This window comes from Scyliorhinus canicula, chromosome 8 (assembly GCF_902713615.1).
Source record: "Scyliorhinus canicula chromosome 8, sScyCan1.1, whole genome shotgun sequence".
Lineage (NCBI taxonomy): Eukaryota > Metazoa > Chordata > Chondrichthyes > Carcharhiniformes > Scyliorhinidae > Scyliorhinus > Scyliorhinus canicula.
In genome coordinates this window covers 176,030,382-176,091,329 of record NC_052153.1, presented here as the reverse complement: position 1 = coordinate 176,091,329, position 60,948 = coordinate 176,030,382, and the positions used below count along the sequence as shown (strand labels likewise).

At 46.8% G+C, this 60,948-nt stretch overlaps 1 protein-coding gene across 1 annotated transcript; it reads right to left on the bottom strand.

Annotated features, from left to right (window-relative positions):
- Positions 1 to 2,202: 2,202 nt before the first annotated feature.
- aga (aspartylglucosaminidase) lies at positions 2,203 to 43,948 on the bottom strand. Its single transcript, XM_038803977.1, has 9 exons — positions 43,720 to 43,948; positions 40,451 to 40,604; positions 36,825 to 36,937; positions 24,145 to 24,257; positions 23,890 to 24,007; positions 23,683 to 23,758; positions 22,064 to 22,171; positions 14,961 to 15,094; positions 2,203 to 2,709 (listed from the first exon to the last, which is right to left on the bottom strand). The coding sequence occupies exons 1-9, from the start codon at positions 43,859 to 43,861 to the stop codon at positions 2,615 to 2,617; spliced, it is 1,053 nt and encodes a 350-aa protein (XP_038659905.1). The 5' UTR covers positions 43,862 to 43,948; the 3' UTR covers positions 2,203 to 2,614.
- Positions 43,949 to 60,948: the final 17,000 nt, after the last annotated feature.

Here is a 60,948-nt window from a genome sequence, read left to right as displayed (position 1 = left end):
CTCCAGTAATCTAAGGCTATCCTCACTATTTACCACCCCAACTTGCTGATCAATCCTCCGACATTCAATTATAAATTATTCACATAAACCACAATCAGCAAGGGCCCCAACACTGATGCCTACGGGACCCCACTGGACACAGGCTTCCAGTCAGAAAAACACCCCTCGACCATCCCCCTTTACTTCCTGCCACTCAGCCAATTCTAGATCCAATTTGCCAAATTCCCTTGGAGTCTATGGGCTCTGACCTTCACTATCGGTCTCATGTGGGACCTTCTCATAAGCCTTGCTGCAATCCATGTAGACTGTGTCAAATGCATTTACCTTCTCTAAATACCTCGTCACTTCTTTGAAAATCAAAGTCAAGTTGGTCAGAGATGATCTCCCTTTAACAATATAATATAACTTATTGAATGTTTGAGTTCATAGAATCCCTACAGGGGGTTTTTCAGCAACATCTCTATTTGCATGACCATCTCAGTGCTTGCTTTCGAAATAAAACTTGTGACAACAAAGCTTAGCGAGGGTGTTATACTGTAACTAATCATCTCTAATGTATATATTTGTAAATTGCAACATGCAGATGCAGTCACACTTCAAGATCAGTCTCATTAAGTTCTATTCCCCGATTTGTTTATATACCCAAACCATTGCTCATCAGGTAGCTGATCTTTGTTAGTGAGTGTCTTTTTTTAAAAGTTAAACTTCAGTCAACTAACAGGCATTTGTGAAATGCAGCTGAGGTGATCCTAAGCCCAGTACCGCTCAAAATAGTGTGGGATTTTTGACAGGTTGGCCTTGCATCTCCTGGTTAAAGCACTCTGGGACCAGCAGGCTGACTTGATACTTCAACGGTTTTGTTGATGAAACTGGCTTTTCCATTGTTGGGTTTAAATTACATTTTATATTCATAACATCCCCATAAGGCCGTGGCTGTTGTATCCATTCAAATGTAATACCTGAAATCAACAAAATGTTATTAGGTAGGGGATTCTAGGGATATGGCTCTAAGACGGATAAATGGAATTGAGGTACAATCAACCATTATTTACCTGAGTGGTACCACAGGCTCAAAGCTCTGAAAGGCCCCCTCCTATTTCTGTAAATCTCGTGTATTTGCAAAAATTAGGGATGAATAACTGCTAGTGGTACAATTTTTATACGTTCCTAATTGATGAACCCTAATTTGGAGTAGGCTGTTTGGCCCCTCCAGCCTGCTCCGCCAGTCAATAAAATTGAAAAGGGAGGTCAATCTAACTGAGCCTTAACATATTCAATGACCCTGCCTCCTCCACAGTCTGTCGAAGACAATTCCACAGACTCTCAGTAAATAGTTGAGATCCCAGCACTGATCCCTACGGCACTCTACTTGTTACACGTAGCAAGACGGAAAATGGCACTTTTGTGACTGCGTTGTTTCCGGTTAGCTAACATATCCTTGATTCATATTAATATATTAGCCCTTTTACCATTTGCTCTTATTTTGTGTAATAACCTTTGATGTGGCACCTTATCAAATGCTTTTAGGAAATCTTAAGTATACCATGTCCACAGGTTCCCCTTTATCCACGTTATTTCCTCAAAGAACTCCCATAAATTAGTCCTTTCTCAAAACCAGGTTGATTGTGCCTGATTGCATTGAGAGGTTCTAAATTTCTTGCTGATTTAGGATAAATTTCAAAATATCTTACAACAGGTGGGTAATTTAATTGAATTGCAGAGTAAGTGGGGTTACTGGGTTGGGATAGGATGGAGGTGTGGGCTTAGGTGGGTTGGTCTTTCTGGTGTGGGCTCTATGGGCCAAATGGCCTCTTTCTGCACTGTAAATTCTATGTCTATGTCTAACCTGGAAATGCTGGAAGTGGAAACGAGGCAATTTAGAAGAGGCAGCTAATCATGAGGCCATCTCCAGGAATCCTGCCCAATTAAGGATGGAAAGGTGAGCTTTGCATCTCATCACTGCTCCAACTGGATGTATCCAAGGCTCTGGTGTCAACAGGAGAGGTGGGGGCTTCCCGTGTAGATGGAAGAATGAGAGGCTCAAAATGTTATATTTAAGAAAAAAATGGGGCCACAGCTGCCAATCCAGCACTGGTGGAGGGGGGCACTCCACAAAATGGCCTAAGCTGTGACCCTTCAGTAATTCCAGCTTTGGGGAGGGGAGGGGAGGGGAGGGGGGGGGGGGGGGGGGGGGGTGGAAATTAAGTGAAACATCACAGCCCTCCATCCATCTAATGGCTTTTGGCCTCAGCCAAGGGGCCCATATGCTTATGGAAGCTCTGAATAGGCATTTCAATTACTTTAATTGACCACCCATGTAGAGACATGCCACTAAATGAACACACCGGCCAGTGCAAAATCTCCTACCAACCCATCTCTGAATCAACAGACCTTGCAGAATAAATCTAGCCTAAATGTTTACAGTACACCTGTGACATTTTAGAAACTTAAATCTTCATGAAATTAATTTCTATAGTCTATCAATTACATCATTTTGTACCAAATTTAGCAAATTGCAGCTGAATTTTAGCACTGTCTTTCAGATTTACAATTAATTGCAAACTGTTGGTTTTAAGCCCTTCAAGGGCTCTCAAAACGATGCATCTCAGAGGCTTTAAATGCAGTTCACAACCTGTTCCAAGGTTGTCAATGGATTGTAAACCATAAAATGAAACTGGTCAAGTCCTGGAGATTTACTGCATGCAGCACCTAAAAGAAAAAGGACAAGTTCAGGAAAACTCAGTTACGGTTAATGTAACTCATTAGAAATGTCAGCCTGTTATCATGAGCTACGTGGTACTTATTTCTAATAATGTTAAGTGGCAAACATTTTAAAATAAATTTGTGAATGTATTTCAGCTTTGTCACAGGAAAAAAGAGTAATTTTTTTGAAAAGAGTAAAAGTAAATTTCCAAGTGATTGTACGAGACAATGTACCAGCTGAAGAGCTTTTCTCTCCCCCCCCCCCCCCCCCCCCCCCCCCCCCCCCCCCCACATTTGAACCATTTTCCAGAGTTCCACAGCTCCCATTTGAACTCATTCAAAACCATTCCCTTACACTGAGTTAAAAATCAGGCCCATTACGTCTTCCCATATAGAGGCTGGTTTAGCTCAATCGGCTAAATCGCCGGCTTTTAAAGCAGGCCAGCAGCACGGTTCGATTCCCGTACCAGCCTCCCCGGACAGGCGCCGGAATGTGGCGACTAGGGGCTTTTCACAGTAACTTCATGGAAGCCTACTCGTGACAATAAGCGATTTTCATTTTCATTTCATTTTCATATTGATTCAAAAGGAGAAGTGTGTATAACTCAACAACATTCCTTATTAATAACGTTAAACGAGGATTCAAATTAAATGCTGAACTGTTCAAAACTAGCTTCACCGAAGACTCGGTTGGCATTGCTAATGTTTGAGAAAGATTTATTTCATTTTGGAGTGTTCTATTAGCAATCCAGCTAATAAAAATAAAAATCGGAAAGATGGTCCAGTAAAATCATTTAATGTATGTCGATCAAAATTTATTTTACATCCAGAATATTACGCTGCCAAAAATAACTCTGGCAACACCTTTAATAACCTGACTCCAGCATAGATGTTTGATAAACTTACTTCATACATCTTTCTCAGGGTGATACTTTTTTGTATCCAAATATTTGATTTTCAGACTATGAAATACTCTATCCTCAGCAGAGTGAATAGCACGAGAGCAGACTAATCAAGCCAGTTGATTACAAATTCAAATAGGTCCATTTCCAGGTTTTCTTACCAGGCATTTCTCTCCAGTGTTTAAATCTTATATCATGGAAGCATGATGCAGAAAAACTACAAATAGTTTCCCGTTCTTGATTGAAAACAAAATTGCACCTGCACATTCTTTTATACAGGGAGTTACACGTGCTGAATTATGCATATTGCCTCACAGATCAAAATCTCATTTCAGGTAACCAGAGGGATTATCCACAGTACTGTGTTTCTGTTTACTTTACTGGAGTGCAACTACAGTATATAGTTCCAGCGAAAGTGATTTCCAGCTTGGGGAAATGGCTATATTCCCAAGTAGCCCAAACAAACAATCATAAATAGACATCTTGATAGAATTCTTCCATTATATAAAGTTGAACTTCCTGAACTAAAATAGGTTTTCAAATTTCAGTACAATTTATTTGGCTTTTATTTGCCAAAATTGTAGCAATCAGTTGGTCTGTAAATGCAATGCCGTACTTGCTGACCATAGCTTGGCTCAGTTGTAGCACTCACCCTCAAAATCACAAGATCACGGTCTTCAAGGCTGACATTCCTCCACCATTTTGAGTGGCTAACGGAAATGCAGATGGTGGCTGCCGGGGTGACCAGGATCGGGGACATGATGAGTGCCGGAGGAGTGGGCTGGATGACACCCTGCGATTTGGCACGTCATGCGGCGATGGATGTCCAGCTCGTGGCCAATTCATTCCACGACCTCAAAACGATTGTGCTCGGATCTGACGGCAGTGGTGATCCCGAGGATCGCAAGTGTGCGGTGGACTCCTGTCTGACCCGAATCTCCTCACGGAAATGCCCTTTCGCACTGCGAGGAGGGGTTTTATATGTAGCCTGCTGCTGCACACTCTTCACATCCTTTCCCACGCCTTGGTGAGCTTAATTGCCATTCAGCAGCGGAGGTCCCTTTACGGTGTCCCTTGATCTTGGGGCCTGGGGTGGAGAATGTTGCACGCAGCAGTCCCATGCAACCATTGATTGCACCGGTTCACGGACTCCCAAAATGCCTTTTTGTTTTTTTGCGGCCTTGTGGAGTCCACAAGCCATGGCTATGTTACACGTTTTAGGCTGCACCCCTTTTTAAAAAAAGTTTTTGACAAACCTTTTATTACAATTTTGATTGAACTTCAGCCCAATGCTCATAATGATCTATAGTCACCCAATGCGGAGGGGGGCGGGGACCGCCTCGTGAACCTGTACCTGGCAAAATTCACTATTAATAGGTCCAGGCAGCCGGCGACCGAAGGGGTCATCCAGCCTGACGGTCTGCCCCTCTTCCGCAGCTTCATTCGCAGCCGGGTGTCCCTGGAGGTGTAGGATGCGGTGTCCACTGGGCAGCAGGCCTTCAGTTGACTTTGGATTTGATGTTTTAAGTTTCATGTGTTCTTTGATTTTGTTAAGGCAGTGCCCCTTTAGGGAGAGCCCCTTTTTAATTTGCCCCTCAGTTTGTTTGTTTTAGTTTAATTGGTTGAACTTTAAATAGTTCAAAATTGACATATCAGTGTAATACTATCAGGAGTGCTGTTTCAGATGAAACCTGGGCCCCAACTGCCTCCCCAGGTGAATGTGCAAGTTCCCAAGGCACTATACAAAAAACAAGAACTTTTCTTGGTACCCTGGTTAATATTTATTCCTCGGACAGCACGGTGGCGCAGTGGTTAGCACTGCAGCTTCATGGCACCGAGGTCCCAGGTTCAACCCTGGCTCTGGGTCACTCTCCGTGTGGAGTTTGCACATTCTCCCAGTGTTTCACCACCACAACCCAAAAATGTGCAAGCTAGGTGGATTGCCCCTCATTTGGAAAAAATGAATTGGGTACTCTAAATTTAAAAAATATATATTTATTCCTCAACAAAAATGACCAAAAGATCCAAGAAAGCAAACACATTTATGTAGTCCCTTTCATAATGCCATAAAACTCTTCACCGCCTAGTGCAGTCATTGCTTTTGTACTGGAGAGAATTTGGTTACCGCACAACGTACATACATATATTAAAAATACTTAATTGGCAATATTTGTATTGCAGGAGTTCTTCAGATTGGTTTCTGATGTGTTGGCTAAGCTGGGTCTGAGAGGACTGTGTTTACTGCAGCAGTGAGAGAGACAGGCTTCCAACACTTGAAGAAATGCAACTCTATTTTATTGAACTCTTAACTATTAAACATACTTTAACTGCGGATTGACACTATGCTGAGTTAACTGGAGACCTGAGGCTAACCTGACCAGACTATCTTACTGCCGCATGGTGTTTGTTCTAGTTGTTGCTCACGAGCTCTGACTGTCTCAGAGGCTGGATCCCAAGAGAGCGGGAAAACTAGTGCCCTCTGGCTTTATAGTGTTTGTGTCCTGTCTGGTGATTGGCTGCTCTATTCTGTGTATTCATTGGTCATCCTGTGTGTCAATCAATGCCTGTCTGTGCACCATCATTTACTTATGTGTATATTATGACAGTTTCCTCAGCATGCGCATCTTAAGAAACATCAATTAGAAGTAAGGATTTTAGCTGGTGATTGCACAATGTTCAGTACTATTTGCAATTCCTCAGACACTCATGCAGTCTGGGCCTCCATGCAACAAGACCTCGACAATATTCAGGCCTGAGCGAACTTGCAGGTAATGACCATCTCCAACAAGAGACAATTTAAATATTTCCCCTTAATATTGAAAAGCATTACCATTGCTCAATCCGTCAGCATCAATATCCAGGGGGCTGCCGGTGACCAAGACTTAATTTAACCAGCCAGCCGTATAAATACAAAGGCTACCAAAGTAAGTAAGAGGCTGGGAAATCTGTGGTGAGTAACTCACCAAAGCCGGACTACCATCTACAAGGCACAAGTTGGGAGTGTGATGCAATACTCACCACTTACCTGGAAGAGTTTAGTTCCATCAGCAGTCAACAAGCTTTACACCATCCAGATCAAAATCAGTCTTCCTGATCAACCCTTTATCCATCACTCCCTATACTGCCAGATTATGGGGGAGGGATTAAATACCATCACCATCTTTAGAGAAGTGGTATTAGACAAACTAATGGGGCTTAAGGTTCCCTGTCCCTATACTGCCAGCACAATGTAGCAGAAGTACGTACCATCTACAAGATGCATTGCAGCAAGTTGCCAAGCTGCTTTGGCAGAACATTCCAAACCAGCTAGATGGACAAGGCCAGCAGGTGAATGGGAACACCGCCACTTGCAAGTTCCCCTCCTAAGTCACTCACCACCCTGACTTGGAAATATATCCATGTTCCTTCAATGTCGCTGGGTCAAAACCCTCCTCAACATTGGTGTCATTACACCACAAGGATTACCACCATCTCAACAGCAATTAAGAATGGTCAACAAATGCTGGTCTTGACAGTGATGTCACATTCCATGAAAGTCTAAATAACTCAAATTGCAAGTTGTTTCACTAATGATCATCAGTGCAATTTAATGGGATCGAAGATGGACAAATCTCCAGTGTCTGATAATCTTCATCCCAGAGTACTTAAGGAAGTGGCCCCAGTGGATCCAATGGTGGTCGTTTTCCAAAATTCTTTCGACTATGGAATTGTTCCTGCAGTTTGGAGGGTAGCAAATGTTATAATAATAATAATAAATCGCTTATTGTCACAAGTAGGCTTCAATGAAGTTACTATGAAAATCCCCTAGTTGCCACATTCCGGCACCTGTTTGGGGAGGCCAGTATGGGAATTGAACCCACTCTGCTGGTCTTGTTCTGCATTACAAGCCAGCTGTTTAGCCCACTGTGCTAAACCAGCCCCATCTATTCCCGCTATTCAACCCCATTATTCAAAATGGGAGGTAGAGAGAAAACTGGGAACTACAGACCAGTGAGCCTAACGTCAATAGAAGGAAAATTGCTGGAGTCCATTCTCAAGGATTTCACAGCACGACATTTGGAAAGCAGTGGTGTAATCAGACAAAATCAGCACGGATTTACAAAAGGAAAATCATGCTTGACAAATCTACTAGAATTCTTTGAAGATGTAACTAGTGGAGTTGACCAGTGAGAACCGATGGATGTGGTTTGTTTAGATTTTTAGAAGGCTTTCAACAAGGTCTCACATAGCAGATTAATATGGAAAGTTAAAGCGGATGGGATTACAGGTAGTGTCTTGAGATGGATAAAAAGCTGATCAGCAAAGAGGAAGCAAAAGTTGGAATAAATGGGTCTTTTTCTGATCAGCTGGCAATAACTAGTGGAGTACCACAGGGATCTGTGCTAGGACCCCAACTGTTCACATCATACATTAATGATTTGGATGAGGGAACTAAATGTATGATCTCCAAATTTGCAGATGATACAAAGTTGGGTGGAAGCGTGGACTGTGAGGAGGATGCAGAGATGCTTCAGCGGGATTCGGACAGAGTGAGTGAGTGGGCACATGCATGGCAGATGCAGTATAATGTGGATAAATGTGTGGCTGTCCGCTTTGGTTGAAGAAGTAGGAAAGCAGATTATTATTTGAATGGGTGTAAATTGAGAGAGGTGGATACTCAGCGAGACCATGGTGACCTCGTGCATTAGTCACTGAAAGTAAGCGTGAAGGTACAGCAGTCAGTAAAGAAGGCAACTGGTATGTTGGCCTTCATAGCTAGAGGGTTTGAGTATCGCAATAGAGATGTTTTACTGCAATTGTTTAGGACATTGGTTAATCCACACCTGGAGTAGTGTGTGCAGTTTTGGTGTCCTTACCTGAGGAAGGATGTTCTTGCTCTGGAGGGAGTGCAGCGAAGGTTTACCAGGCTGATTCCTGGGATGGCGGGACTGTCATATGAGGAGAGACTAAATTGGTTAGGATTATATTCATTGGAGATTGGAAGAGTGAGAAGGGATTTCTCAGAAACGTACAGGTGTCAATAGGTTAGATTCAGAAAGAAAGAATGTTTCCGATGGTGGGGGAGTCTGGAACTAGCGATCATGGTTTGAGGGTCATAGTATTCTTTGGACTGAGGTGAGGAGAAATTTCTTCACCCAGCGGGGTGTGAATCTGTGGAATTTGCTACGACAGAAAGCAGTTGAGGCCAAAACATTGTGTAATTTCAAGAAGGAATTAGATATAGCTCATGGGGATAAATGGATCAAGGAATATGAGGGGGGAAGGCGGGATCAGGGTATTGAACTTGATGATCAGCCATGAACATGATGAATGGCAGAACAGGCTCGAAGGGCTGATTGGCCTCCTCATGTTTCTAATTTCTATGTAAAGCTTCTGTAGAGCTCGCCAGTTTTGTAAATCTCATCTATCAGTAGCACCTCCCACATAAATGATACCATAGATCAGCAGTACAGCCGAATAAAAGTAGTTTTAGATAGCAGTGGGTCAAAGCTCAACTTACAAATTGCTTCAAAGTTCAGTTTTATTAATCTAGCTCCCCAATGTTGCATAGTCTTGAAATTCAGAAATTTAGGAAATGTCTCACTGGACCTAGTCATCAATGTTTAAGATAATTTAAATCTTGCAACAATTGTTCTCAAACTGTCTGAATTCAATCCCTTTTTTAGATTTACCATTTGGATTCATTCAAAATGCCCATTGTCTAACTCTCAGTTAGTGCCACGTTATCAACATAATAAACAAATAGTTCATCTGAATGTACCTTCGCCGTCTGTAACACCAGTCTTTCCGTCTTCTCACCCGAGCAACATTTCTGTTTCTTATGAGCCAGTACCCTGGCTGTAGTTAGATCTTCTAATGAGCTCAGTACATCTTCAATGTGACTTCTGGGATCGGAACTCAACAATTTGGCATTACATTCCAGGGTTCTGTCCATTGAGTTTTCAAGCTTCACAATGTTTCGATATGGTGAACACGCAAAAGTCCAATAGTATCATTAGGTGTCTCATTGTACTTTTTGGTATAAATAGAATCATAGAATTTACAGGGCAGAAGGAGACCATTCGGCCCATCAAGTCTGCACCAGCTCGTGGAAAGAGCCCACAGCTCCACTCCATCCCCGTAATCCCACTTAATCTTTTTGGACACTAAGGGCAATTTATCATTGCCAATCCACCTAACCTGCACGTCTTTGGACTGTGGGAGGAAACCAGAGCACCCGGAGGAAACCCACGCAGACACTGGGAGAATGTGTAGACACAGACAGTGGCCCAAGACGGGAATCGAACCTGGGACCCTGGTGCTACGAAGCAACTGTGCTAACCACTGTGCTATCGTCCTGCCTTTTCTACTTCCAATATCCAATAGATCCTTTTCTACTTCCGATATCCACTGCCGTGGATTGTCCATTGGTCACAGTTCAATCCGATGGAGCCTTCTTTTAAAAGGTCCTGACTGATTTTTCCAAGTCCATCCCAGACCCATAGATATCCACTTAACACCCCTTTCATATTTCAACCTAAATCCTCTTACAATTACCCTCCTTTACCTTTCTACGTAGCCTACCCTTCACACTAACTAATCTTACTTTAGGAAAAACGCATATGGGTGGGATTTTCCGCACATCCCCGCCGAGGCAGCTCCCAAATGGCCAGTGGCCATTGTCAGCAGGGTTTCCCCGTTGAATGCACCCCTCACTATCAAGAAACCAATGGTAAGGGTGCGCCGTCAGCAGGACCAGAAGATCCCGCCAGTGCAAATCGCCAGAAGATTCTGGCTGTTGTCTCTCACAGGATTTCATCAAATGCCTTTTGAGTGTCTGTAAGACCAAAGGAAATAGCAACAGAAGTAGGCCATTCGGCCCCTCGAGCCTGCTTCATCACTCCATAGGATCATGGCTGATCCGATAATCCTCACGTCCACTTTCCCCATAACCCTTAACTCCCTTACTGATCAAGAATCGATCTATCTCAAATATACACAAGGACTCTGCCCACACAGCTCTCTCTGGCAAGAAGTTCTGAAGACTCACAACACTCAGAAGAGTTCCCTACTCGTATACTCCAACCCCCCCTTGAAATAAAGGCCAACATTCCTTTAGGCTTCCTGATCACTTGCTGCACCAGTGCACTAGCTTTCTGTGTTTCACGCACAAGTATCCCCAAATCTCTTTGTGTTGCAGCTTTCTGCAGTTTTTCTTCACTTAAGTAAAACTCTCATTTCCAAAATGATCAACTTCATATTTCCCCACAGTATACTTTTTGCCCACTTACTTAACCTATCAGTATCTTTTTGTAAACTGTCTGTATTCTTCTCACAACTTGCTTTCCACCTATTTTTGTGCTGTCGGCAGATTTGGCTACAGTACATTCACTTCCTTCTTCCAAGTCATTAATATATATTGTAAATAGTTGTAGTTATAGCACCGATCCCTCTGGAACCCGGCTGGTTACTGATCGCCAACCTGAAAAAGAACCCCTTATCCACCCTTGTTGTTTCCTTCGCATTAGCCAATTCCCTATCCATGCAATACACTCCCTCCAATACCATGGGCTCTGAACTTATGACTTAACCTTTTGTGAGGTACCTTGTCGAACGTCTTCTGGAGGTCAAAATACAGCACACCTACTGGTTAATTCTATCTACTCTGGTTGAGATTTCCTCAAAGAAACTCTAATAAATCAGGCACAATTTCCCTTTCATGAAGCCATGCCTACTCTGCTTAATTAGATTATGATTTTCCAAATGTGCTGCTATTACTTACTTAATAGTTCATTGCGGTGCCGGTTTAGCTCAGTGAGCTAGACAGCTGGTTTATGATGCAGAACGAGGCCAGCAGCGCGAATTCAATTCCAGTACCAGCTGTGGTTATCCATGAAGGTTACCATCTCAACCTTGACCCTCGACTGATGTGTGGTGATCCTCTGGTTAAGCCACCACCAGTCAGCTCTCCCCCTCAAAAGGGGAAAGCAGCCTATGCTCATCTGGGACTATGGCGACTTTACCTTTTACCTCGTTGATTCCAATATTATTCCAACAATAGATGTTATGCCAATCAGCCTATAGTTACCTGCTTTTTGTATAGATGTGTCACATTGGCAGGTTACCAATCCTCCAGTACTGCTCCAGAATCCAAGGATTTTTGGAAAATTGGAACCAATGCATCCACTATCTCTGTAGCTACTTCTTTTAGGATCCTAGGATGCAAGCCATCCGGGCCAGGGAACCTTAAGCCCCATTAGTTTGTCTAATACCACTTCTCTAAAGATGGTGATGGTATTTAATTCCTCCCCCATATTCTTTAGTATTAATGGGAGTGTGAAGTAAGTTCCACCATAAAGACTGATAGAAAATATTTGTTGAACTCCTTTCTCTCCCCAGATTCACTTTCTAATGGGCCTAGGACACTTTGACCTCTCTTTTACTTTTTATATATTTAAAGAAGCCCTTGTCAGTTTTTATATTCCTCCCTAGTTTATTTTCTCTCTTTTTAAGTCCTCCTTTGCTGGATTCTGATTTATCACAAACTTCATGGGTCATAGAACATAGAACAGTACAGCACAGAACAGGCCCTTCGGCCCTCGATGTTGTGCCGAGCAATGATCACCCTACTTAAACCCACGTAACCCTATACCCGTAACCCAACAATCCCCCCTATTAACCTTACACTACGGGCAATTTTAGCATGGCCAATCCACCTAACCCGCACATCTTTGGACTGTGGGAGGAAACCGGAGCACCCGGAGGAAACCCACGCACACACAGGGAGGACGTGCAGACTCCACACAGACAGTGACCCAGCCGGGAATCGAACCTGGGACCCTGGAGCTGTGAAGCATTGATGCTAACCACCATGCTACCGTGAGGCCCCCATTCAGCGGGGGTCCCGCTGAATTTTGCCTTATATATGCTTTTCCTTAACCTGCTTGGTCAGCCATGGTTGGTTTATCCCTCTCAGATTCTTTCCTCCTTACTGGGATATATTTTTCCCCAGGGTAGAGGGGTCAATTACTAGGGGGCATAGGTTTAAGGTGCGAGGGCAAGGTTTAGAGGAGATGTACAAGGCAAGTTTTTCTTACACAGAGGGTAGTGGGTGCCTGGAACTCGCTGCCGGAGGAGGTGGTGGAAGCAGGGACGATAGTGACATTGAAGGGACATCTTGACAAATACATGAATAGGAGGGGAGTAGAAGGATACGGATCCAAGAAGTGCAGAAGATTGTAGTTTAGTCGGGCAGCATGGTCGGCAGGGGCTTGGAGGGTCGAAGGGCCTGTTCCTGTGCTGTACTTTTCTTTGTTCTTTGTGAGTCATTAAGTGCCTTCTGAAATGTTTGCCAATGCTGGTCTACTATCTTTTCTGATAATCTATCCACCCAGTCCACTTTAGCTAACTCTATCCTCATTTCATTGTAATTCCCTTTATTTAAGTTAAACACAGTTGTTTCCAACCAAGTTTCCCACTCTCAAACAAATATTAAATTCTAGGATCATATTATGATCACTACTTCGTATGGAATCTTTTACTCAGAGGTGTATATCACTAGGTCTTTCCAATCAAACCTCATTGTCAATTTGCCATCACAAAGTTTATAACATTGGTTATAAAGATCAATCTCTCCTTCAGTTTTGCTGACTAAGGTTCAAATGTCCTGCAAACATTACAAAATCATGAAATTACATCTAGGAGGCACAATGGCACAACTTCATTTGGGGCATTCGCCATACGGGAAGTTTCACTTATAGCTATGGAGTCCATTAATCAAATTGCTCCCTAGACATCATGTAAGAAAAGAGGCTCATTAACTGGATATATTGCTACTTTTTTGGTATAACAAATGAAGGATTTTTTTATTCGTTGATGGGACGTGGGGGTCGCTAGCGTAGATCTTGCCCATCCATAATTTCCCTTGAACTGAGTGGCTTGCTAGGCCATTTCTAAAAACAGTTAAGAGTCAACCACATTGCTGTGGATCTGGAGTCACATGTAGGCCAGGTAAGGATAGCTGATACCCTTCCGTAAAGGACATTAGGAAACCAGGTGGATTTTTACCCTTCCGTAAAGGACATTAGGAAACCAGGTGGAATTTTACAGCAATTAATGACAGTTGTCATGATCACTTGAGACGAGCTTACAATTCCAGATTTTATTAATTGAATTTAAATTCCACCAGCTGCAATTGTGTGATTTGAATCAAGTCATTAGCCTGGGCCTCTGGATTACTAGTCCAATGACATTACCACTATGCCACCATTTCCCCCTGAATAAGGGTACACATATAAACATGCCAAGCCCTTGCAGACTTTTACAATATAATAATAAAAATCTTTATTGTCACAAGTAGGCTTACAGTATCACTGCTATGAAGTTACTGTGAAAAGCCCCTAGTTTTGCAGATATTCTACTCAATATATAGTTAAGTGGAAGATAGCTTTAAGTTCCTGGGGGTCACCATCACCAACAGTCTGTCCTGGTCCACTCACGTTGATGCAACAGTCAAGAAAACCCAACAACGTCTCTACTTCCTATGGAAGCTAAAGAAATTTGGCATGTCTGCATTGACTCTCACAAACTTCTACAGATGTGCCATAGACAGCATCTTATCCGGCTGCATCACAGCCGGGTATGGCAACTGCTCGGCCCAAGATCGCAAGAAACTACAGACTGCGGTGAACTCAGCCCAACGCATCACACAAGCTTGCCATCCTCCCATTGATCTGGATACACCTCCCGAGACCCCTCAGACCCAGGCTTTGCCCTCTTCCAGACTCTTCCATCAGGCAGAATATACAGAAGTCTGAAGACCCGCGCATCCAGACATAGGAACAGCTTCTTCCTCACAGCTACAAGACTCCTCAACGACTCTCCCTTGGACTGATCTGTTCTCTCTCTGTAAGAACACTAATCACAACACCCTCTGCTGTTCTTGTTTGGCCTTGTTCTGCAAGGTTCTGTAACCAATGTCGATGTATTCTTTTGTCAACTATGTACGTATTGTATACGTGCCTTGGCCGCAGAAAAAAAACTTTTCACTGTACTTCGGTCCATGAAAATGAATGAAAAATGAAAATCGCTTATTGTTACAGGTAGGCTTCAATGAAGTTACTGTGAAAAGCCCCTAGTCGCCACATTCCGGCGCCTGTTCGGGGAGGCCGATACGGGAATTGAACTCGCGCTGCTGCCTTGTTCTGCATTGCAAGCCAGCTGTTTAGCCCACTGTGCTAAACCAGCCCCTTATAAATACAAATAAATCAAGACATGTTTCCTCAAGGTTGTTTATTTCCTGTACGGCTTTAGCCTTACTTTCAAAGAATAAGTTTCACGCTTATTCTTTTAACAGATTTTCTTTCAAAAACTTACCGTAACCCCCGGTTCTGTTGGCACAAATGAGTGCACCAAAAAACTGTGGGTAATACATCTGAATTCTTGCAATAGCCTTCTGACAAGCTGTGGCTGGTTCAATCCCCATTCTCATATATTCCACTGCTTGATAACTAAATTGGAGAGACAATAACACCAAACTAAGATAATCTCCATGTTAGAAAGAGTCAGCAAACAAAAAAAAAAACAATTTAACCAAGCATATTTTCTGCAAAAATAGGCAATAAGTATTAAATGTTGTGGTCTAAAAAATTACTCCTCAAAAATGAGCCAGGCAGAATTTAAGACCTTGCTGTGGAATGGTGGGGAGGGGGTGGTGCATAAAATGCGGTGAGCTGTTCAGTTCCATTAACTTTGGCAGGAACGGAAGATCCCACGGCGGGGAGAGGCCTTGAACGAGATGCTCACCATACAGAACTGAAAGGTAATATCCATCAGACTCTCACTGAATGGTGCCTTATTAGAAGACGTTAAAATATGAAAGAGTTTGAGAACCATTCCGACTTGTGGGTGTGACCAAAGCTAAGGGCCATAAATGTAAGACAGTCACCACTAAACCTAAAAGTAAATTCAAGAGAAACTTTTTTCCCCCCAGAGAGTGGTTAGAATGTGGAACATGCTATCATAAAACAAAGGGCAGTTGAAGTGAATGGCATAGAGATGCTTTTGAAAGAATATGCTAGATAACCACATGAGAAAGGAAGAGACAGTTATGTCTGTGTGAGAAGAGTGCAAGGAGGCTTATGCTGTGCATAAATACTGGCGTGAATCTATTGAGTCAAATGGCCAGTTTCTGGTTGTAAATTCTTGGCTGTACTTCCCAAAGACTGGAAGATCGGATCAAACAGCATGTTTCCACTGTTTGCAATGGGCAAGGTACAGCCCATACACAACCAGCCCATGCTTGCAAAACTCAAACCAGTGTCAATACGAGAGGTGATTACAGAGATTTGATTGAGGGAAGGACAGGATTGGCAGCTAAACATTCCAGGATTTTGCTGCTTCAGGTGGGGGGGTGGAGATTTGCACTACTGGTTAAGGAGAATATCAAAGCTGTACTCAGGGAGGACACTTTGGAGGGCTCATGCAGCAAGACAATATGGGTAGAACTCAGGAATAGAAAGGGTGCAATCACAATGTAGGGGGTTTACTACAAGCCTCCCAACAGCCATCAGGAGATAGAGGAGCAGATATGGAACGGCACAGTAGCACAGTGCTTAGTACTGTCACTTCACAGCTCCAGGGTCCCAGGTTTGATTCTCGGCTTGGGTCACTGATTGTGCGGAGTCTGCACATTCTCCTTGTGTCTGCATGGGTTTCCTTCGGGAACTCCGGTTTTCTCACACAGTCCAAAAACGTGCTGGTTAGGTGGATTGGCCATGCTAAATGGCCCTTAGTGTCCAAAAGGGGTTGGGTGAGGTTGCTGGGTTATGGGTATGGGGAAGAGGTGTGGGCTTAAGTGGGGTACTCTTTCCAAGGGCCGGTGCACACTCAATGGGCCGAATGGCCTCCTTCTGCACTGTAAATTCTATATGTAGACAGATTTTGGATAGATTCATTGAATCCCTACAGTACAGAATTAGCTCGACGGAGAGGTTGAATAAACTCGGATTGTTTTCACTGGAATGATGGAGGTTGAGGGGCGACCTGATAGAAGTCTACAAATTATGAGTGGCATGGCCGTACCAGCCTCCCTGAACAGGTGCCGGAATGTGGCGACTAGGGGCTTTTCACAGTAACTTAATTTGAAGCCTACTTGTGACAATAAGCGACTTTCATTTCATTTTTCATTTCATGGCCAGATTGGATAGTCAGACGCTTTTCCCGAGGGTGGAAAGGTCAATTACAATCGAAATAGGTTTAAGATGCGAGAGGAGATGGAAGAGGCAAGTTTTTTGTTTAAAAGAGAGTGGTGAGTGCCTGGAATGCGATTCTGGGGGAGGTGGTGGAAGCAGATACGATAGTGGCATTTATGAGGCATCCTGACGAATACATGAATAGGATGGGAAGAGAGGGATAAGGACCCTGGAAGTGCAGAAGGTTTTAGTGTAGTCAGGCATCATGATCAGAGCAGGCTTAATGGGCTGGAGGGCCGGTTTCTCTGCTGCGTTATATTTCCACTACTGGTATCATGTTGTATTCCTTGTCTTGTTCTCCAAGATAGCCAGATATGTCGCGTTCACAAAGATTATAAAACTAAGATGTTTAAATCAAAACTAATTTATTTTACACTACTTAACTGGATTAGGTTTGCACATTTTACTGAGTAACAGATCATAAAATAGTAGTACTGAATCTGTGATACAGTAATTAATAATCTCTCTAATTTATAAACTACACTCTAACTCAATCTCACACTATCCTTCTACACTGAAATCTCAATCAGTTTCTCTCGGCATGGACATCGCAGAATCAACACTATAGCATTTCAGACCCAAACCAGTCAAATTTCTTTTCTCACATCACATTTGCTGCATTTGCAATCACCTTAAATCTATGCCCTCTTGATCTTTTTCTGAGCAGGAACAGTTTCCCCCTAACTAATCTGTCCTGTCCCCTCATGATATTTAATATTTAGGAAAATGGTAGTTAAGGGATTTATATTTGTATTGGTCAACATTAGAAATAAGGGATAGTTTCACATGGTTTAAATTTAATGTTTCTGTGCCTGGAAGGGTAAAACCTATAGTTAGATTAATGCTGGACAAGGGTGTTTGAACGTGGCAGTGTTTGTTAAGTTCCATCTGTGTTTCTATTGTGCTTAGAGAGTGCTATGGCATGAAGAATAAAAGGCGTAGGCATGTAGATATTCTTTAGGAACTGGGGCCTTATAATGTAGAGGAGCTTTAGGTTTTAGTTTAGCTTATTTGATTGCAGTTGAAGATAGGTATTGAGAGAGAAGGCAGCTCTCGCAGCTCTGCTGGAAGCAGTTGGTTCAGAAGGATAGAGAGAGAACATCTCTCAGCTTCGCTAGAATAAAAGCCATACCATGGAGTAATGGTTAAGAAAACAAGTGCAGAGATCTGAAGAGCAGCCAGTTAAGGAAACTAGAGGAATGAAGTGATGTTTCCAAGAAGTCTGAGGTTAAAGCTACAAGAACAGATCATTATTCAGTAAAGACAGGAGGAGCTGAGGCTAAGATGCCAGAAAGATATCAAAGTGATTTTCAAGTTTCTTAAATTTTATGACAGCCTGTGAAATAGGGATTGAGACAACTATTGAAATTGATGGCTGGATCTCGGAGTTTGTGTTAAAGCAGTTAAGACAAAGGAAACCTAAAAGGGATTGGTGTAAAATCTGGGACTGGATTCGTTGTTAAAAGGAGAGTGGAAGCTTTGCTTAAAAGTATCATTTGGAAAACCTGGTCTGGATTTCAGAATGCAAACAACTATGGAAAGCATTATTATGAGAAGATTTTAAACCATGTTTTTGCGAGTGAGTTTCCATAGAATCTCTACAGGGCAGAAGTAGGCCATTTGGCCCATCGGGTCTGCACATGAAGAGCACCCTACCTCGACCCATCCCTGCCCTATCTCTGTAACCCCACCCAACCAGCACACATTTGAATACGAAGGAGAAATTTAGCATGGCCAATCTAACTAACCTGCACATCTTTGGAGTTTGGAAATATCCACAGTGACTTGGGTTTAGTGTGGAGTGTTTATTTGACCAGAATAATCTTGCATGCTTAAAAGGAACTTTTTGTGTTAGTGAGACCATTGTAATTTAAGATATACTTTGTAATTCATGTTAATCTTTAAATCTGTGTGTATTTGTTAAAATGAGGGGCGGAGGGAGGGTGGGGGTAGGAGAGTAAAGAAGCATTGTATAATAATTCAACTTTTCATGTTCAATAGATGTTTTTTTCCTGTAACTCGGTTCCTCCATATTTTACAAAACATTTTTTAAATGTCGTGGTCTTTTGAGCCAGTGTTCCATTCTGGGATCTTCGCGTCCAGTTGTAACATCTCTATCGAATCTCCTCTCCAAGAAGAACAGTGCCAACCATTCCACTCCATTCTCATAACTGAAGTTTCTTGTGCCTATTCTGCACAGTTTTGAATAAACTATTGTAGAAATAAGGTAGATTTTTACAATCCAGGCGACAAGCAGTTGGGTGTGCCAGTCAGAAAATTGTAGGTTACCAGTTACCGACTTTCCATCCACTTAAAAATTATGAGACAAACATGTCAGGGTCTGCAAGCCCACAATTTCCCAACTCATGTTACGTGCAAAAGAGCGAATCAAGAATCAACTCCAAGAGTGGATGGGGGAGGTGGGGGAAGGAACAGTCAGAAACAGAAACACAAAAAGGAAACAGCTCTTTGGAAGCAGCTTTAGAGATGCTAGCGATGTGGGCGTTCCAATGAAAAGTAAAGAAAGTAATGCAGCCAAGAATATTGATTCGTAAAAGAACTATGGGCAAACTTTCAAAATGTTACAGATCTTGGCTGATGGTTACACTTGAACGGAACATGAAATTTTTATCATTATCCTCCCCGGATTGTTCACTGTCCTATTGCAGGACATGGGGGAGATGTAACAAAGCAGTCAAATGTAGCGGTTAGTTTTCACCGCTTTAATACAAAAGGCTCTGAAGAGAACTGTTGACCTCTCTGTTCCTCCCCCAACTTAGATCAACTCACTCAGCAGAGTTTAGGAATAAAACAAATATCTCATCTTGAACTCATTTAGAGCTCAGTTAAGTTTAGAAAGTGAGCCATTGGCAGAGAAAGCACAGCCACATCAGAAGAAACAGATTAGCAGACAGAACAGGTGCCCTTATGCAGGGAAATGAATAGGGAAAGATCGAATGGTGGGTGAGAACATATCAAAAACTGCAGGAACAAAGAAAAGGGAAACCACAGCGGGGAGACTTTGTATGACAAGTGATTGGATGGTGGCCAATTTACAGCATATGACAGTATAGCGCAGTTAATATTTATTTCAAAGTAGCATCTGTGCTCATTACATGCAAGAGTTAAGAAATACATTATTGATGTCCTAAGCTGTCATATCAAATATACAATTAGTTTCAAGAAAATATCAGAATGAACACTGTCGGATAGCTGCAATGATCTACAGTCAAACACAGGACAAATTTCTCTGAAAGTAGTAAAATGGAGGCTAATATGAGGGAAGGCTTTCAACTTGATGCTAGGCTACAATCATTCCTTCTTTCATAGAACATACAGTGCTGGAGGCCATTCAGCCCATCGAGTCTGCACCAACCCACTTAAGCCCTCACTTCCACCCTATCCCCGTAACCCAATAACCCCTCATAACCTTTTTGGTCACTAAGGGCAATTTAGCATGGCCAATCCACCTAGCCTGCACGTCTTTGGGCTGTGGGAGGAAACCGGAGAAAACCCACGCAGACACCGTGCAGACTCCGCACAGACAGTGACCCAGCGGGGAATTGAACCTGGGACCCTGGCGCTGTGAAGCCACAGTGTTAGCCACTTGTGCTACCTTGTTTCCCAAAACAGACTGGATGTTGCGCATACCAATATAGTAGGCATCCTCTGGGAGCATGACTAAAATTCTAAATCTTGTGTGGACACTCAGGTGCAGACAGACTTCCTAGCCCTCCATAGTGCACCATAATCCTATCTTTTCGAATACCTGTTACTCAACCACATTTCCTTCTTGATGATGATCGTAACGCAGAAAATGTGACACTTGCGAAAGACTGCTACTAGAGACATTTATGTTGCATATACAAGATGTATTTTTCTTTTATAGATTTAGAGTACCCAATTATTTTTTTTTCCAATTAAGGGGCAATTTAGCGTGGCAAATCCACCTACCCTGCACATCTTTGGGTTGTGGGAGTGAAACTGACGCAGACATGGGGAGAATGTGCAAACTCCACACGGACAGTGACCCAGGGCCGGGATTCGAACCAAAGTCCTCAGCGCCGCAGTTCCAGTGCTAACCACTGCGCCACATGCCGCCCTTACAAGATGCATTTTTAAGCATTTGATTACTTATTATTTCTCCAAGCCAGTCATTTTCAAATCCAGGGTCGCGATCCGCGGATGGGTGGGGGGACGGGTGTCGGGAGGGTCGCAGGGCCATGCGTCGCGGCATTCCAGATTGAAGAAAGAAGTGCTCAATTACGCGACTGGCTTTTAAAAATGCAGGTCTTTCCACACATGCGTGCCCACTCAGCAGTGCGCAAGCCTGGAGCCCGGCGGACAGAACGCCTCCTCCTGACATCAGCGCGCTGACCCAGGAGCAGACATTTTTTAAAGTCTTCCTGCCTGGAGCAGCGGCAGAGAGCAGGTCACACGTCCCGCACGCTGATGTCACGTTTAGTGGCCGCGCACGAGAGATTCCTCCATTTTGCAGCTACCAGTAGTGCTGCTGTGAACTCCAGGGCCTCAGATGAACAACCCATGAAGAAGAAGCTGAAAACAGGAACAAAGCAGCATAAAGGGGATTACTTGAGGTACGGGTTATTAACTGTGCCAATGCAAATCAGGATTCAAAGTTCACTTGTGCTCGCTGAAGTCATTATCAGAAATGTAACATTGAATAACAAAGCAAGTGAGATCATGAGGACCAAGTTGGCTCACCTGTCACATAAAGATATGTGAAAATGGTGGATCACGAAGTGCGGGTGGCGCATGTCGTGTAGGTCAGCCAGCGTGGGTTGTGACAGATGGCCGGTTGGTAAAAATGGATCCCGGGCAAAAAGGTTTGACAAACACTGCTCTAGGCGTTGGAGCTTCAATCACCTCACTATTGGTCAAAAGCTTTAGAAACAGTTCGATTCCCAGCTTGGGTTAGTGATTGTGTGGAGTCTGCACGTTCTCCCAGTGTCTGCGTGGGTTTGCTCCGCGTGCGCCGGGTTCCCCTCCCAGTCCAAAGATGTGCGGGTTAGGTGGATTGGCCATGCTAAATTGCCCTTAGTGTCCAAAAAGGTTAGGTGGGGCTACTGGGTTATGGGTGTGGGCTGAAGTGGGGTTCTCTTTCCAAGGGCCAGTGCAGACTCGATGGGCCGAATGGCCTCCTTCTGCACTGTAAATTCTATCATCTATGATCTATGAGAAGCAAAACTGACAGGAACAGCATACCTTGGAAGAAACCGCATCATAATATCTCCAACTCCAGTAGCAGCTGCAGCCCCAACTGTGCTATCAGCATAAGCACCTGCTCCAGCAATCGGTGAATCTCCCACGCGGCTGGGAGAAATACAAACAAAATGTCCAGTTTGAACAAGTATACATCTGGATTGACTCTAGGGTTCAGATTCACTCAGAAAATATGGCAGCTTTATCATCAGCAACATCAAAGCATAAAGCACTTAGCAGGTTTGTAGCAACTCTCGCCCCCTCAAAAGATTCTCCAATATTTGCTAGACTACAAGGGGATATACCAAGTTGACACAAGGGTTCGTCTTTAGCAATTTTAGACTCCTAACTTTTTAATTGGCACTAATGTCTGTTTCTAAATATTTTTTAAAATTATTTTCATGTTCTCTTGCAATGTCCCACCATATTTATTGAATCTTTTGTCATGGGTGCTCCTTTATTCTGCAGTCAGGGGAATGCGGAGTCAGTACCTACTATCATCCTCTGCAGCCCAATGGCCATTTACAGCAGCAGCCAGGGAAGGGGCTTGGCTGATTCCTCCTTTTATTTAAAGCACCAAATGGCAACCCATGCTCCAGAACCTCAGATGAAAGGGCATCAATATTTTAAACTTTGTTTCCCTCTCCACAGACACTCTGACTTGCTGAGCATTTCCAGCAGTTTCTGTTTTTATGGCCAAGTAGCAAGTAACATTCATGCCACAACTGCCAGGCAATGACCATCTCCAGCAACAAATAATCAAACCATCGCCCCTTGACATTAAATGGGATTACCATCATGACATCTCCCACTATCATTGACCAGTAACTGAGCGGGATCATCCTTATAAATACAAGAGCGGAGTAAGTCATCCTCTGACTCCCCAAGGCCGGTCTACCATCTACAAGGCACAAGTCAGGAGTGTGATGTGATGCTCTCCACTTGCCTGAATGAGTGCAGCTCCAACAAACCTCAAGAAGCTGGTACCCCATCCACCAGCTCCAACATCCACTCTGTTCACCACTGATGTATAGTGGGCCAGCAGTGTGCACCATCTCCAAGATGCGCTGTAGCAACTTACCAAGGCTCCTTCGACCGTGCCTTCCAAACCCACGACTGTTACCACCTAGAAGGACAAGGGCAGCAGACACATGGGAACACTACTGCCTGGAGGTTCCCTTCCAAGCCACACACCAACCTGACATAGAAATATATTGTCATTCCTTCATTGTCACTGGGGCAAAATCCTGAAACTCCCATCTGAACGGCACTGTGGTTTACCTACACCACAGACTGCAGCGGTTCAAGAAGGAAGCTCACCATCACCTTCTCAAGGGCAATTAGGGTTCAGCAACAAAACTGCTGGCTGAGCCAAAGCAATGCTCACATCCCGTGAACTAATTTTTAAAAAAGTTGCTTACAATAGGCATCCCTAAAGATTGAGAAAGAGGTTCACTCAAAATTGCTAACATTAAGAGTATCAGAGATATTGTCTTAGATAGATGAGAGAACTAGAGGGAAAGTAGATGCCTTTCGGCCCAAATGATATCTACATAAAAATCTATTGCGCAAGAGACGGAGAGAGATTTTTCACTACAAGCTCAAAATACAAGAATACATACCCTGGGATTTTGTGCGTCAGGCCATTAGTAGATGTCCCAGCAGCTATACTCCCACTCTCATCAATCACAATCATGCCTAAATTCAAAACCAACAATCACATGAAATCGTAAACGAGTCCTCAACTCTTCAGGAGCAGCATGAAGAGTTTGCGTGCCAGCTTTCCATATGTACACACCACATCTACATTTACCAAAGCAAGAACTTACCAATGGTGTCGTGGCTGTGAACATTAATCAGCTCCGCTGGCATCCCATGGTTTTTTGACTGTATCCCCTTCACTGGCTGGTACGGCCCACAGGACGTTGCAGCATCTGGGAAGACATTCTGTGAAATCCAAACATTTTTCGCCCCACAGTATTAGCTGACAGTAATGTAAAATTCTCATTTCACGGCTGGCATCCCATCTTAAAAAGCATCTAAAATATTTAGTAACATGTGTCCTTTCCAGTGGCGACACTCACCTTCCAGAAATTGGGCTGGCACTTCTTGCTCAGCCATTCTGCGTGCATGGACAGAGATTTATTTGTCGTTAAGTCTTCACTTAAGAATCCCATATTCTGAGCAAAAATTGATGCTGTTGGAAAAATATTGTATTTATGTGAAAGGTTTAGCTGTCTGGATGCAGGAGTATTAATAGTTAAATATACACAACACATTCCTGTTGTAATGAATCTTCTAATTCACTACCTTAACAGACACAAATGTTAAAGTGCAGAAGTTATGCTACAACCATAGAACATAGAACAGTACAGCACAGAACAGGCCCTTCGGCCCTTCATGTTGTGCCGAGCCATGATCACCCTACTCAAACCCACGTATCCACCCTATATCCGTAACCCAACAACCCCCCCCCCCCCCTTAACCTTACATTTATTAGGACACTACGGGCAATTTAGCATGGCCAATCCACCTAACCCGCACATCTTTGGACTGTGGGAGGAAACCAGAGCACCCGGAGGAAACCCACGCACACAGGGGGAAGACGTGCAGACTCCACACAGACAGTGACCCAGCCGGGAATCGAACCTGGGACCCTGGAGCTGTGAAGCATTTATGCTAACCACCATGCTACCCTGCTGCCCCACACTGGTCAGATGCGGAAGCACATGAGCAGCATACCTTAGGAAGATGTCAAAAATTCCTTTATTTATTGAGTGGGCTGAGGCCATAGAATAAGTTTGAAAGAAGACTGAAGTGAGTCACAAAATGGCTGAACACCTACACTTGACACTTTACAAAGCTATGGTTACAAGGATGGAGATGGCTGTCTCGAGATAGCCTACCCAGGATAATAATAATAATATTTTATTGTCACAAGTATGAAGTTACTGTGAAAAGCCCCTAGTCGCCACCTGTTCGGGTAAGCTGGTACAGGAATTGAACCCACGCTGCTGGCCTTGTTCTGCATCACAAACCAGCTGTTTAGCCCACTGAGCTAAGAAGCCTAACTGAATGTGAATTGCCATCACTGGAGTTGCTCCAAAGACATTCAGACATAATCTAGTTAATCAGGTGAGCGAGGATCAGGCCGTTAAACCCAAATCACTTTGGACAACAAACCCGGCGGTGAAGAGGGCCACACCGACGATAGAATCACTATTCCCCCCCCTCCCCCCCCCCCCCCCTCCTCCCTCCCCCCCTCCTCCCTCCCCCCCCTCCTCCCTCCCCCCCCCCTCCTCCCTCCCCCCCCCTCCTCCCTCCCCCCCCTCCTCCCTCCCCCCCCCTCCTCCCTCCCCCCCCCTCCTCCCTCCCCCCCCTCCTCCCTCCCCCCCCCCTCCTCCCTCCCCCCCCCTCCTCCCTCCCCCCCCCCTCCTCCCTCCCCCCCCTCCTCCCTCCCCCCCTCCTCCCTCCCCTCCCCCTCCCCCTCCCCTCCCCCTCCCTCCCCCTCCCCCCCTCCCCCCTCCCTCCCCCCTCCCCCTCCCCCCCCCCTCCCTCCCCCTCCCCCCCTCCCTCCCCCCCCCTCCCCCCTCCCCCCTCCCTCCCCCCCTCCCTCCCTCCCCCCTCCCTCCCCCCTCCCTCCCTCCCCCCTCCCTCCCTCCCCCCCCTCCCCCCCCCTGGAGCTGGGAGAGGCGGTGGAGGAGCAGGCGGATGCGCAGACGATTGCGGTGTTAGAAATCGACGGGCTAAAGGAGAGGCAAAGAAGACTGCTGGACAGAGTGGAGGAGTTGGAGAATAGAGCCCGCAGGAATAATCTGAGGAACATTGGCCTCCCAGAGGGGGCTGAGGGAGTTGATGCTGCAGCGTTTGTGGCAGACCTGTTGATGCAGGTGATGGGGGCTGAAGCCTTTCCGCGACCGCCGGGGCTGGAGGGAGCATAGAGTGCAGGCGAGGCAGGGGACGACCAAACTGGGTTCGCAGCTGTCGGCCAACTTGAGAAGATTACTTAATGTGATAATGATGCCCCCGACAGGCAAGGAGGTGGAGGTAGGGGTGGCGATGGATGCCGAGAAGGCCTTCGACCGGGTAGAGTGGAGCTATCTATGGGAAGTGCTCGGACGGTTTGGGTTCGGGGAGGGACTGGTGAATTGGATCAGGCTATTATATCAGGCCCCAAAGGCCAGCGTCAGGACAAACAGAGAAGTGTCAGAATATTTTAGACTATACCGCGGGACCAGACAGGGCTGCCCACTCTCCCTGCTGCTGTTTGCGCTGGCCATAGAGCCACTGGCGATTGCGCTGAGAGCCGCAAAGGGATGGAAGGGGATGGTTAGGGGCGGGGTGGAACACAGGGTCTCTCTTTATGCAGACGACCTGCTCCTGTACGTGTCAGACCCATTGGCCGGGATGGGAAGTATACTGGAAACATTGAGGAAGTTCGGCCAGTTCTCAGGGTACAAATTAAATATGGCCAAGAGTGAGATGTTTGTGGTGCAGGCAAGGGGCCAGGAGAATAGACTGAAGGAGCTGCCATTTAGGCTGGTTGAGGAAAGTTTCCGGTACTTGGGGATACAGGTGGCGCGAGACTGGGGCAGGTTGCACAAGTTAAATTTGGCCAGGGTGGTGGAACAAATGAAGGGAGAGTTTTGGAGATGGGATGCACTCCCGCTGTCGCTGGCAGGGAGGGTGCAGACTGCAAAGATGACGATCCTCCCTAGATTCCTGTTCATTTTTCAGTGCCTCCCGATCCTTATCCCACAGTCCTTCTTCAAAAGGGTTATCAAGATGATCATGAGCTTCATCTGGGCGGGAAAATCCCCGCGGGTGAAGAAGGCAATGCTTGAGAGGAGCCGCAGCGAGGGAGGGCTGGCATTGCCGAGTCTGATTAACTATTACTGGGCGGTTAATATTGCTATGATAAGGAAGTGGATGGTGGGTACGGGGTATATCTGGGAGCGGGTGGAGGCGGCTTCGTGCAGGGGCTCCAGCTTGGCAGCCCTGGTCACGGCTCCCCTACCGCTGCCGCCGGCCAGGTACTCCACCAGCCCGGTAGTGATGGCGACCCTGCGGATATGGGGCTAGTGGAGGGGGCATGTAGGGGAGGTGGGGCGTCTGTCTGGGCGCCAATCTGCGACAACCATCGGTTTGCCCCCGGGAGTATGGATGGGGGGTTTCGAGCAAGTCGGCGGGCTGGGGTGGGAAGGGTGGGCGATATGTTCCTGGAAGGGAGCTTTGCGAGTTTGAGGAGCTTGGAGGAGAAATTTGGGTTGGTAAGGGGAAACGATTTCAGGTACCTACAGTTGCGGGACTTTGTCCGTAGACAGGGCCCATCCTTCCCACACCTCCCGCCAATGGGGATCCAAGACAGAATAGTCTCGTTGGGGGGGGGGTAAGAGTCTCTCATATTTATGAAGGGGAAAGGGTCCCCAGACGGAGGAACTAAAACTCAAATGGGAGAAGGAGCTAGGCGGGGAAATGGAGGATGGGCTGTGGGCAGAAGCCCTGAGAAGGGTGAATTTGACCGCAACATGTGCCAGGCTTGGCCTGATTCAATTTAAGGTCGTTCACCGGGCCCACATGATGGTGGCCCGGATGAGCAAATTCTTTGGGGTAGATGACAAATGCGCTAGGTGCGCAAGAGGACCAGCGAACCACGTACACATGTTTTGGACATGCCCGATGCTTAGGGGGTACTGGGAGGGATTTGCAGGGATCATGTCCCGGGTACTAAAAACAAGGGTGGCGATGGGTCCGGGGGAGGCAATTTTTGGGGTTTCGGAAGACCCGGGAGTCCAGGGGGAGAAAGAGGCCGATGTTTTGGCCTTTGCTTCCCTGATAGCCCGGTGACGAATATTATTGGCATGGAGGGACTCAAAGCCCCCGAAGACTGAGTTGTGGCTTTCGGACATGTCGAGTTTTCTGGGGATGGAAAAAATTAAGTTTGCCTTGAGGGGATCTGTACAGGGGTTCTCCCGAATGTGGCAACCATTCATTGACTTCTTTGCGGGAGAGTGAGCGAGGTTAGAGTAGAGTAGAGTAGGAGGGATAAATTGGTGGGCAGTGCCGATGGGAGAGGAGCGGGCTTGTGCAGTATGTTACGATTGAAGTATTGAATGTACATGGATGTTTGCACATTTTTGCCTTTTTTGCTGATGTCTGTAATTGTTCACAATGCCGAAAAGCTACCTCAATAAAATTGTTTGTTAAAAAAAAAATCCCAGCATATTCAGGTTGTGGTGATATGCCTGAGCGCAGTTCTGTATTTAGGTAGTAATGCGACCTCTGACCGGTTGGTTGTGATAGAGATCCATCACGTGACTCAACACACCCAGCAGTTGGCAGTAAGACGTACCAGTAGTTAGTCGCACTTAAGTGTACTCCAGGAGAATTCACCAAATTCTCAGTGGGCAGCACGGTAGCACAGTGGTTAGCTCAGTTGCTTCAGAGCTCCAGGGTCCCAGGTTCGATTCCGGCTTAGGTCACCATCTGTGCAGAGTCTGCACCTTCTCCCCGCGTCTACATGGGTTTGCTCCGGTTTCCTCCCACAGTCCAAAGATGTGCAGGTTAGGTGGGTTGACCATGATAAATTGCCCTTAGTGTCCAAACAAAAGGTTGGGTAGGGTTACGTAGATAGGGTGAATGGCTTAAGTGGGGTGCTCTTTCCAAGGGCTAGTGCAGAATTGATGGGCTGAATGGTCTCCTTCTGCACTGTAAATTCTATGGTTCTAAATCTATGAATACATGTAGACGCAATTGTCTGTATAGTAGTTACTTATTTATCTTTTCCATGTGTTTATTAATAAGTCATCGTTATAGTTGAACAACTATATGTTCTGTGTGCATCATTACAACGACTACATCGCAGAACACAACACAGGTTGCATCCTATTACCATCACATTGTGCCATTAACATATTCCCTTCTAATATTAGCTATCCTGCAGAAAGGCCTTATCATGCTATCTAACTTTCAAGGGCTTTACCCTTCCTGGAGGTAGCTGTGTGTAAATGGAAATAAGCTCCTCAGATAAAGAGCAGTTCCTTACCAACTATTTAAATGCTTGAAATGAAATGAAAATCGCTTATTGTCACAAGTAGGCTTCAAATGAAGTTACTGTGAAAAGCCCCTAGTCGCAACATTCCAGCGCCTGTTTTGGGAGGCTGGTACGGCTGCTTCCAAGAATTTGTAAACTGAATGAACTAATTCAGTTACAGAGATGGGTAGTCAAAAGTAATGAAAAAATACTAAGACCAGTAAGATATACCAAGCTGCCTAAATTACAGCTGTGATGAATTGAGCAGTGCCATCTTTGCTCCTGGCTGCAGCCTATTCTCTCCCACAATGACATAATGGAGTAAAACACTGGAACAGTAAATGCATGACATGGGCAGCCTTAAACAATAGACCTGGAAGAATTTATTATGATCATGCTACTGGCTAGTTTGTGAAGGGAGATCATGTGATAGCAAGCAAACCTTTTTTAGGTTAAAGAGACACTGATTCTCTGGGTGCAGAAACTTCTCCTCACCTCAATTCTAAAAGGTTTACCCCTTAACCTCAAACTATGACCCCTAGTTCTGGACTCCCCCACCATCGGGAACATTCTTTCTGAATCTACCCTGTCTAATCCTGTTAGAATTTTGTAAGTTTCTTTGAGATCCCCGCTCCCTCTTCTGAACTCCAATGAATATAATCCTAACCGACTTAGTCTCTCCTCATATGAGACTCTCGTCGTCCCAGGAATCAGCCTGGTAAACCTTCGCTGCACTTCCTCCATAGAAAGAACATCCTTCCTCAGATAAGGACACCAAAGCTGCACACAATACTCCAGGCCTTATCAATGCCCTATACAGTTGCAGTAAAACATTTCTATTCCTATACTCAAATCCTCTCGCTATGAAGGCCAACATACCATTTACCTTCTTTACTGCCTGCTGTACCTGCACGCTTACTTTCAGCGACTGATGCACGAGGACACCTAGGTCTCGCTGAGTATCCACCTCTCTCAATTTATACCCATTCAAATAATAATGATGCCTTCGTTCAGTTTGCTGTGCCATCTATATTTGAACCACCATGACAAACCATAGGCTGGTCACTGGATGACAAAGACTGTTCATTGACTACGTGACTGATGACTCCAGTGCACCTCCTGTACTAATGCCTCCACCTCCGCATCAGAAATGCTGGGAGCTACCTCTCTTGCTTGCTGCCTCACTTTCTGTTTTTGCTTTGCTCAAATCATCCACAGACAATTCACAGCAACTTTTGTGCAATGAGAGCAGCTTCCCTTTACAAGGGGGAAGATGCTTTTAAAAAGTGCAGGCTCATTGTAGCCGTGTTAGCCATTCACGTTGCTGACCCCCTTTCTGGCATGCATCCAGTCAGAACATGGGTTTGGGTGCTGCCTGCCTCAATGGGACCATGTGTGGGGTGATTACAATTACTCATCCCACTTCCCAGGCTCAAATGAAATTATCGGCAACAGTGTAAAGTATTTTGAATACTGAAAATTACCCTGAAAGGAACAGGACATCTGATTCAATAGTAATGATCAATAAACTGGAAATGTGAATGACTAAAATAGTGGACGTAACAGTTTATTCTAAGGTGTAATTCTTAGTTTCCCATTTAGCATTAGTGAGTGTAAACTCAGTGCCAGACTTTCTCAGGTGACAACCTCAATGCCGGTACTTAAATTGCAGAAAAGCAGGCATTTAGTTCTCGGTACTAGATCAGAACAGCAAAACAAATAACTCATCAGTAGTAAGAATGTTAAAGGCAGCAGGGTGATGCAGTGGTTAGCACTGCTGCCTCATGGCACTGAGGTCCCAGGTTCGATCCCGGCCCACTGTCCGAGTGGAGTTTGCACATTCTCCCTGTGTCTGCGTGGGTCTCACCCCCACAATCCAAAGATGTGCAGGGTAGGTGGATTGGCCACGCTAAATTACCGCGTAATTGGAAAAAAAAATAATTGGGCACTCTAAATTTATTTTTTTAAATTAATAAGATTGCAAAGTCCCAGGCAAGTGACCACAAGGAAGCGACGATAGATTAGAAAAACACAATATTTATTCATCTACAAAACACACTCCTCCTCCCTCAAGCCCTTCTGCGCCTGGCACACACTCAGGCCGGGGTATTTATGTCCCAAGGTCCTCTAGGTTAAGGGTGCAGCTCTGCCCTCCCATCTGAGGAGATCATACTCAGGTGAGGTCAAGGGGAACCTAATGGTGCAGACCCCATGGCCATGGGTCGGTTATAACACCCATCACCTAGCCTCCCCCCCCCCCCCCCCCCCAATGTCTGACACGTTGTTCATCTCTATTCCCTGGAGGGGGAAATTTCTTCGCCCTCTTTGCTCTGCGTAGTCTCTCAGGCATCCGGAAGGTTGTAATGGACTGGGGAGCGACATTTTCAGGCCGCACGTCTGAGTGGTTCTACCATGCTGGGACCGGCTGGCGCCACCAGATCTGTTGTGATTTCTGTTAACGGAGGCTCCATGTCAGACTCGGCGTTCGATGACTCAGCCTCCCGCATTTCCAGGTTATGGGGTGTATCTTCCTCACAAACTGTTAATAGCGGCTGTGCTGGAGGCAGAGATACCACTGGTCATGGGTGCTCTGGGCGGCATTTGAGGACCAGCTGGGTGCGGCCGCAGAAGTGATCCACCTGCCTATTTGAATCCTTTCCTTGTTCACGAGTGCAAGACCGGTCCTGATAGCTTCACCACTATCCCCAGGATCCATGATGCGCCGTCAGTGAAGTTCAGACGTAGACCATGTCACCCACGGAAAATTCCCTGACTGGCCTGGGTAACCTTCTGTTAGAGTGCTCCTGCCATTCGTGAACTTTTCTCCAATGTCGGGCAGAACAAGGCTCAACAGCGTGCACAGCCGATGGCCCATTCGCAGCTCAGAAAGTGCTACTCCGAGAGTGATGTATGGTGCGGTGCGGTAGTAGAATAATAATCGGGCCAGACGGGTATCCGGAGAACCAGAGGTCTGTTTCTGCATCTCTAACTTAAAGTCTGTACTGCCAGTTTGGCCAATCCGTTGGAGGACGGGTGGTAAGGTGCAGTCCTTACGTGGCGGACGCCGTTCATTTTTAGGAAATCCCCGAATTCCGCACTCATGAAGGCTCTGCTGTAGTCTGACACCAAACTCTCAGGAAGTCCGTTGGTACTCAAAGTTTGCCGGAGCTTCTCAATTGTGGCTCATGACGTCATCGTGGACGTGCGATGGACATCCATCCACTTCGAGTGGGCATCTTCGATGAGTAAAAACATTGCTGCTTGGAAAGATCCCGCAAAGTCCCACATGGTCTGTCCGGCCAATCCCATCCTCATCGCCAGTGTAAAGTACAAGGTGAGTGACCACAAGGAAGCGATGATGGATTAGAAAAACACAATATTTATTCATCGATAAAATACACTACTCTAAGTTAAGGGTGTAGCTCCGCTCCCTCATCTGGGGAGATCATTCTCAGGTGAGGCCACGGAGAACCCATGGGCTTGGGTTGGGTTTTGACAAAGAATTTGATTAGAAATGTGTATGTGTTCATACAATTTGCAAGTCATGTTAGTTACAGGAAAATGTTCTACTTTTAAATGAAGCACGACATGCTGGCACTGCTCACTAGATGCTTTAAAAAATGTCAGCCCTGTTTTGTAATTCAAACTGAATGGCTGGTTTTGTTGCATTAGAGTTGAAGTGATTGAAGAAAGCAAATGGAAAAAAGTTGGCAGCCAACTTAGGCGGCACCGTAGCACATTGGTTAGCACAGTTGCTTCACAGCTCCAAGGTACCAGGTTCGATTCCCGGCTTGGATCACTATCTGTGCAGAGTCTGTAATTTCTCCCCGTGTCTGCGTGGGTTTCCTCCAGGTGCTCCGGTTTCCTCCACCGTCCAAAGATGTGCTGGTTAGGTGGATTGGCCATGTTAAATTGCCCTTAGTGTCCAAAATGGTTATGTGGGGTTACTGGGTTATATGGTGGAGGTATGGGTTTAGGTAGGGTGCTCTTTCCAAGAGCCGGTGCAGACTCGATGGGCTGAATGGCCTCCTTCTGCACTGTAAATTCTATGATTCTATGATTCCCAAGTTGTGTGAAAAAAGTGTGCAGTAAAACCTTCAACAGATTTGATAGCAATTTACAGTGAAGGAAAAAAAAATTAAGTGCACCCCACCCAGCATTATATTGTATTTCTTTGGCATTATCGAAGACACAACAGCGTTTCCATGGATTCATTAAAGCATGTGTCAACTACCCATTTATCTGACTGAATTGGTTAAAGATCTGCTTCTAATTTAATTACTAACATCTTGCGTAACATTTGGAAAAGCCTAGTTTACTCTTCTCCCATTTTAATGATATGTTTTATACATACTGTGGCACAATGATATGATTGATCATAATTTGTTTATGGTTCACAATTTTAATGATGACCAGAATAATTTCCAAGACGTTAAACCAATGCAAAGGTCATTCTGCCTTCCAACGGTATTTGTTTGTTGATAGTACGGAGACTAGTTTTAAATTAACAATGTGTGTATATCCATTTGAAGAGTGCACAGGCCAACTTTGGAAATACAGAGAGGTAAACTACCTGACAACTTGAAAATCAAGTAATTGTATTCCTTTAAAACCCACTCCAATAAAAGCTTGCAGCTACTTTTTTGACTTTGGACTAGTCTATCCATCCATTAATATATTTATAATGTGTAATTTTTATGTCTTGAATTTATCATATTTTAAACAGATCAACTTTTATTAATTGCGTCTCAGTGTTAGGACATGGCTCAGTGACCAGCAAGTTCAACTATGGGTTCAAGGCTGGGTCACTGTCTGTGCGGAGTCTGCACGTCCTCCCCGTGTGTGCGTGGGTTTCCTCCGGGTGCTCCAGTTTCCTCCCACAGCCCAAAGATGTGCAGGTTAGGTGGATTGGCCATGCTAAATTACCCGTAGTGTCCTAAAAAGTAAGGTTAAGGGGGAGTTGTTAGGTTACGGGTATAGGGTGGATACGTGAGTTTGAGTAGGGTGATCATTGCTCGGCACAACATCGAGGGCCGAAGGGCCTGTTCTGTGCTGTACTGTTCTAAATCTAAGCCAACAGTCCAGCGTAATACGAGAGGTAAATACTGATGGAATGTCTGCTCTCAAAAGGATATAAAAGGCGCTATTTTTGAGATAAGGGAAGTTCTTCCTATCCAATATTGATCCCTCAAATCAATTCTATAATCCGAGTATCTGGCTATTATCATATTTCTGTTTATGGACCTTCTGTGCACATTTCCCACATTGGCGATGTGTTTTGGAAGCATCTTCAGGTCATGAAAGTAACCAAAGAAGAACAAAGAACAATAGGGCAGCACGGTAGCATTGTGGATAGCACAATCGCTTCACAGCGCCAGGGTCCCAGGTTCGATTCCGGCTTGGGTCACTGTCTGTGCGGAGTCTGCACATCCTCCCCGTGTGTGCGCAGGTTTCCTCCGGGTGCTCCGGTTTCCTCCCACAGTCCAAAGATGCGCGGGTTAGGTGGATTGGCGATGATAAATTGCCCTTAGTGTCCAAAATTTCCCTTAGTGTTGGGTGGGTTACTGAGTTATGGGGATAGGGTGGAAGTTTTGACCTTGGGTAGGGGGTAGGGTGCTCTTTCCAAGAGCCAGTGCAGACTCAATGGGCCGAATGGCCTCCTTCTGCACTGTAAATTCTATGTTCTGTAAATTCTATGAACAGGCCCTTCGGCCCTCCAAGCCTGTACCGGTCATGATACCGCCCTTGGCCAAAACCCTCAGCACTTCCTAGTGCCGTATCCCTGTATACCCATCCTATCCATGTATTTTTCGATATGCCTTTTGAACGGCGTTAATGTATCGGCTTCTACAACCTCCCCTGGCAACGCGTTCAAGGCACTCACCACCTTCTGTGTAAAATACCTGCCTCGCACATCTCCTCGAAACTTTGCCCCACGGACCTCAAACCTACCACCCTAGTGACAGACCCCTCCACCCTGGGAAAGAGTCCCTGCCCATCCACTCTGTCCATGCCCCTCATAATCTTGTAGACCTCTATCAGGTCGCCCTTCAACCTTCGTTGTTCTAATGAAAATAGTCCGAGTCTATTCAGTCTCTCTGCATAGCCAACACCCTCCAGACCAGGCAACATCCTGATAAACCTCCTCTGCACCCTCTCCAAGCCTCCAAATTCTTCTGGTAGTGTGGTGACCAGAATTGTGCGCAATATTCCAAGTGCGGCCTCACCAAGGTTCTATACAACTGGAGCACAAAATGCCAGTTTTTATACTCGATGCCCCGTTCAATGAAGGCAAGCATTCCGTATGCTTTCTTGACTATCTTGTCCACTTGTGTTGTCACTTTCAGTGATCTGTTTTGCCATTTATGGTATATTTCCCCTCTATGTTAGACCTACCAAAATGCACTACCTCACATTTGTCTGGATTAAACTTCATTTACCATTTCTCTGCCCAAGTCGCCAACCTATCCCGTGTCGCGTCTTTTCGTCCGACGTCACTTCGTCCAACGACACTTTGTCCACGTCTTTTGGTCCAACGTCTTTTTGTCCGCCCGTCTTTTGGTCCAACGTCACTTCGTCCAATTATCCAATTACAAATTAACTCCGTATAAAACCATTTAATTGATAAAATGCAAGTACAATACAGCAAGTGAATTTAGTTGCTAAAATGCAAGTAATTGATAAAATGCAAGTAAAATGCAAGTTGAAAAATGCAGTTTTAAAATCTAAAAATGCAGTTAAAAAATCTAAAAGTTTACTAATTACTTCAAATTCCCGAAATTACTTAAAATTGATGTAAATTGTAAGCAACATTCCTCAAGAAATCAATTTTTGTTGTAGAATCATATTCAACGGCCAATCTTTTGAGGCGTTCAGTTATTTTCTTATATCGCGTACATGAAGTCGACTGATCTCCCCGAAGAATTTGAGCCTTTTTGCCTATTATGAACCCTTCCTCTTCCTTCAGAGTTTTGATTAACCTCCAGATATTCAAATGAGCTCCACCCGCCGAACGCTTTATGGCAGAATGAAACCCCTCAGCAGCATTATTTGTTCTCGGTAGATCTTGTAGAACACGCTGATTAACATTCCATACAGCTGTCGGGAGTGTAGGTGTTTCACTCCTTCGTCTGGCACCACGTCCTCTCACAATGCCTATGTAAGTCAAGTCGAAGTAAACGATGAATTCAGCAGGTATTTCTTCATCGTCTATCAAATAGTGGAGTGGAGTGGAGTGGTACAAGTTACAAAAAGTCAAGTTACAAAAAGTCTTAGACAAAAAAATTATTAGTAAACTTTTAGATTTTTTAACTGCAATTTCAGATTTTTAAACTGCATTTTTCAACTTGCATTTTACTTGCATTTTATCAATTACTTGCATTTTAGCAACTAAATTCACTTGCTGTATTGTACTTGCATTTCATCAATTGAATGGTTTTATACGGAGTTAATTTGTAATTGGATAATTGGACGAAGTGACGTTGGACCAAAAGACGGGCGGACAAAAAGACGTTGGACCAAAAGACGTGGACGAAGTGTCATTGGACGAAATGACGTCGGACGAAAAGACATAGCACCACCTATCCATGTCCTGCTGTATCCTCTGACAATCCTCAACACTATCTGCCATTCCACCAACCTTGGTGTCATCCACGAACTTACTAATCTGACCAGCAAATAAAATTAAAGCTTTCTCCCCTCCATCAAAGAACAACAGAAACGAATGATTACCTGACTCGCCCACTAACAGAGAGTGACTGCTGTGTTCCATCACTGCTCGAGCAACGCTGATCGCACTTTTAATTCTTCGAATTTGTCCAACTCCTCCAACCTCGATGGTGTTGCTGAACAGTTAAAAAAAGCAACATTGACAAACCTCAATGTCATCTACTAAAAATGTGAATAACTTTTCACTCCTCTATATTCCCAGTCGGGTTTTAATGTTCATGTCTGCTGAATTCATGTTAAAACCATAAATGTGGCAGAAATAACATCAGCTCGGAATACTTTCCTCTCCGCCATGGGACTAGGCAGGGATGTCCTATGTCCCCCCTGCTGTTTGCACTCGCGATTGAGCTATTGGACATCGTGTTAAGAAGTTCAGGGGTATGGAAAGGGATTGTTTGGGGGGTGGTAGAGCATAAGGTGTCGTTATATGCCGATGACTTGTTATTATACGCGTCGGAACCGAGTGCGTCAATAGGGGGAATATTGGAGCTGCTTCGGGTGTTTGGGTCTTTCTCGGGGTACAAATTAAATCTCGACAAGAGTGAATATTCTGTGGTGTCTCGGCCGGGGGGTGGGGAGACTGACATTCCGTAGGGTGGGGATGAACTTTAGATACCTGGGGGTGCAGGTTGCTTGGGATTGAGGGGGGCTCCATAGGTACAACAGTTCTAGTTTGGTGGGGAGGGTGAAAGCTGATCTGGCAAGGTGGTATGGTCTCCCTCTGTCACTGGCGGGTCGGGTACAGGCGGTTAAAATGAATGTGTTGCCACGATTCCTGTTTATTTTCCAATATCTGCCGATTTTCCTGCCAAAGGCATTTTTTAGAGAGATTGAAGGGATAATTAACTCGTTCATATGGGGAAGGAAGTTGCCAGAATTAGAAAGGTGCTACTACAGAGAGGAAGGCAAGCAGGGGGTTTGGGTCTTCCGAACCTGATGAATTATTACTGGCGGCGAATTTGGAGAAGGTACGGAGGTTGGTCAGAGGGGTTGACTCCCAATAGGTCAGAATGAAGGAAAGTTTGTGTAGGGGGTCGGGTTTGAAGGCACTAGCAACAGCACCGCTCCCGACAGCCCTGGGGGGATACTCTGTGTCCGGTAGTAATAGCTTCAATGAGAATTTGGAGTCAGTTCCGCCAGCACTTTGGGTTGGGGGGCAGGGTCAAGGGAAATGCCGATTTGGGGAAACCATAGATTTGAGCCAGGGAAGTGGGATGGAAATTTTCGGAGATGGGAGGAGAAAGGAATTCAGACACTAAAAAAGATTCATTTCTTGGGGATCATTTTGCAGGATTGAAGGAGCTGGGAGCGAAGTATGGGCTTGAGCAGTGGGAAATATTTAGATACATGCAGGTTCCATATTTAAATGCATGCCAGAAAGGAGATGGAGCTTCCCAGTAGAACCAGCCTCCACATTGCTGGAGGAGATTCTGACGACAGGGGGACTGGAGAAGGGGGTAGTATCGGCGGTTTACAGGGCTATTTTGGAAGAGAAGGCACCACTGAAAGCGATCAAGGCAAAGTGGGAGGAAGAGTTGGGAGAGGGTATGGAGAAGGGGTTCTGGTACGAGGTGCTCTGGAGGATAAACCCTTCCAGCTCTTGTGTGAGTTTGGGGGTAATATAGCTGAAGGTGGTAAATAGAGCATGCTTACAAGGGCGATGATGAGCCGGCTGTTTGAGGAGGTAGAAGATAAGTGTGAATGTTGCGGGGAGGGGCGCAAACCATGTTCATATGTTTTGGTCCTGTCCAAAGCTGGAGGATTGCTGGAAGGAGGTTTTTAGGGTAATCTCTAAAGTGGTGCATGTGAAACAGCACCCGGGCCCCCGGGTGGGAGGCCATATTCGGGGTGTCGGACCAGCCAGGGTTGGAAACGGGTGCCAAGGCAGATGTTGTAGCCTTCGCCTTGTTGATCACCCAAAGGCGGATCTTGTTGGGGTGGAGATCAACCTCTCCACCCTGTGCCCTGGCGGGGTGGGGAGACCTGTTGGAATTCTTGACTCTGAGAAAGTCAAATTTGAACTGCGGGAAGGATCAAGGGGTTCTACAATTCATGGGCGTTATTCATTATGCACTTTCGAGAATTGGATAACATCAAACATTTAGGGGGGGGGGGCTGTATGTGTTAATGATGACTATGGGTGATTCCTGATTCCTTTTTGTCATTTTTTTATGTTAACATGTGGGCTAATGTTTGGGGTTAGGTAGGAGGATGGGATCGTTGTTATTGATGTGGGGATTGGCATTGCATTCGTTACTGATTGTTGTTTATAAATTTGGGAGAAAATGTGAAAAAGGAGGGGAATAAAAATATTTTTTTTAAAAACCATAAAAATGAATGCTGCCATTGTCCCAAAGAACCATAGGCTGCTCTGCCCTTTGAGATAGAGTGAATAACTGGTGGTGGTTTAACCTGAGGGTCATCAGACCTCAGGTGAGGGATAAGGTGGGGCCTTCATGGTAAGCTAAGCTGGTACAGGAATTGAACCCACACTGTTGGTATTGTTCCGCATCACGCACCAGCCATCCAAAAACCATAATTTTAAAATCATGCCACAACTTGAAATTGAGCATACAAATCACACAGCCAGAAACTGAATTGGTCCAGCCACATAAATACTGTGGATACCAGGGCAGGTCAGAGACTGTGAATTTTAAGTGAGCAAGACGTCTCTTGACTCGGTCCCAAAGCCTGCCCATCATCAGGCACAAGTCAGGAATGTGGTGCAATATTATCCACTTGCCTGGATGAGTGCAGTTCCAACAACACTCAAGGAGGTTGGCACCATCCAAGACGAAGCAGCCCAACGATAGGCACCCCATTCATTACCTTAATCCCCTGCGCACTGGGGCTCCAATGTGCACTATATACAAGAATCACTGCAGAAACTCGCTAAGTTGCCTTGGTGACAGGATCTTGCAAACCCTTGACCTCTTCAACCTGAAGGATAGGAGAGCATAGCCACCTGCAAGTTCCCAAGTCATACGCAATGTGGGATTTGCAAATATATCACTATTTCTTTATCGTCTGTGGGTCAAAAACCTTGGAACTCCTTCCATGACAGTGGTGTGTGTATCTACACCACAGGGGCTACATTGCTTCACAACTATCAAGGGCAATCCGGTATGGCAATAAAGGTTACCTTGCCAGAAATGCTCACATCCCATGAATGAAGTGAAGAAACATGCAACATTCATAGAAAGTTTCAATTAAAGTAAGATTTAGTTCAAAACCATATCCAAGAGGGAGAGTGTCAGAGCTAATTTTGAGATCTAGAGAGGGAAGGCATTGTAGAGTCAGTGATGAGTCCACTTGTAGAGGCTACAGCCTCCCTCGATGGCAGTGGACAGCACTCAACTGAACCTACAATGGGCACCTTGCCAACCTGCTCTATAAGTGGTTGACTGCAAGTGTGATTATGGCCATAAATCCAAGACCATGGAATACAGCACTAAGATCTGCAATAGGCAGCCTGTATCTGCACCTGGTATTTCAGGAGGAGCTCTTCCCTCCATACAAAAAGCAGTAATTGTACACTTCCCATCACAAGTGTAATTCACTGCACAATTGGTTCACAAAGTAACATTGTAAGTAGTTCAAATTCCCAGTGTGCTGCAGTAGTTAATTACCCGTTCATAATCATAGCATCCAGTGTCGTCTCTCCGTGTTCATCTGGGTTTCCTCCATACCCCACAGTGCCACGGCATTGATCAACCTCACACTGACTGCAACCTTTCTCCACGGCATCCAATGCGGAACCCCCAGACTGAAGAGTGTCCCATGCTAAATTAGATAAAACAAAAATAAACTTTCAGGGCTATGGAGATAGACGAAGCTGGAATTGTACTAAATGGATTACTCGATGGAGAGCTGGCTGGTCTCCTTCTGTGCTGTGAGTAACTTTATAATAAATGCTTTTTACATTTATCTCTCAATTGAGATGACATCAAAAAGAAAATTACAAAAAGCAGCTTTCACAGGGAAGATGCATAATTAAAAGATAAATTTTATTCCTGCTGCAAAAGTTAAGCTCAATTTCTCTTCCCAATTTCTGATTTTATTTTATTTGATTTATTCTCATGTGTACCAAAATACAATGAAAAGTATTTTTCTGTGGCCGAGGGAATGTACACAGTACGTACATATTGAACAAAAAGAATAATCAACAGAGAACATTGACAAATGGTACATCAACAAACAGGGATTGGTTACAGTGCGGAACATGGGGCCAAACAAAGCAAATACATGAGCAAGGGCAGCATAGGGCATCGGGAATAGTGTTCTTACAGGGACCAGATCAGTCCGAGGGGGAGTTGTTGATGAGTCTTATAGCTGTGGAGAAGAAGCTGTTCCTATGCCTGGATGTACAGGTCTTCAGACTTCTGTACCTTCTGTCTGATGGAAGGGTCTGGAAGAAAGCAATGCCTGCGTTGGAGGGGGTCTCTGATAATGCTGTATGCCTTGCTGAGGCAGCGGGAGGTGTATAGAGAATCAATGTAGGGGTGGCAAGCTTGTGAGGTGTGTTGGGCTGAGTTCACCACACTCTGCAGTTTCTTGACAGGCAGAGGGATCTGGGTGTGCAGGGCCATGGCCACTGAAAGTGGCAACATAGGTGGAGAAGGTAGACAAGAAGGTATACAGCATGCTTGCCTTCATCAGCGGGGCATTGAGTATAAAAAATTGGCAAGTCATGCTGCAGCTATATAGAACCTCAAGTTAGACCATACATGGAAGAAAGGGTATTGAAGAGATTTGTAATAATCTTTATTAGTCACAAATAAGCTTACATTAACACTGCAATGAAGTTACTGTGAAAATCCCCTAGTCATCACACTCTGGCGCCTGTTCGGGTACACTGAGGAAGAATTCAGAATGTCCAATTCACCTAACAAGCACATCTTTCGGGACTTGTGGAAGGAAACTGGAGCACCCGGAGGAAACTCACGCAGACACGGGGAGAACGTGAAGACTCTGCACAGACAGTACCAGGATGTTTTCTGGTTTGGAGGGCATTAGCTATGAGGAGAGGTTGGATAATCTCAGTTACTTCTCACTGGAACGATGGAGGTTAAGGGGCGACCTGACAGAAGTCGACAAATTTATGAGTGGCATGGACAGAGTGGATAGTCAGAAGCTTTTTCCTGGGTGGAAGAGTCAACTACTAGGGAGTATAGGTTTAAGGTGCGAGGGGCAAAGTTTATAGGAGATGTGCGAGGGAGGGGTTTTTTTTTTTTACACAGAGGATAGTGGATGTCTGGAAGTCGCTGCCAGAGGAGGTGGTGGAAGCAGGTACGATAGTGACGTTTAAGGGGCATCATGACAAATACATAAATAGAGGGATATGGACTCTGGAAGTATAGAAAGTTTTAGGTTACATGGGTAGCATGGTCAGAGCAGGCTTGGAGGGCTGAAGGGCCTGTTCCTGTGCTGTATGTTTCAATCATCTGCAATACGTATAAAATCAACATATAAAGCTGTATTAGTTAATGTTTTTGTGTATCTCTTGTACGTTTAGTTATTTGTTTTAAGTAACTTGCTTCAGGCATCAGCAGTCACAAAGAAGTTACGAAAAGGTATTTGAACTTTCAGAATTCTAAAGATATATCAGTTAGGTCTTTTGGGACACGAGCAGAAAAGGAAATCAATTAATCGGAAGTAACACGACACACCCTATTATCATAAATAAACAGACACATATATTACCTCTTGGTGTGTGATGAATGTCGGAATTTCACATATATTATATTACAGCTATTTGGTGCAGTGAGGCTTAAAAGTTTAGGTTAGTAATGTTTTTTAAATAAATCCTGGTTTGAAAGACAGTTTTGGAGCTAAAGGTGCAATTAAAGCATCGTAAAAAGCTTGGGCTAATGTAATGTAGTTTGGATGAAATTTAAATATTTTTTAAATTTTGAGTACCCAATTATTTTTTGGGAAGTACACAGAGGTGTTTACTTTAAGTTTAAAAGTGCTATATAAATTCCAGTTGTTTCGTTGGTTTATAGAGATGGAGGAGGTTACAGAAATACGTCAGGCGAGGTTATGCGTGGATGAGAATTTTATAACGTAGGCAACGTTGGTCCCGGTGCCAATGGTGGTCATTGACCACAGAGCTGAGCGATGGACGGGGCCTGGTGTGAATTAGGATATTGAAACAGAGTTGTGGATGAGTTCAAGTTCACAGAAGTACATGCAGGGCGATCAACAGTGCCTGATTTGACGGGATACTCCCACCTTTGAGCCGGTTGCCCCATGTCCTGGGGCGTTTGACGCTGGGACGCACTCCTCTTCGATCTTCTCTCTGGGAACCTGACACTCACCCCATTCCCTGACATGTTCACGCCAGTGCCAGAGTCACCCTAAAAATTTGCCACCGGGAGTTGATCACCCTGGGGGTAAGGTGTGGGAATAATCAATCAGCCATAATAACTCCCACCCACCCCCAATGCTACCAACCAGCAACAGATTTAAAGGGAGTAAATGATATTTACGTTTAATGTAACTGTTGGCACTTCACCCCCAACCTCGTGTTTGTCTAGTGCCATGCTCACTGCAATTCTTAACCATGGTCAAAATTTAACTCCCGAGGTTAGCACGGCAGCCTCACGGCGCCAAGGACACGGGTTCGATCCCGGCCCTGGGTCACTGTCCGTGTGGAGGTCGCACATTCTTCCCGTTGGTCTCACCCCCACAACCCAAAGATGTGCAGGGTAGGTGGATTGGCCGGGCAAAATTGCCCCTTAAATGGAATTTTTAAAAAAAAGTTAACTCCTGAAATAACTGGACAAAAATGTTCATTTTAAAGAGCAAATAATGTAGAAGCTTGCAATAACTCTGACTGTACCAGTGCAAACATGCACAGAAATGGGATTAGTTTGCAACGTTTGCTTGCACTCACCTCGCTGCACAGCGTCATGGTAAGGCCAGGTATTGATGACAAGGGGCAGCTGGGCGGCCGCCAGGACGCAGCAGGCGCTGAGCAGTAGGATCAGCAGAACGGAGCCCGGGAATCCCATCGCACCGCCAAGCCTGGCTCCCATTCACAGCAAAGCCCGCGCTTTCAATCACTGCTCAGCCCCTCAGGGTCGCTTCCTATTCCAGTCACGTACTGTAGTTGCAAACGGACGGCGAAGGAAGCAGTACTTCTCTGTAAAAATCAAACTGGCTGATCAGCCAGTATTTAACTACAATTTGCTCCTCCCCACCTCATTCTCGCTCACACCATCCCTCCCACTGTCGTTATCTCATTTGAAGGTGAAGGTAAATGTGTTATTGGCATTTTCATACCAAATTTTATACTTCTTTGCCAGAATGATTTGACTTTTATTACAAATATTATACTCCTCTGGCTCTCCAAATTAATTAAATTGTTATTCTATAAATAGAGTTTTCCAAACTCCTCCCAGTTAATTGGTCTAACAACGTCTTAAAAAGAGATTATTTAGCCCCCAAGGTTCATTGCTCAGACTCTTGCAAACACAAATAAAAGACTTGCTGATTGGAATTTGGGGTGTACTTTCAAAATTTGCTGTGATACCAATCTTGTGAGGTAAAGGATTGAGACAAGCTAGCAGAATGGGCAGACATCATTGAATCCCTACTGTGCAGAAGGAGGCCATCGCCCCTTTGGGTCTGCACCGGCCCTCCGAAAGAGCACCCTACCCAAGTCCACTCCCCAATTCACCCTGCCCTATCCCCTTAACTAAGGGGCAATTTAGCATTGTTAATCCATCTAACCTGCACATCTTTGGACTGTGGGAAGAGACTGGAGCACCCGAAGGAAACCTCGCAGACACAGGGAAAACATGCAAATTCCACACAGTCACCCAAGGCCAGAATTGAACCTTGGGTCCTTGGTGCTGTGAGGCAACAATGCTAACCAATGTGACACCGCACCACCCTTAAAATGTCACCATCTGCCGTGGTGGGATTCGAACTAGGGTCGGGTCCCCAGGGCATTATCCTAGGTCTCTGAATTACTAATCCAATGATAATACCATCGCCTCCCCAGGAATTTCAGACAGAGAAATGTTAGGTAACATAATGGATAGGAAGAGAAAATGTAGACATAATGGCAGTTATGAATGCTGGCCATTGTTAAGGCATCACTGATCATAAATGCTGAGCTGCCCAAGTCCCAAAGGGAAAACCGCTGCCAAAATGATGTTTTCAATTTGAAATGAAAATTGCTTGTCACGAGTAGGCTTCAGTGAAGTTACTGTGAAAAGCCCCTAGTCGCCACATTCCAGCACCTGTTCGGGGAGGCTGTTACGGGAATCGAACCGTGCTGCTGGCCTGCTTGGTCTGCTTTCAAAGCCAGCGATTTAGCCCTGTGCTAAACAGCCCTGTGGTGTGTATATTATGAGGAGATTTCCTGAAATCAGGAAATGATGTCTCCAAGCAGTTGACATTTGAAATTAAGGTATTTGTTTGTTAGTTAAATAAATTACGCGAAAACACAAGAATGGCTTCACACAGTACAGTTCCATAAAGCTCTTAGCTTAAACTACACTCAGAGCTAACCTTTCTTTTTCTAAGGGCAACAGTCCTTACAGATTTCAGAATTCCAGTAACTTTACCATACTGGAGGATCCTCTGAGCACTACCATCTAAAAGGACAAGGGCAGCAGATACCTGCTAACGCCACCCACCTGGAAGTTCCCCTCCAAGATACTCATCATCCTGACTTGGAAATTGATTGTCAGTTCTGCACTGTCGCTGGGTCAAAATCCTGGAACTCCCTTCCGAATAGGACAGTAGGCAACCTACGCAGATGGACTGCAGCAGTTCAATACGGTAACTCACCACCACCTTCTCCAGGGCATTTAGAAATGGGCAATAAATGCTGGCCTAGCCAGCAAAGCCTACATCCCATAAAAATGAATTTTTTTAAAAATCTGGCCGCGTCTGAATTGTGTTTTCTTTTAGCTATTGCCAGCCACCATATTATCTGCTGGGAGATATTACAGCATCCATTCTGTTTTCTGGGTGAGCTGACCAGGTACCACTCTCTCTTCTTAGGGATCTTGACAGTTACACCCTCAGACAAGCTTCCATGTTTTCTTAAATGTGTTCCTTCCCTTTGATCTCTCTACTCCCTATTCTTTCATTACAGGCTCTCAGAACGTTTCTTTCCCCAGGCTTGATCAAACTCCTTTCTTCAACCTTATGACTCTGATATTTTACAAAGTAACCTTACCATATATTTGCTTCATGTACTTACAGTTTTATAATTTGTATATATTCCCCTTTTAACTGAAACAACTCACTTCACACTACTTCTTTCATTGCCTTATGTAATTTCTTAATTATATTCCTCTTAGTTCTTTCTGTTCATTAATATATCAAAACCACTTCTAACTGATGTGTATACCCTTGCAGTCTCTGTCTCATAATCCGATTACACTAATAACACTCTAGCCAGCCTTTCTCCAGTATATGCAAAACATGACAGTGTTATTTATTAGCAACAGAAAAATATATTAATTCCTTGTTTTCCTGACAGCATAAATCTTTGGAGGTTTGACATATTGAGAAAGTGTAATAGATTCGTAAAGTTTTACAGCAGAGGAAGAGGTTCTTTCATCCATCATGTCCATGCTAGCCATTAAACACCGATCTATTTTAGTCCCATTTTCTAGCACTTGGTCCATAGCCTTAAACGCTATGGCTTTTCAAGTGGTAATCTAAAATCTTCTTAAAAGTTTTGAGGGTTCCTGCCTCCACCACCCTTTCAGGTAGTGAGTTCCAGATACCCACCTCTCTTTGGGCGAAAATGGTTTTCCTCAAATCCCCTCTTAACCTCCTGCCCCTTTCCTTAAATCTATGGCCCCTAGTTATTGACCCCTCTAGCATGGGGAAATGTGGCATCCTATCAGCCCTATTTATGCCCCTCATAATTTTTTACACCTCAATTAGGTCCCCCCCCACCGCCTCAGTCTTCTCGGCTCCAAGGAAAACAACCTCAGCCTAACCTGCCTCTCCTCATAGCTGAAACACTCCAGCCCAAGCAACATTCTGGTGAATCCCCTCGGCATTTTTTCTTGAGATATTACATCCTTCCTATAGTGTGGTGACCAGAACTGCACACAGTACTCTTAGCTGTGGCCTAGCAAGCATTTTATACATCATAACCTCCCTGCTCTTATATTCTTTGCCTTGGCCACTAAAGGCAAATATTCCATATGCCGTCCTAGCCACCTTATCTACCTGCTTTCAGGGATCTATGGAAGTGCACCCAAGGTCCCTCTGGTCCTTTGTATTTCCTGGAATCCTACCGTTCATTGTGTATTCCCTTGCCTTGTTAGTCCTCCCAAATGCATCTCCTCACACGTTTTAGAGTTAAATTTCATTTGCCACTGACCAATACGTCAATATCTCACTGTATTCTAAGACTTTCCTCCACGCTGTTTACCACACCCCACCAATTTCCATGATATCTGCAAATTAATGATCATGTCCCCACATTCACATCCAGATCATTAATGTACACTGCAAACAGCAAAGGACCCAGCACCGATCCCTGTGGTACACCATTGGACACAGGCTTCCAGTCATAACAATAACCTTTAGCAATCACTCTCTGCCTCCTGTCACTAAGCCAATTTTGGATCCAAATTGACCTGGACCCCTTGAGCTCTTATCTTCTTGTTCATTCTCCCATATGGGAATTTGTCAAAAGTCTTACTGAAGTCTGCGTAGACTGCATCAACTACACTGCCCTCATCTAGTTACCTCCTCGAAAAAATTCAATCGAATTTGTCAGTGGCTAGAAAAACCACATGGACTCTTGGGCTTCATAAGTGTGTGGAGAACAAAAACAAGAAGTTATGCTGAAGCTTTATAAAGCCCTGGTTAGGCCACAGCTAACGCACTGCATTCAATTCAGATGACCACTGATGCACGATCAATAACTCTCAAAGCGAGATTGGAGTACAATTGAAGGCTTTATTGGACTAAATGTTTCCCCCAGCAGCGCAGGTACAGAATGCAGCAGCTAGGGAGACACAGACTCTTATACTCCGCCTTACTGGGGGAACCAGCAGGCAGGCTTCACCATGGTCTTACAGTATCAGGTACCTCCAACACCAACAGTCTTACAGCATCGGGTACCTCCAACCTAGGTACCGTAATACCCCTAATACCGACTAACACATTCACTCCCTGTTAAAAAAAAGAGTCCGGCGGCGGTGGTGGTCTCGTGTTATACAATGGTGGAGATAATGGCGGTACCCGTCGGTGGTACAGTGTCTTGCCTTAATAAAATGTCACACAACTATTTACAGCATTCATTTACAAGTATATTTCACAATGAAACATTTAGTCAATCGGGGGCCCTGGTTGTCCTCTGTGATCGTCGCAGTTTCGACGGTGATGCAGGCGCAGGCTCGGGCATCCGTGACTCCAGGAGCGTGACTCTGGCTTCTTCAGTAGCTTCATCACCACTGGGTGGGACCAGTGGAAGGATCGATCCATCTGGGAAGAGGGCAGCTGTGGGGTGCGCCGGTGGGAGGGAGGGTGGGGTTGGTGAGGGGGGTGTGGGTAGGGATCCAACGGGCACCAGGTCCCGCAGGGAGACCGTATCCTGTCGGCCATCGGGGTACGCCACATAGGCGTACTGAGGGTTAGCGTGAAGGAGGTGGACCCTCTCGACTAACAGGTCCGATTTGTGCATCCGCACGTGTTTGCGGAGCAGAATGGGTCCAGGAGCTGCCAGCCAGGTTGGGAGTGAGGTCCCAGAGGAGGACTTCCTAGGGAAGGCAAAGAGACGTTCATGAGGTGTTTCGTTGGTCGTGGTACACAGCTGTGATCGAATGGAGTGGAGTGCATCGGGGAGGACCTCCTGCCAGCGGGAGACTGGGAGATTCCTGGACCGGAGGGCCAGTAGGACAGTCTTCCAGACCGCTCCATTCTCCCTCTCCACCTGCCTGTTTCCCCGGGGGTTATAACTGGTCATCCTGCTTGAGGCAATGCCCTTGCTGAGCAGGAATTGATGCAGTTCGTCGCTCATGAAGGAGGACCTCCTATCGCTGTGTATGTAGGCAGGGAAACAGAACAGTGTAAGATACTGTGGAGGGCTTTTATGACCGTGGCCGCGGTCATGTCGGGACAGGGGATGGCGAATGGGAACTAGGAGTACGCGTCAATCACATTCAGGAAGTATGTGTTGCGGTCGCTGGAGGGGAGGGGCCCTTTGAAGTCCATACTGAGGCATTCAAAGGAGCGGGAAGCCTTCACCAGGTGCGCTTTCTCTGGCCTATAGAAGTGCGGCTTGCACTCCGCGCAGATTTGGCAGTTCCTGGTGACGGTCCTGACGTCCTCGATGGAGTAGGGCAGGTTGCGGGTTTTGATAAAATAGAAGAATCGAGTAACCCCCGGGTGGCAGAGGTCCTCGTGGAGGGTGCCGAGTCGGTCCACTTGTGCGTTGGTACAGGTGCCGCGGGATAGATTAGCAGGAGGCTCGTTTAGCTTCCCGGGACGATACAAAATGTCATCGTTGTCGGAGGAGAGCTCTATCCTCCACCATAAGATCTTATCTTTCTTTATCTTGCCCCGCTGTGCATTATCGAACATGAAAGCTACCGACCGTTGGTCAGTGAGCAGCGTGAATCTCCTACCAGCCAGGTAATGCCTCCAATGCCACACAGCTTCTACTATGGCCTGGGCCTCCTTTTCAATGGAGGAATGACGGATTTCTGAACCATGGAGGGTGCGTGAGAAGAAGGCCACGGGCCTGCCCACTTGGTTGAGGGTGGCCGCCAGACCTACGTCGGACGCATCACACTCGACTTGGAAGGGAAGGGATTCATCGATTGCGAGCATCGTGGCCTTTGCGATGTCTGCTTTTATGCGACTGAAGGTCTGGCGAGCCTCTGCCGACAGGGGGAAAACCGTGGCTTGGATTAGTGGGCGGGGCTTGTCCGCATAATTGGGGTCCCACTGGGCATAATATGAAAAATACCCCAGGCAACGTTTCAAGGCCTTGGAGCAGTGTGGGAGGGGAAACTCCATAAGCGGGCGCATACATTCGGGGTCGGGGCCTATGACTCCATCGTGCACTATATAGCCGAGGATGGCTAAACGGTTGGTGCTAAATACGCACTTCTCCTTATTATAGGTCAGGTTAAGAAGATTGGTGGTATGGAGAAATTTGCGGAGGTTGGTGTCGTGGTCCTGCTGGTTGTAGCCGCAGATGGTGACGTTGTCGAGGTACGGAAACGTGGCCCGCAAACCGTACTGGTTACCATTCGGTCCATCTCCCATTGGAAGACCGAGACCCCATTTGTGACACCGAAGGGAACCCTTAGAAAGTGGTAGAGCCGCCCATCTGCTTCGAATGCAGTGTACGTGCGGTCGTCCGGGCGAATGGGCAGCTGATGGTAGGCGGATTTGAGGTCCACCGTGGAAAAGACCTTGTATTGTGCAATCTGATTGACCAAATTAGGTATGCGGGGGAGAGGTTACGCATCGAGCTGCGTATAACTGTTGATGGTCTGGCTATAATCGATGACCATCCTGTGCTTCTCCCCGGTCTTTACAACCACTACTTGAGCTCTCCAGGGGCTGTTGCTCGCCTCGATAATACCTTCCTTCAGTAACCGCTGGACTTCTGACCTAATCAAGGTCCGGTCCTGGGCACTGTACCGTCTGCTCCTGGTGACGACGGGTTTGCAATCAGGGATGAGATTTGCAAAAAGGGAAGGCTGGTCGACCTTGAGGGTTGCGAGGCTGCAGACAGTGAGGGGGGGTATAGGGCCACCGAATTTAAAGGTTAAGCTCTGGAGGTTGCATTGGAAGTCCAATCCCAGGAGCGTGGCAGCGCAGAGATGAGGGAGGACGTAAAGTCTGAAATTCTTAAATTCTCTGCCCTGGACTGTGAGGGTAGCTATGCAGTACCCCTTGATCTCTACAGACTGAGACCTGGAAGCCAGGGAGATTCTTTGATTAACTGTGTGTATGGGGAGTGTTGGAACCAACAATTCTACGGACACGTGCTTGTAGGATTAGAATAGCGGTTCCAACAATTTAATATACTCACAACAGAGCCAGCCTATTAGCCATTGAACTTTCGGTGAACTGGCCGGCTGACCATGTGGCACTGACCTTTATACAGCAGCTTCCGGGGGAGGAGTCCTGGGCAGAGCCAAGGGAGAAGCCCTGTACAACTCGAGCATTCCCAGAGCTACTCCCCCTGGAGGACAGGTAGTGCAACTGCATTTACAATACAGACACATGTATATACAGATTATAATCCGGTGCAAATCACATTCACCACAGGGAGGGAGGAGCGCCTTACCCTGTTGGGGTGTACGAAGCTCTCTGTGCTCCCGGAGTCGATCAGGCAGGATGTCTTGTGTCGTTTGATGAGCACAGTCGTCGTGGCGGTTGAAAGAGTTCGGGGCCAAGACTGGTCCAGAGTCACCGAGGCGAGTTGTGGCAGAAGCTGAGTTTCCTCGGACGGTGTGTGGTCATCCGAATCGGGGTCCTGAGACTCCAGCCAAGATGGCGGCGCCCATGGGTCGCACATGGCTAAGGGTGGGTGAGATGGCAGTCCCCATGGGTCGCACATGGCTGGGGGTGGGCAAGATAGCGGCGCCCATGTATCGCACGTGGTCCCTGGGGAACAAGATGGTGGCACCCGGGGTCCGCACGTGGGTCGCGGGATCGAAGATGGCGGCGCCCACGGGCCGCACATGGCCTGCGATGGGAGTTGTGGCGGCGGTCCCGGTTCGCCCCCGGAGACAGTGGCGACCGCCCGGGCCTGGCATACCGAAATGCCTCTTTTTGCCACAGCCTTTACAAACGGTGGAGCGGGCCGGTCAGTTTTGCCGGGGGTGCTGGGCTTGCCCGCAAAAATAACAGCGGGGCCCCCTGGGATTGCCTGGCAGCCACGCGGCACAAGCTTGTGGGGGGATGGGGGATACATCGGGGTCGGCCGCGGGTGGTTTCCACGCTGCCCAAGGGGCTGCCGCGCGGTCGGGGACGTATGCTCGGGCGTTGCAGGAGGCCACATCTAGGGAGCTTGCGAGGGCCCGTACCTCCTTGAAGCCTAGTGTCTCTTTTGCTAGCAGCCGCTGACGGATTTGGGAGGACAGCATACACAAATGCGTCCCAGATTAAAAGTTCGGTGTGGTCGTTGGCTGAAACTTGTGGATAGTCACAGTTCCTACCTAGTACCAGAAGTGCGCAGTAGAATTCGTCTAGCGATTCCCCCGTGATTTGTCATCTGGTCACTAGCAGATGTCGGGCGTAAACCTGATTTACTGGGCGGATGCAGTGTCCTTTCAACAGGGCCATCGCAGCCTCAAAATCGTCCGCATCCTCGATGATTGTGTAAATTTCTAGGCTCACCCTTGAGTGGAGAACTTGCAGTTTCTGATCTTCTGTGGGTGTAGTTGTGGCTGTCCTGAGGTAGCCGTTGAAGCACGCAAGCCAGTGTTTGAAGGTCACTGCTGAATTTGCCGCGTGGGAGCTAAGTTGCAGATACTCTGGCTTGACGTGGGGCTCCATTCTTCCAATCTAGTCCAATAAATTGATGCACGATCAATAACTCTCGAAGCGAGATTGGAATACAATTGAAGGCTTTATTGGACTAGATGTTTCCCCCAGCAGCACAGGTACAGAATGCAGCAGCTAGGGAGACACAGACTCTTATACTCCGCCTTACTGGGCGGAACCAGCAGGCAGGCTTCACCAATGGTCTTACAGTATCAGGTACCTCCAACAACAATAGTCTTACAGCATCGGGTACCTCCAACCTAGGTACCATAATACCCCTAATACCGACTACCACAACCACACTATAGGAAGAACGGGTGGGTCCTTGGGAGGTTGCAGAGGAGATTTACCAGAATGGTTCCAGGGATGGGAAGTTTTAGTAACAAGTTTAGGTTGGAGAAGCTGGTGTTGATCTCCTTGGAGCAAAGGAATATGAGGGGAGATTTTCTAGAGATGTACAAGATGACAACAGGTTTAGGTCAGGTAGGTGAATAAAAGGAGCAAAATACAGCCGATTCTGGAAATCTGAAATAGAAATAAAAAATGCTGGAAATATTCAGCAGTTCTGGCAGCAGCTGCAGAGAGTGAAACAAAGTTAATGGATGGAATCTTGAGGAGGTAACAGAGGGACTCATCTGTAGGCCTCACGCATCATGTGCCATTCAGGCACTTAACAGGCCAGCTGCAAACATTCCTCTGAGAACGAGGACCCAGGGAAAGAAAACATATGTGAGGCCTTTATTGGTGCTGGATCCAAGGTCACAGATGGCTGATGGTGGGAAAGGAGTCATGTCAGCAGCAAAGGCAGAGTGTGGATTGACGCGACAATCAATTCACACGAAAACAGGAGTAGAAGTAAACTGTGGCTTTAATTAACTAGAACAGTGCCTGCCTGTGACTGATCTGTTTGTGGGAGCCACCTACAGGGCGGCTGCTCTTTATACGTCCCTTCAAGGGGTGGAGCCAGGGGCGGAGCCCACACAGGCCCCAAAATGCTACATTATAGGTAATACCATACAATGGTCCACATGGAATACATTCACCACATTCACCCCCTGTTAAAAAAAATGAAGTCCGGCGGGGGTGACGGGTTCATAAGTTCAGACTGTCTGGCGCACGGATTGTGCGCTGAAAACGCCAAAGCTCTGGAGTCGCCGCTGGTCCGGGCGTCAAACTCATCCGTGCTGGCATCGATAGTGAAGTCGCCGGTGCGGGTACAGACGTGGACTCCGGGAGCGTGTCTTCTGGAGCTTCATTCCTGTGGGTCAGTGAAGGGGGAATTGCAGGCAAAAGGGAGTGCGGGTGCCATGTAGGGGCAGGGGCGCTGGTCAGCGTAGGTTGGGCGGGGTAAGATGGGGTGGCGGGACCTGCGGGTGCCAGGTCCCGGATGGAGACCGTATCCTGTCGGCCGTCGGGGTGTTCGATGTATGCGTACTGGGGGTTGGAGTGTAGGAGCTGGACCCTCTCGGCCAGGGGGTCGGACTTATGGCTCCTGATGTGCTTGCTGTGTAGGACGAGCTCCGGTGTCTTCAGCCAGGACGGAAGCGAGGCCCCTGTTGTGGATTTCCTGGGGAAAATAAATAGGCGGTCATGAGGGGTCTCGTTTGTGGCCATGCAAAGTAGGGACCTAATAGAAGGGAGTGTGTCGCGGGGGGGGGGGGGGGGGGGGGGGGGGCCTCCTGCCAGTTGGAGACCAGGAGATTCCTAGACCGTAGGGCCAGGAGGACGGCCTTCCAGACCGTCGCTTTCTTCCTCTCCACCTGCCCGTTTCCCCTGGGGTTATAACTGGTAGTCCTGCTCGAGGCAATGCCTTTGCTGAGCAGGTACTGACGCAGTTCGTCGCTCATGAACGATGAGCCCCAGTCACTGTGGACGTACGTTGGGAAACCAAACAGGTTGAAGACACGATGTAGGGCTTTAATGACGGTGGCCGCGGTCATGTCGGGGCAAGGTTTGCGAAGGGGAAGCGGGAGAACTCGTCGATGATGTTGAGGAAATATGTGTTGTGGTTGTTGGAGGGGAGGGGCCCTTTGAAATCGATACTGAAGCGCCCAAAGGGCCGGGATGCCTTTACCAGGTGGGCCTTATCCGGTCGATAGAAGTGCGGCTTACACTCCGCACAGATTTGGCAGTCCCTGGTCATGGCTCTGACCTCCTCCGTGGAGTAGGGCAGGTTGTGGGCCTTGATGTAGTGGAGAAGCCGGGTGAACCCCGGGTGGCAGGGGTCATCTTGGATAGCACGTAATTGGTCATCTTGCGCGCTGGCGCATGTGCCGCGGGACAGGGCATCTGGGGGTTCGTTGAGCTTCCAAGGACGATCTACTATATCGTAATTATAGGTGGCGAGTTCGATCCTCCACCTCAAGATCTTATCATTCTTGATCTTGCTCCGTAGCATATTATCGAACATGAAGGCTACCGATCGTTGGTCGGTGACAAGGGTAAACCTCCTACCAGCGAGGTAGTCCCTCCAGTGTTGCGCGGCTTCCACGATGGCTTGGGCCTCCTTTTCGACTGAGGAGTGTCGAATTTCTGAGGTGGTGAGGGTTTGTGAAAAAAACGCTACAGGCCTGCCTGCCTGATTGAGGGTAGCGGCGAGGGCGACCTCTGATGCGTCGCTCTCTACCTGGAAGGGGACGGACTCGTCCACTGCGTGCATCGCGGCTTTGGCAATATCTGCCTTAATGCAGCTGAAGGCCTGGTGGGCCTCAGCCGCCAGTGGGAAGATGATGGCCTTGATTAGTGGGCGGGCTTTGTCTGCATAGTTGGGGACCCACTGGGCGTAATATGAAAAGAACCTGAGGCACTTTTTCAAGGCCTTGGGGCAGTGGGGAAGGGGGAGTTGCAGGAGGGGGCGCATACGGTTGGGGTCGGGTCCTAGAACCCCGTTTTCCACGACATAGCCGAGGATGGCTAGTCTGGTTGTGCGGAAAATGCATTTCTCTTGGTTGTAAGTGAGGTTAAGGGTTCAAGTGAGGTTAAGGAAATCTCTGGAGGTTGGCATCACGGTCCTGCTGATCATGGCCACAGATGGTGACGTTGTCCAAGTACTGAAATGTGGCCAAGATGGCGGCCCCCGTTGGTTGCACGTGTCGGACAGTGAGGAAGGTGCTTTCCAAGATGGTGGCCCCCATGACTCGCATGTGGCGGGCCGCGTGAGTGAGGATGGCCAAGATGGCTCGCACATGTTGTGCGGGCTTGGAGATGGCTGCTCCCACGGACAACACGAGGCCGGTGACGCGTCCGGGGGAGCGCGGAGCCAGCAGACACACTGCCACTCTGCGGGCCTGTGAGTTTGAGGGTCGGGCCTGTGATTTAGAGTTTTTGGATCTAGCCAGGCAAACTTTAGCAAAATGTACTTTTCTTCTGCAGTCACTGCAGTTCGCGTTCCAGGCTGGGCAGCGCTGCCTGGGGTGTTGAGGCTGGCCGCAGTAATAACAGGGTAGCCCCCCCATGGTGGGCGGGCAGCCGCGCGGCACAGGCCCGGGGTATTCTTTGGTCGGGGGTCCACGAGGGGGTCGCGTGGTCGGACGGGAACGCGTTAAGGCTTTGGAACGCTTCTTCCATAGAGGAGGCTAATTTTACCATCTCTTCCAGGTCTAGGGCAACTTTTTCGAGTCGGTGCTGTCTCACGTAGTTGGACCTGACTCCAGCCACGTTTGGTGTCCCGGATGGCGAGGTCCATATGTTGAGTGGCCGTAACGGCCTGGTAATTGCAGCTTCGTACAAGGACTTTGAGGTTGCATAGGTACTTTTCCAGCGATTCCCCGGGACGCTGGCGGCGAGTGGTGAGGAGATGCCGCACGTATTCCTCATTCACGGGCCTTATGTAGATAGAGACGCTGGTAGTCCTGCTCGAGGCAATGCCTTTGCTGAGCAGGTACTGACGCAGTTCGTCGCTCATGAACGATGAGCCCCAGTCACTGTGGACGTACGTTGGGAAACCAAACAGGTTGAAGACACGATGTAGGGCTTTAATGACGGTGGCCGCGGTCATGTCGGGGCAAGGTTTGCGAAGGGGAAGCGGGAGAACTCGTCGATGATGTTGAGGAAATATGTGTTGTGGTTGTTGGAGGGGAGGGGCCCTTTGAAATCGATACTGAAGCGCCCAAAGGGCCGGGATGCCTTTACCAGGTGGGCCTTATCCGGTCGATAGAAGTGCGGCTTACACTCCGCACAGATTTGGCAGTCCCTGGTCATGGCTCTGACCTCCTCCGTGGAGTAGGGCAGGTTGTGGGCCTTGATGTAGTGGAGAAGCCGGGTGAACCCCGGGTGGCAGGGGTCATCTTGGATAGCACGTAATTGGTCATCTTGCGCGCTGGCGCATGTGCCGCGGGACAGGGCATCTGGGGGTTCGTTGAGCTTCCAAGGACGATCTACTATATCGTAATTATAGGTGGCGAGTTCGATCCTCCACCTCAAGATCTTATCATTCTTGATCTTGCTCCGTAGCATATTATCGAACATGAAGGCTACCGATCGTTGGTCGGTGACAAGGGTAAACCTCCTACCAGCGAGGTAGTCCCTCCAGTGTTGCGCGGCTTCCACGATGGCTTGGGCCTCCTTTTCGACTGAGGAGTGTCGAATTTCTGAGGTGGTGAGGGTTTGTGAAAAAAACGCTACAGGCCTGCCTGCCTGATTGAGGGTAGCGGCGAGGGCGACCTCTGATGCGTCGCTCTCTACCTGGAAGGGGACGGACTCGTCCACTGCGTGCATCGCGGCTTTGGCAATATCTGCCTTAATGCAGCTGAAGGCCTGGTGGGCCTCAGCCGCCAGTGGGAAGATGATGGCCTTGATTAGTGGGCGGGCTTTGTCTGCATAGTTGGGGACCCACTGGGCGTAATATGAAAAGAACCTGAGGCACTTTTTCAAGGCCTTGGGGCAGTGGGGAAGGGGGAGTTGCAGGAGGGGGCGCATACGGTTGGGGTCGGGTCCTAGAACCCCGTTTTCCACGACATAGCCGAGGATGGCTAGTCTGGTTGTGCGGAAAATGCATTTCTCTTGGTTGTAAGTGAGGTTAAGGGTTCAAGTGAGGTTAAGGAAATCTCTGGAGGTTGGCATCACGGTCCTGCTGATCATGGCCACAGATGGTGACGTTGTCCAAGTACTGAAATGTGGCCAAGATGGCGGCCCCCGTTGGTTGCACGTGTCGGACAGTGAGGAAGGTGCTTTCCAAGATGGTGGCCCCCATGACTCGCATGTGGCGGGCCGCGTGAGTGAGGATGGCCAAGATGGCTCGCACATGTTGTGCGGGCTTGGAGATGGCTGCTCCCACGGACAACACGAGGCCGGTGACGCGTCCGGGGGAGCGCGGAGCCAGCAGACACACTGCCACTCTGCGGGCCTGTGAGTTTGAGGGTCGGGCCTGTGATTTAGAGTTTTTGGATCTAGCCAGGCAAACTTTAGCAAAATGTACTTTTCTTCTGCAGTCACTGCAGTTCGCGTTCCAGGCTGGGCAGCGCTGCCTGGGGTGTTGAGGCTGGCCGCAGTAATAACAGGGTAGCCCCCCCATGGTGGGCGGGCAGCCGCGCGGCACAGGCCCGGGGTATTCTTTGGTCGGGGGTCCACGAGGGGGTCGCGTGGTCGGACGGGAACGCGTTAAGGCTTTGGAACGCTTCTTCCATAGAGGAGGCTAATTTTACCATCTCTTCCAGGTCTAGGGCAACTTTTTCGAGTCGGTGCTGTCTCACGTAGTTGGACCTGACTCCAGCCACGTTTGGTGTCCCGGATGGCGAGGTCCATATGTTGAGTGGCCGTAACGGCCTGGTAATTGCAGCTTCGTACAAGGACTTTGAGGTTGCATAGGTACTTTTCCAGCGATTCCCCGGGACGCTGGCGGCGAGTGGTGAGGAGATGCCGCACGTATTCCTCATTCACGGGCCTTATGTAGATAGAGACGCTCTAGCATCGCGAGGGCATCTGCGTAGGTGGAGGCTTCTGTGAATTGAACATAGATTCGATGGCTCACCCATGCGTGGAGGAGACTCAACTTCTGTTCGACGGAGACGGAAGGCAAGGAGGTGGTGGCGAGGTAGGCCTTGAAACAGTGGAGCCAGTGCGAATAAATCTCTTTCGCCTCCGCGGCCTGCAGATCAAGTTCCAGTTGGTCAGGTTTGAGGGCCGATTCCATAGTGGCATTATAGTTGATTAAATTGATGCGGCCATCAATTCACACAAAACCAGGAGTAGAAGTAAACTGTGGCTTTAATCAACTAGAACAGTGCTTGCGTGCAACTGATCTGTTAGTGGGAGCCACCTACAGGGCTACTGCTCTTTATACCTCACCTCAAGGGGTGGAGCCAGGGGCGGAGCCCACACAGGCCCCAACATGCTACATTATAGATCATACCATACAAAGGTCTATAGGTGGAGCCCACATGGGCAACAGCATAATACAGATAAGCACATGGTGAATTGTTACAGCAATACATTCACCACATGGACGTCAGCAGCAACCCCCCCCCCCCCCCCTCCTGCACCCGCCCCCTATGCCCCCATCACCTACCCAATGCCAGGTACCTCGATCAGGCACTGCCTGAGTAATTTCTCCTCCCCAGAAAACCACAATCAATCGCATACGGGTTTGCTTGTCATGCTCCCTGCAAGGTAAACCCCTGGCAGTGGATGAGGCCCTTAATTCGCCATTAGATGACCACAATTGGCCGTGGAGCATGAAGCCTGTTCTTAAGCCTGAACTTGATTCTGTGGTGGCGGGAAGGTGGCACTTTGCCCACCAATGACATACCCACCTGATTAAGTATCCTCCACCTTCAACCTCCATACGGGGCAGGCAGAATATTCTGGCTGATGTTTCAGGTCAAGAAACTGTCATTAGAACGAAGAACAACTATAATTATTTGATGGTACAAGGACTAGGGAGACATAGATGTAAAGTTTTGGGCAAGAGGTGCAGGGGAAAGTGAAGAAGAATATTTTTAATGGTCATGAGCTGGAGCTTGCTGTCCACAAGGGTGGTGGAAGCACAGGGAATGTGTTCAATTCTGGTCACCACACTACCAGAAGGATGTGGAGGCTTTAGAGAGGGTGCAGAAGAGATTTACCAGGATGTTGCCTGGTATGGAGGGCATTAGCTATGAGGAGCGGTTGAATAAACTCGATTTGTTCTCACTGGAACGACGGAGGTTGAGGGGTTACCTGATAGAGGTCTACAAAATTATGAGGGGCATAGACAGAGTGGATAGTCAGAGGCTTTTTCCCAGGATAGAGGGGTCAATTACTAGGGGGCATAGGCTTAAGGTGCAAGGGGCAAGGTTTAGAGGAGATGTATGAGGCAAGTTTTTTACACAGCGGGTAGTGGGTGCCTGGAACTTGCTGCCGGAGGAGGTGGTGGAAGCAGGGACGATAGTGACATTTAAGGGGCATCTTGACAAATACATGAATAGGATGGAAATAGAAGGATATGGACCCAGGAAGTGTAGAAGATTTTAGTTCAGATGGGTAGCATGGTTGGAACAGGCTTGGAGGGCCGAAGGGCCTTTTCCTGTGCTGTACTTTTCTTTGTTCTTTGAATGATTTCAGTAGGAAATTGGGCAGGCATTTGAGGGAAATAAATGTACAGGGATACGGGATAGAGCAGAGAAGTGGGACTGACTAGATGGCTCCGCAGAGAGCTGGCATGGATTTGATGGGGTAAATGGCCTTCTGTGCTACAATGATTCTATGTCTCCTTTTTCACTATGACCATTATCATTTTGCTGTTTCAGGTCCTTCAAAACACTGCATAAATGCAAGTCTTTTCCAGTAAGGTTGCCTACTCTGATGTCAGGTATTCCTGGAGGATTGAATGCAGAATCTGATCATGTGATGTTTACAAATGTGATTGCATTTTTCTTCTAGTGGTTTGGCACCCTGGGAAATGTGTATCTCTGCTCATGGTTTCATACTAGCACCTACTGTGTGAGTGTGATGATAAAACCACTCTAGGTATGTGTACTTGCAGTAGGGGGATGTATGGCTGTACCTGTAATACAGGTTCCTCCGGTAAGCCCCTGCCAGCTAGCTCCGCCCACAGGAAGCTTGTGTATAAATATGCGTGTGAGTCACTGAGATCCTATTCTACAGCTGCCGCCAGAGGAATAGCATCACACAGCAATAAAGCCTCGATTGTACATGTCTCGAGTCTTTGTGTGCAATTGTTAGCAACACAGTGAGAAACCCATTCAACCAGGTTGTAAACCGGTGAAGAAGGTGCTTTGCCATGAAACACAGACAACAAACCTGAAATCTAATCTCCCCTCTCCTCCCAGATTGCTGGAAGCAGTTTAGTCAGAGACTGATCTTCCGTTTCCAGGCTCGTCCAGACCCGCCAATGATTACCCCTCTGCTGCAAGTTTCCTGATGGCTTGGGGGGGGAGGGGTTGTATTACATGGGAAATGCCATTGACAGTGGAGGGGGGAGGGGGTTAGAAGATCCCGCTGGCACCAAGAAACATGCCGTGGGGGAGAGGGGGGATGGGAACCCCCCTTGTGACTTTTTTTAATTAAATTATTTTTCACTGTTGAAATGCACTCAGTGATACTTTCAATTGTATTTCAAATTCATAGGTATAATATCTAATCATTTTATTTTATTTACCATTTATTACCTCAGCCTTTTGGATGTCAATTT

What these genes read in the sequence shown, in the direction of transcription:
- aga (XM_038803977.1), bottom strand. Translation starts at nt 43,861, where the DNA reads ATGGGAGCCAGGCTTGGCGGTGCGATGGGATTCCCGGGCTCCGTTCTG. An exon ending in TCACAGCCACGACACCATTG is followed by an intron (nt 23,759 to 23,889) that starts GTAAGTTCTTGC and finishes TTTTGAATTTAG; the next exon opens with GCATGATTGTGATTGATGAG. An exon ending in ATGATGCGGTTTCTTCCAAG is followed by an intron (nt 15,095 to 22,063) that starts GTATGCTGTTCC and finishes TCTCCAATTTAG; the next exon opens with TTATCAAGCAGTGGAATATA.